Below are 58412 nucleotides of genomic sequence, written 5' to 3'. Positions count from 1 at the left end.
ACATATGCGATTGGAGGCATTAATGGTTCAAGTTGATGGGAGTGTAACTTGATTTTAAAAGACCTAACTTATCCAAATAACTGATTTTACTATTTATATATTGTAAATTTCACAAATATTTATTTTCATTAGAATTTTGTTATAAAGTTAATGACAAAAATGATTAAAATATTTAATTTTAAAAAGTTGAGTCACTAAAATAAAAAAAAAATTGGATAACCAAATTCACTTTAAAATCAGTCATTCTTGTTAGATAAGTCGTCAACTTTAGTCACTCTATCGTTAAAATGAGTTTGATCACCAAACAGAATGCTAACATGATGTGGTATAATAATAAAATTAGCCCACAATGTTTACCTATTTTATTAAATTAATCATAATTTAAAAAAAAACAAATTTAATCCTTTATATTTACGAAATTGGTCATGATTTTAAAAATTAAGAAGATATAATTTAAAAATTTAAAAATTTAAAACTTAAAAAATTATTAAAATATTAAAATAATAATAATAATAATAATAATAATGATGATGCGAAGCAAAGTACATGAGACATATATCATTCTTGGAGACCTTCATTGGAGAGTATCATGGAAGACGAACCTCAAGGACTTGAATTAATGGAAGACAATAGATCATGAAGGCTTCAACTTTTATTTTTTCTTTTGTAAATTACTAAATCTATAATCTTCTTCCCCTTATGCTGGGTTTTTTATTCACATTTTTACTTTGGAACTCCATGGCTGAGGGTATACAAAAATCTTCGTTTGTTTTTGTTTTTTGTTTTTTGGATCGATCATTGGCTTGTGTGATGAACCAAGTCCAGACTGTATCCATTCCTTAATTAGCCAGGAGTTAAATACAAATCTGTATATATATATATATATATATATAAAATTAATTCTGTTTGATTTGCAATGATTGATAGGTTTTTTAAGGATGAATGTTACAAAGATACTAGTTGAAGTTCTTGATGAAACATAATTTTTAAGTACTTATGAAATTAGTTTTTAGATATAAATTTGTAATTAATGTTTTCTGGATTGATTGTGGCGTTAAGTGTAAAGAGTGTATACTAGACCTGATCATGGGTCGAGTTATCTGTCCAGATCCGAAAAGTGAGAGGGTATGGGTAAAAATATAGGCTCGAAAAATAAATTTGGATAAAAAATAAAATTCTTTTTCTAAATAGGCCATGCCTCAATAAGGAGCCTGACCTGAATCATTTATTTTGCTGTTATTTTTCTAACATTTGGTTTGGGCAGAATTTTAGGCCCATTTTTGAGTCGGGCCGAGTCTGAGCTTAAAAAATATGTATAAATTTTTGCACCGACCCGAATTCGGTTTAGCTTAACCCATGATCCAGGTCTAGTATATACTCATTCAATGATAGAGATTGTAAACACAAAATTTCTAGGTATTTATGGAATTATCTTTTAGATATATGTTTAGTACTTTGCTTTGCATCATTATGTTTTATAATTATTTTGAGTATTTTATATACTTTTATAAATTTCAACAATTTTTTAATTTTAATTATATATATATTTTTTAATTTTAGAATCATGACTAAATTGGTATAATGTGTAAATATTAAGAGTTAATTTTGTTTTTATTTTTTCAAAACCAATATTAAATTAATAAAATAGGTAAACATTGAAAGTTAATTTTGTTATTATACCAGATCACGTCATCGTTCCGTCTGGTGATCAAACTCATTTGAACGGTAGAGTGATTAAAATTGATAACTTATCTAACGAGTGTGATTAAAATAACAAAATTTTGAAATGGATTACCAAAATAAGAACATGAATAAATCGGATGACTAAATAGGTAGTTTGCCCCCCAAAAAAAGGAACTGGATATTAGTTCATATCCGTTGATGGTGATTGATAGGGAGGGGATTCTAAGTAACAAGTCAACAGTCCATGAATTTGGGTTTATTATGGGCCGAAAAAGAGAAGCCTATTAATCTTTGGATTAAAAACCTTGTTGGGTCTACGATATATTGTATTCTCACACTTTTTTTGGGGCCCATTTGTTTTATGTGACTAAGTTAGAAATCTAAATAATTTTTTTGGAAGTCACTCAAGAATTAGGTTTGACTTTCAAAAAAAAAAAAAAGTTTGAAACCTAAATAATTTATTTCTACTTTAATATCGTACATGTCTTATGTGCTATTATGATTAATTAGTTTCAAATCGTACATTTCATTAATTATTGTATGTTACTTTTAAACACAGATGTGTTTTAAATTTGGGTTTCTTCAAGTATACACGTGTGAGAGGATTTCTAGTTTATATTATGATATTATATATTACATTTGATTGTATCGGATATCTCTAAATTATGACCCTCAGTCTAAATTGGGCCAAAACTTCAAAATGTTCTAATTATATCATCAAACTATCGAGATTAAAACAATCAAGACCTTCCATTATTGAAATAATTCATTTAACCATTAAATTATATGCAATATTTTATATGACATAATTTAAAATAAATATTTCAAACAAAAGTGCTGCATGAATTTTAAAATTAAAAACTAAAAATAAAATAAAATTAAAAAAATAGTGAATGTTAATTTCAGTAAAATTTTGAAATTTTGAAAATTAATATTTTTATCTAATCTATTTTCACATTAATTATTTTCCTTAAATTTTTTTTAATAGTGAATGTTATTTTTTTTAATAATTACAAAAGAATCTTGTCTTTATTCCACTCTGTCGAATATCCGAACCACCTTTGGGTTTAGAGGGATAACTGTTTGTGGAATAGGATAAAGAATGCAGCCAAACAGGCTATTGTAAACACTGAGTCCACAACATAAATAACATCTAAGGTCCAGTAGAAAAGAGAAAGCTTAAGGATACTACAGCGGAAAGGAAGGGAAAGGAATCAAAGATGGGGGGAGGAATGGAGGCGAACAAGAACAGGTTCATTGAAGATTGGGGCAGTGCGAGAGAGAATCTGGAGCATAACTTTCGCTGGACTCGCCGCAACTTCGCTCTCGTCGGCATATTCGGCATCGCTATCCCCGTCCTTGTCTACAAGGGCATTGTTCGAGAATTTGTATTCCCCCTTTTTCCCCACCTCTCTTTAATTTGATACCTTAGTCTTGATTTTATCGATTTTTAGACTTCGGTTTCTTTTTTGCGATCATAATTTATTTTTTTAATTGCATTTTTAAATTGGTTGAATGGGAGATTTTGGGGTGATGTTTGATTAATCGATTTGGGTCTGCACGATTCTTTGTCGAGATTGACTGCCTGATTTCGACTATTGTTGTTTTAGTTGATTATTGATTTCCTTAGGGTTTCGTAGTTTGAAAAAGGGTTTTGAAAATAAATTGTTGGCCTTTCTTCTGAAACTTTTTGTGGTGTAAATCCTTGGGTTGGCTTGATTTTAGCTAACATTCTTATGCCGTGATTTATATTGCTGTGGTATCAAAATTGGTGATGCACAATAATGCAAAAAAAGGTTTCCTTTTTGTTAGCTGCACCATGTTTCTTCTTACCTGTTGTAGATCATATATTATAAATTTGATTTGGGGCTATAAGATTCTTGTTGAGATTGACTGCCTGACCATGATAATTGATGTTTTAGTCGAGTTCTATTTTTTGGGTTCTGATTAGTTTCCTTAGTGTTTTGTAGTTTTAAAAAGGGATTTGAAAATCAGAAATTTTTCTGAATGAAATTTTTTTGTGGAATAAATCTTCGGGTTGGTTTGATATTAACAACTACTATGCTAAATTTTTTATGCCGAGATGTATTGCTTTGGTAACAAAATTGGTAATGCACTACACTTACCTTATCTCAAGTCCTTGTAATGTAACATAGGTCTAACCACCCCTAGAAAAAAACAACATTCGTATAACCAACGAATGTTGCGAGGCAAGAATATAACAAAAATGCACATATTGAATGTAGTGGTAATCAAGAACAAAGTTCTTTCAATAGGACATATTTGATACATCTATATTCATGTTCTTTTGTTTAACACATGCGAAGGACAAAATATAAGAACTTTTATTCTATTATTGCCTATAGTAGTCTTCCCATAAAAGTTATCAATATGAAACTAAAGCGAACTATTCTCTGGCATTCACTCGTCAGCAATAAAACAGGTTAAAAGTTGACAAAGCAAGGAATAGAAAAAACCCTCCTTTGAAACTCTTTAATTTCTTTTTAATTTGCAGGATTTGATTTAACAATTTCAGCTGTTGATTCCCATTTTTTTGTTGCAAGTTCTTTTTTGATTTCTGTCTTGTGTTGTTTGCAAGAACATTGTGCAATAGAGATAGTATTCTTTCCATTTTTATTTCCCTTTGTACATTTCTCAAATTGAATTGCTGAGTGATTTGGTAATTTTTCCAACAGCATATGCAGGATGAAGATAATGGTAGGCCATACAGGAAGTTCTTGTGAGTTTTTCTCCGCAAAGCTGGGTAATAAATGTTGACGAGTACAACTGGGTTTTATCTTGGACAACAATTTCTGTTATTTACTTGGTTTTGGAACTTGTCATGTTGTTATTTGCTCGGTTTTGAAACAAATTCTGTGCTCTGCTTCTTTTAAGTTTCTGGTGTAGATTTTGAATATTTGGTCCATATTACAAGTTCAAATAATCTGGGTTTCTGCTGCACTTTTCACTCCACTATTTACCACTTCAAATTGTATTAAGGTTGAATTCCTCCCTGCCCCCCTTTTGTTAGGTTGAGTGTTTTCTTTTTGCGGTGGGGTTGGGGGTTAAATCCCAACTGATAGAGCTAACCTTTGACTAAAACAGTAGTGTTATGAACTTGAGGATCAATTATACGTGAATTGAGCGGATCCTACTGGTTTTGAATTAGATCAAATTGACTTTGGATTTTAAAATTCTTGAGTCATTTCTGTTGAAGCCAATTTCTGTTGAAGTCAATTTCGGCTTTGGGAAACTTAGGTTTGGGTTGATTTTAGGTTCGGGTTCAAGTTGTTTTTGGCTCAAGGCAGTTTGGATGTTGTATCATCTAGGTTTAAGGTTTGGGTTTTGAGTTGGGTCATTAAGAGTTTAAACCACGGATACTTTATGATCGAGTCATTTTTGGTTATCTATTTGAGTTATTTTGGGTTTTTGGTTGATTCGAGTTCAAGTTCATGTTAACGTGGGTTCATGTCAACTTGGGTTATGTTAGAGGTTTGGGTCTTGATTCATGTCAATTTCAAATTTATGTTAGTTTGGTATCGTGTTAATTTTGTTTAGGTTGGGTCAAGATTTAGTTTAGTTTATTGGTCAGATTTTCGAGTTTGGATGATAACCCCTAGTTCAGTAAGTTTTGATTGACTATATGCACCATCATAAATTTAAGGGTGTGTTGGTACACCGTAATTATTTGTAATTATATTGACTTGGATTAAGATTCATAACATAATTAAATTTGAGTGCAACTGTTTATTAGAATAATTACTTTCCTTCTCATTATTTCCTAAAAATTTAAAGTGTATTTAATTATATTCAATCTCCTGCGATTTACTAATTATAGTAGTCAATTAAACATGCAATGATTCTAGTCATCAAACATGTAATGCTACGTTCCGAGATATTGTTACTGGTTCAAGTCATATAGCACTTATTACACGCACAAGAGATTGAAGAAAATTAATCAAAATTTGAACAAAATAGAAACAAATAGAAAATAAAGTCATATCTATAAATCTTACTTTGGCTGTTTATCTCTATCTAAAAATATACACTAAAAATTACTCAATTTTATACCGTCTTTCCCGACAACGGCGCCAACAACTTGACAGATTGCACGTGCGCACTAAAACAACGATTTAGATAATAATTTTAAAAGCTCAGTTTTACTGCTAGCGTAAAGTGTCAGTTGTAATATTTATAGTTTCGATGGAACACAAAGAAGAGGCGATTGAGTAATAACTAGTTAGAGCTGCTCATGGGCCGGGCCGGGTTCAGAAAAAATTTTGGCCCAGCCCAAAATATGGGCCTAGAATTTTGCCCAGGACCGGCCCGGGAAAAAACATAAGCCCGGGCCCAGCCCGGCCCGGCCCGGCCCGTTTTTTAAAACAAATACCAAAAATTTATTTTAAAAATTAAAAAAATATTTTAAAATTAAAAAAAATTAAAAATGTATTTTAAAAATATTTTAAAATTAAAAAATTTAAAAAAAGTATTTTAAAATAAAAATAAAAAAAGTTAATATATTCGGGCCGGGCCGGGTCGGGCCCGGGCCAAAAAGTGGTGCCCGAGGCCCGGCCCGTTTTTAAATCGGGCCTCATTTTTTTGCCCAAGCTCATATTTCGGACCTATATTTTTACCCAAACCCTCCCATATTTCGGGCAGACCGTCGGGCCGGGCCGGGCCACCCGGCCCATGAGCACCTCTGTAACTAGTCTACACAATTCATAACAAGATCAGTTTGCAAGAAATTAGATATTCTATTCTAGGAACTAAATTGATAAGAATGTAAAAATAAAAGGGATTATCTAATAATTAACTAATGGGGGTTAGTTGACTTCAATATGGTTCACCAAACCTCAGATTAGGGACATAAATCGTGTATATTTTCACTTATTTAACAAAAAATAACGAAAAACTATGCTAAATACACTATTCTGTTCAAGAAAAAGCTCCTCAAGTATGGTGGAAAAGCATAATTTTCCAGTTGAGTATGTTGCGATAGCAACAACTGTTAATCAAGCCATTTGGCTAAGGAAATTATTGATGGATTTGAATCTGATTTAAGGAGAAGCAATAGAGATATTTTGTGACAACCAATCTGCTGTTGCAATTGCAAAGAATCCTGTTTTCTATGGCAAGACAAAGCACTTCAAGATCAAATATCATTTTGTGAGAGAAGTGGAACAAATAAATGAAGTAAAGTTGGTTTATTGCAGTTCTGAGGAACAACATGCTGATTTGCTGACAAAGCCCCTTTGAGCTATCAGATTAGAGAGCTTAAGGAACAGTGTTGGTGTTTGCAGCAGAGGTCAAGGAGTGTTGTATGATGGCCAACTATGCAGTTGGATGTTTTTTGGTGCATGGTAGTTCAGTTTAGTACAAATGTAAATCGTTTTGTAAAGATTGAACTTTGGTCAGTTTATGCACTGATGTGTTAGGTGCTTATTGATATGTTTAGTTTATGTAGAAGTTATGTTCTGTAATTTTCAAGATAGTTAGTGGTTAGCATTTGGTTGGTATTTGGTAGTTGATTGACTTTAAAAGATGTAATAATTGATGAAATGAAGTGTGAGATCAATTTTCTGTTTCATTTTCTCTATTTGAACACTGTCATTTTCTAAAGAGTTCTTCACCAGTTTAATTAAAGCCCAAATTGATTTGAGTCCAAAAAATCTTAACTTGAGATTGATATAAAACTAAATAAAATTACTAATATTATTAATTGTTTTGATTAAAATAAAAGAAATTCCAATTCTATTTCATCATGTCAACATGGAAATTATCTGTTCATCATACTGAAAGGAGTGCTTCAAGAAAAAGTCATGATCATTTTAACTAATTATGAAAATAGGATTTAATTATGTGAAATTAAAGAATAGGGACTAAATTGAAATTTAAGTACAGTAAAAGAACCAAAACTAGAATTTGACCAATATAAAGAAATATGAAATCCAGGAATTACAATACAAAATAAATTGACCGGTTAACGATCTTTTCCGGTCATGAAATAATAATCATTCCGATCTGAAAAGAACGAAAAAGAAATAAAAAAAAAGATAATTCTTTTGGATAAATTTTCCCCTAAAAAATTCGTCCCAATTTTTTTTTTCTGAGCAATTTGATATCACGATCTGATTGGAAGGGGAGAAAATGGAGAAGGTGATGAATATGATAAAGCCAAAACCGAATCCACAACAGCTATTAAGAGATTGGCAGCGTCGCCTTCGCCAGGAATGCCGAAACATCGAGCGCCAAATCAGAGGCAAGTTCCTTCTTTTTTTATGGATCGTGGATTTCACGATTTTGGATTGATGGTTAGGGTTAATATTAGGTAAAGTCTTTTATTGTAGTTCAGATATTCAAAGAGAAGAGAAAAATGTACAAAAAGCTATTAAAGATGCTGCCAAGAGAAATGACATGGTTTCTGCTAAGGTACTTCATTTAGTTTTTCTTTTTTCTAATTTTCTTTTGATAAATTGTAATCCTGTTTTCGAATTAAATTTGGTTGCTAATATTCAAGATTGAAGTTCTTTGCTAGTATTCTTTTACTGCATTAATTGTGTATGTCTGTGTATACATGTATGCATAAATCATAATTTCCATCAAAATTTACCTGCCCTTATATGAGGACAACCTAAACATTTCAAGTTGGCAAATTTTGACGGAATATGCTGACAATATTAATGATTAGACTAGTATTTTTAAATCGAAAAGTAAAAGAATTAATTTCTAACTCTCTTAAGTGCAGGGACTAATTATCGAACTGTATCAAAGTACATGGACTAGGAGCATATTTTGACCTAAATTTATCAGAAGTATTATCCATACTCAACTATAATTGTTTTCATCCTTGAATGTTTGAAAACCGTGATCAATTATGCTCATTAGTGGCAAAGTTGGTTCTTGGATTTAGTTCTAGGTGTTGATTCAAAAGTTCAACAATCATTTTTGTCTTATAGTTTTCATTTCTTTTGTTTATTTCAGTCACTCGCCATGGAAATTGTGAGATCCAGAAGAACAGTCAATCGTCTCTATGAAAATAAGGCACAATTGAATTCAATATCAATGCACCTTGGGGAAAGTGTAGGTATGATGTTTTACATATTTGAGCTTACCTTTCTGTTCTGCTTATATGCACTTTTAATCATGGACATGGTGAAGAATGGTATTAACATCATGTGCCACTTGTTTTGCTTTTTATATTCTTGAATCTTGACAGTAGTGTTCTAATTTTTGGATGAACTACTTGTTTCTTAGATTGGTTCTCATTATTTTTTTTTATATTTTCGAAAATGTTGCAGCAATTGCCCGTACAGTTGGGCATTTGTCCAAGAGTGCTGAGGTTATGAAGCTTGTCAATAACCTTATGAAGGCTCCAGAAGTGGCTGTCACAATGCAAGAGTTCAGCAAAGAGATGACCAAGGTTTCTTTACTACTTTTATCTTTAAGTACCAAGGAAAATATCGATAAATGGTTACCTTTTTCTGTATATTTTTGGTGCAAATGGCATCGAACCTTTTATATTATATTGCCCTTGACTACAACTTGTGTCAGTCTGAGCTTTTGTTCTCCACTCTAGCCTTGTTGGTTACATGGGGTTTCCGTTGCTTATTTAACATAAAAGTTAGGGGATTCTCTAATGGCTTAAATCTTCTCTTTTATACGTTGATGAATATGCTGGCTTTATGGAATGAGACAACGGATAGTTACTTTTTATTAATATGTAGGTAGGTGTTATCGAGGAGTTTGTCAATGATGCTCTTGACAATGCGCTGGATTCTGAGGATATAGAGGAGGAGACGGAAGAAGAAGTTGACAAGGTCTTGACAGCAATTGCTGGTGAGACAGCTGCACAGCTTCCGGAGGCAGTCCGGAAGGAGAAGATGAAGCAGCCAGCTCAACCTGCAGCGCAGGAGGTACGTGTGGCACAAGTGCTTTGTAACATAGCTCTAGCTAATCTTTTCTCATTAAGCCTAAAGAGTGATTTGTTTTCCCCCTTTTCTTTAATGCTTTACAGGAAGAGGCTATAGCCGAAGGAGTTGATGATGAGGAAGAACTAGAAGAAATAAGGGCTCGACTTGCAAAAGTTAGGTCATAACTTGTAAGTCAAGCCTTCTGCCTTTGCCTTGAAATGGTGATCAGACTGATTAATGAGCTGCCTCTGGGTTCGGACTGAAATTTAACACTTCGAGAAAGTAACCTTTGTAGTGTATTACAAACTGGATATCTATTGATCAGCACATTGAAGCTATTATTGTGTAACGCTTGTTATTTAATACTTATTCCTATGTGCAAGGTCTGTATTATACAAGGAGCATTTATGTGTTGAAACTCTTTATACATGCATGCATACCTTATACATTGATCAATAATAAACCATTTTGGGGAAACCCTTGTAGTAATATGTTGTATTTATCTTGAAAAATCGAGTTACAGACAGCATTGTATGGTTTGTTCCCTCAAAAAAAAAATGTAATTGTGTTGAAAGCTGTTTTCTGCACTTGTTAAACGTGGGCTGGCAAAGGCTCTTCATTTTGCAATTCTTGAAGAACTTTTAGTATCATGAAGCTTTGGTCTTTCTTACATGATGCGTGCAGGACATGGTGTGCAAAGAAACAAGAAATTAATGATTCAAAAATGGCTTGAAAATGTCTGGTGAAACAGCTGAGTGAAGTAAGCTTATACGTACAGGTGGTCCGGTTTGTTGAGTACTTATTAACGTTTTGATGATAACCAAGATTCGGATTTCACCAGTAATCTCATTTATCAAAATTGAAAAGAACACATGGCTCTAAGGGTTGTTGCAAGTTGCACGTTGGGAAAGAGAAAAAGCAGAACATTTCTCAGCAGAAATTAATATCAGGTTCTTTCAATGTTTTTGCTGTGAACCATTTTCATATAAATCTTCCGACAAGTACCTTTCCCATTCTTTCCTGATTTAGGTGTCCTTCCATATATTACAGTCATTACCTGCATCACCTTTTTTGGCCTCTTATTGACCAAAACAGAGAAGTTGATTATGTTTCTAGGCATATTGCCTGTAATACACATATATGTAAAGTTGGTTTGAGGTTTCCTAGTATCCGGTACTCACAATGAGATTCGGTTAAATTCAAACTCAAGCGGACCCGACCCTTAAATGGAGAACAAACTCTTTTAGTGTGGTCTTTTTTATCCATTGAACTCAAATTTGAGGCTTTATTTAAGGGATATCGAGCTTTTTACTATTTAATTTAACAAGTATTTGTACTAGAAACAAATGTATATGTTAGACGTTAGGTTTAGTTAAAAATTTTGCTAATAAAGCTTAGATTGAATTATTAGTTTTCGGAGACAAAAATACAATTAACCATAGGATTCAAGACTGTGCTAATGTTCTATCATGGCATTCTTGAGTACAAAAGCTTAGTGTGAATGTTAATGATATAACTTCTCTTACCAAGAAAAGTTTATAAAAGGTCAAGTTTGATGCTTAAGATTTTGATTTTGAATTGTTGGGAGAGATTTTTTTTGTTTAGTAATTTGATCTATGCTCGACTTTAAATTTAATCACTTCTTTCTTCTTTTCTCATGCAAACCCAAAATTAGTGAAGCTAAACCCATTTTGTCAAAAGTAAAGTATGGGTTATTATTGACAAGGTGAGGTAGGGCAGATATAAGATGGGACCCAGTAAACGCCTTTAGGAAAGATCACCCATGTTCCTTTCCTTTCATTGTTGGATTCAAACATTGAGTGGAGTCAAATGTTGTCATGTTTTGGGTAGCTCTTCTTATTTATTATGTTTTTGATGTCTTGTAAGCAACATTGTTGTTCTAACCTTGTCTTCAAAGCCCAAGTTCCATTATTGAATGCCAAAAAAAAAAAAAAAAAAGAAAAAGAAAAAAAAGTAAAGTAAAGAAAGGTAAAACTTTATAGTTAGGTTAGGTTCATGAAAAGAAAAAAAAGGGGAAAGCTTTATAGTTAGTTAGCTTCATGAAAAAAATGAATCTTGTAGACAATACTTAACACTCACAAGGCAAAGAACATAAACTTATTTACACACCCTATTGTTATTGTAGGTGAAAATATTGCATTTTGGTCCTTCTACTTTTGAAATGACTATAAAAATTCTTATACCTTAGAAAAAGAATAAAAGGATCATTTTGTAATAGTTGATGAAATGCTAATTTTGTGAGGTAAACTAATTAAATAATATGATATGTAGCAAATAGAAGCCAAATTCTTGATGGACCACTTTTTCATTTCATTAATATAGTTTATTTTCCATTTAAAAAATAAATAAAATTCATGATTGTAAGGATTAAAGTAGAAATCTTTGAATTCTATTATGGAGAAAAAGTGGGGTTAGTGGAGGGTGTAAGGTGGTTATATATAGGAGTTATTATAGTTACCTTTGCTTGTTGATGAGAAAATATCAATACAAATTATTAAGTCACTGTTTATGTAAAATATTAATTTCATACTATTCATAATCATAGCCTTATATTAAATATATGATAAATTCTTCAAGACTAAAAATAGATCCAAAGATTTGAGATATTCTTCAATTTCCTCGCAACATTTAATGCTATATAGACTTCTAAAGTAGAAAATAAAAAAAAACCAATAATGTAAATCACATGGAGATTATTCAAGACTTAAGCATGCAAAATCAATGGACTTTGTCCCCTAGTGGAGGTGGTTCCATCAAACTCTATATAAACCAAACAAGATTTTGCAGCAATCTCCCAAAAAGATTAAGACCCCACAAAGAAAGAGAAAAGAAATGGCCTCAACTTTCTTTGAAAAACTCATTTTGCTTTCACTTTTTTTGCTGGTTTCACCATTGTTGGCCAAGGCTGTTTCACCATGGAAAACCCAACTTCAGTCATCTCCCACTGCAAAAATACAAGCAGAAAAGCTCATACGAGGGCTTAATTTGTTCCCAAGACATGCTGCTAATGAAGGTGTCAATGAAGACCTTACAAATGAGCCTTCAAAGATTGTTGAAAAGCAATTCAAATTCCCAGTTATTGATGCTCCTGGTCCTTCTATTCAAAATTTTGCTCACCATGCTGGATACTATAAGCTTCCACATTCTAAATCTGCAAGGTAAGCCAACAGCTCTTAGTGTTATATATATGTATGCTTTAGTAAGCATTTATATCTTTCAGTTGATAGTAAATTGTGGCACAAACATGCCCTGCAATGATCTCATTTCACAATTCAACTTATATATGCAATGAACATTGAATATGTATGTCATGGTTCTTATATGTTGCTTCCAAAGTGGTACCTTGGCATATACAAGTTTTGAAAATGATGGACATATCAGTGTATGCTAAACAGGTCTTAGTTCTTTGCATAAAACTGGTTTCGGATTATTGATCTCCTTCTTCAAAAACTTGCAGGATGTTTTACTTTTTCTTCGAATCCCGGAACAGCAAGAAGGACCCTGTGGTGATTTGGCTGACTGGAGGTCCAGGATGCAGCAGTGAATTGGCATTGTTTTATGAAAATGGCCCTTTCCATCTAGCTAAAAACTTGTCACTTCTATGGAATGACTATGGCTGGGACAAGGTATCTGATAGAATTCCATGAGTTTCTTTACTCTTTATGATATTTATCCTTTCCCTTCTTATGGATCCACATATTTATCGTCCCTTGGCAGGCATCGAACATTCTGTTTGTAGATCAGCCGATTGGAACTGGTTTCAGTTACACTTCAGATGATACCGACATTCGTCATGATGAAAACGGTGTCAGCAATGATTTGTACGACTTTTTGCAGGCCTTTTTCAAGCAGCATCCTCAGTATGTTAAGAATGACTTTTACATAACCGGAGAATCGTATGCCGGGCATTATATTCCGGCTTTCGCCGTTCGAGTTCACCAAGGAAACAAAGCAAAGCGGGGAATTCATATCAACCTTAAGGTACACATCACTTGAAACTTCATCTATGCCATTTGAATATGGAGTTCTCATTACAGTTAACTTTAAATGGTTGAAACAGGGTTTCGCCATCGGTAATGGCCTAACGAATCCCGAAATTCAGTATCAAGCATACCCAGATTTTGCTTTGAACTCAAGTCTGATTTCACAATCTGATTATGTCAATATCAAGAAGTTGGTTCCATCATGTGTGCAGGCAATCAAAAGCTGTGGTACTTTCTCTTAGCTTTAATGTCGATATCCATACCTTTTCCTCTTGCGAATTGATATTCATGTTCTCAACTACCATTCCAGGCTCCGATGGTGGAGATTCTTGTGTGGATTCATACGAAATCTGCAACAATGTCTTCAATCAGATATTGAGGATAGCTGGTACTGTAAATGTAAGATAGCACAAACTTTTATCCTTTGTTATTATATATTGCATAAGCTGTTCAAGATTTTACAATTCTCACTTACTTCGATGTTTTCAGTACTATGACATTAGAAAGCAGTGTGAAGGAGACATGTGTTACGATTTCTCGGACGTCGAGACATTTCTGAACCTGAAATCAGTTAGAGAAGCACTCGGGGTCGGAGACATCGATTTTGTCTCATGCAGCAGCGTGGTGTACGAAGCTATGCTTATGGACTGGATGAGAAACTTCGAAGTTGGTATCCCTTCTCTCCTTGAAGATGGCATAAAGGTCCTCATATATGCTGGAGAGTATGACCTTATATGTAACTGGCTTGGTGAGACACTCTTCCCTTTAGATATGTTTAGTTGATGCATATCATACTCTTTCTAAACTCGTGGTTTTTTCGGACTCGGGTTAGGGAATTCAAAGTGGGTTCATGCAATGACATGGTCCGGGCAGAAAGGTTTCGGTTCATCCCCTATTGTTCCGTTTGTTGTCGATGGTGTAGAAGCCGGGAAACTGAAAACCCATGGTCCTCTCACTTTCCTCAAGGTCTGCAACTCTGAAACAACCCTTTCTCCATGTGCTTTTCAATGTTTCTTAATTTCTCCCCATGAAAATGATGATGGCCATTGCAGGTCCATGATGCTGGTCACATGGTTCCAATGGATCAACCAAAGGCTTCATTACAGATGTTGCAGAAATGGATGCATGGGGAAATAGCCTCCTCTGAAACAGCCGAGAGGATTGCTCCTAAATAGTGAACCCCACAAGTTATTCACACAGTTCCTTCATCATTGTGGATTAAATGCACTGTTACAGCTTGTGTCATTGTTCTTCACAGTCCACTCCACTGTGGCATACATAACATTAACAAAGAAAGTTTGCATTGACTGATCAAACTTCCCTCTTCTCATTTAATTTTTCATAAACATAATTGAACCTATTTACAACATTATAAAAGTAGAGAAATCCAATTACGCCAAATTTCGAACATGATTAAATTGTAGAAACAAGTTCTCAAAAAAGTATTATATCCATGATTCAATGGTTGAAAGTTTCTACCATCACATAGATGATACGTATCAGACATGCAGAAAACGTAGACACACTGGAATGAAATGTGGTTCAATTAAGATTTCATGGAGGTGGGGCTGAGTTCTTCCCTCAATGAGTTCCAGAAACAGAAGAAATGATGTATAGGAATACATACCGCCACACTGAAACCGAGATGGCAAATGAAATCTGCAACATATGCCATTGTTGTTTCCTGCATCAACGGTATGGATCAGATAGATTTGCAATGGTCTACAGACAGATTTTCCTAAGTGCTTCACAAAGCTGAGATAGATTTGCAAAATAAATACTAAAAAAGCCACCTGAGGCTTGCGAAGCACTTAGGCAAATTATCTAACTACTGCTCCAATAGTAGTCATATCACAGATTTCGGTCCAGTAACCATTGGGACCTTTGATGAATGCATACCGTACAAATGAGATTGATAAACTAGGCATGAACAAAAGCACTTTCAGAAAATATTTGCATGCTCTAGTCTTAAATAATCTCCATGTGATTTACATAATTGTTTTTTGCTGAACTCTACTCCCAGGCGTTGGAATCTCTCACATGCCTTGATTGTATCATCCAGGGTGATGCCAATATGTCCTGAAAAAGGCAAAAGGGCATTTTTAGTTCCTAAGAAATCCCAAAAACCCCTTCAATACAAAATTGTTGGTTTTTTAAGCAAGAAAGAAAACAAAAACATTTGAAGCAAGAAAACTGAATAAGGAACTAAGCAAAAAAAATAACTGAAAAACTTCAATGTCATTCATTCAAATTTTGAAAATATATGTATGTTACAAAAGCAAATGGTCAGTTACCTAATGGTTAACTGCTCCCACTTAATAGATCACAAAACAATACTAACTTATACACAAAAAGTATGCTGACATATCAGCCATAACATCAATACAAATCATCCAACAAATCCTACTAACTTTGCTATCAAATTACAAAGAAACAAGACAAAGTTGCATAGGAACAAAATAATCAAAATATGTTGTTGCATTCGGACCAGCTTCATTTCTTCACTTCAGAACATTGTTGCTGCAGAAGTTGAGCTGAATTTGCTGCTGGTCTTTTGTTGCAATGCAGGCCAAAGCTTAACACTCTTCCTTGGACTGTATGCAACAAACACCGATTTTTCCTTTCAAGACTTCAAACCTATTAGCTCCTAATGGCTTGGTCAAGATATCAGCCAATTGAGTTTCTTAGCTGCAATGAACAAGACTGACTTCCTTCGATTGCTCAGCTTCTCGTACAAAACGAAACTTGATTTTAAAATGCTTAGTCTTACCATGGAAGATTGGATTTTTGGCTATGGCAACTGCTGATTGATTATCAACCTTGATTTCAGTTGGTTGATTTTGTTTTTCATTTAAATCACACAGAAGCTTTCTGAGCCAAATGGCTTGATTTACTGATGCTACAGCTGAGATGTATTTTGCCTCTGCTATAGATTGAGCAACAGTTTGTTGCTTCTTTGAACTCCAGCTAAAAACACTCGAGCCTAAAGTAAAAAAGTAACCCGATTTGCTTCTCATATCATCAACTGAACCAGCCCAATCACTGTCAGAGTAACCAACAAGCTTCAAATCCTCTGTCTTTCCAAACTTTACACCAGACTTGAGGGTTCCTTTAACATATCTTAACACCCTTTTTGCTGCTTTAAAATGTGGAACATTACAACAGTGCATGAACCTTGAAAGAAGACTAACAACATAAACAATGCCTGACCTTGTTGCTGTCTAATAAAGTAAGCAACCAATTAAGCTTCTATATGCCTTTTCATCCACTCGATCATGCTCACTGGTGCTTGATAGCTTCTCTCCCAATGCAACAGGTGTGGCAACAGATTTGCAATTTGACATACAGAATTTCTCCAACACTTTTAGTCCAAATGTTTGCTGACTTATGAAAATACCATGACTTTCTTGATTTACTTCCATGCCAAGGAAGTATGTCATCAAGCCAAAATTAGTCATTTCAAATACTTCTTACATTTGTTTCTTAAAATCCACAATCAGCTCATTTTTGCAGCCAATAGCTAGCAAATCATCAACATATAGGGACACAATTAGCAAAGTCTCATTTCCATCTTTCTTAACATAAATAGTAGGCTCACTGACACTCTTTGTGAACCCGAACCTTGCCAAATAGCCATCTATCCTTTCATACCAGGCCCTTGGAGCCTGTTTCAGGCCATACAAGGCCTTCTTGAGCTTGTAAACTTTATGTTCTTCACCAGAGATCTTAAAACCTTCAGGCTGTTCTATGAAGATTTCTTCCTTGAGAAATCCATCTAAGAAAGCTAACTTGACATCTAAATGATGTACCTTCCAATGTTTCTGAGTTGCCAAGACAAACAACAATCTTATGGTATCCAACCTTGCAATAGGTGCAAAGGTTTTAGAGAAATCAATCCCTTGCTGCTGACTATACCCTTTCACAACCAGTCTAGCATTTTGCTTGGTCAAAGAACCATCATCATTGTTCTTGGTTCTGAACACCTATTTTACACCAATGATCCTTCTATTTTCAAGTCTATTAACAAGCTCCCAAGTATCATTTTTGTTGATCATCCTTAGTTCTGCTTCCATAGCTTCTTGCCAACAGCTCTATTTTACAACTTCATCATAGCAGGAAGGTTCCACCATGGTTACAGCATGTAACACCCCCTACCCATATTCTTTGTCAGAATAAGGTACGAGACATTACCGGAGTTAACCGAATTAATTTTTCTGTTATTACGAGTTAATTACTATTTATTTACCGAAACATGTCATAATGTCCTTTAAATGGGTCTCCAAAGCCCAAAACATACTTCTATTATAATTATACCATTTAGCATAGTCATCACTCTTTACTTTAATACATATTCATTAAACAAGTTTTGGCATTTATATAATCATCAAACTATATACATGCCATATAAATCAAAAAGGAAATTTACAAAAGCTACCGGAGATAATCTGGATAGTGTGATCCTCAGTGTTGATTCGATCCTCCGTATATTTTCACGTCAATCTACATGAGACATTGAATACACTCAAGTAAGTTTATAGAAACTTAGTAAGTTTATAGGCATAAAACATAAATCTTACCAAACATTCATACACTTATACATTATACACCATTACTAAGTTCACCTGTCAACCACAATCATTGGTGAGTCCCATTGTATAAACTCACTACCACTTATCCATTTACTATAATTCTTTTGGGCCCATTTATCACTTACCATCCTTAATCAAATTAGGGAACGGTTACGAAAAATTGAGTACTTCACTTCCACTTTGCCATAGTATAACTATGATATTGCATATGATCACTTATCACTTTCCGAAGCCATGGCCCTGCTACGGTCTTACACAGATCACATTTACCACTTGTCACTTGTCACTGTCAGATAAGTGTAGCTAAAGCTACCACTTATCACTTGTCACTTGTCACTGATCAGAAGTACTCAAATCCGACGTTCCGCTCAATTTGATCATTTATTCAGTTTTCGTATTATTATTTTATTCTCAATCCATCAACAAATATATACATCATACACTATATCATTCATGAAATTAACATTTAATCATTAAATTTCAGCCATATGAACTTACCTGGTTCGATTTGTAGAATTTGTGAAAGTTCAGGGACTAATCAACTACTTTTTCTTTTCCTCGACTTGCTTCGGGTTCTCGATCTATCATTTTAAAATCATTCACTTATCAGTATTGACTTCACCTTCACTTTATTTCATATCCTTAATGTTTATAACCCGCTTATAAATAACATTATCTATAATTTCACTATTTATTTATGTATATTCAATGCTGTCCACCCGTGTCATGGTCACCAAATTATTTTTATCTTGGGATAAAAAATTCCAAATTAGCATTCTCTAATTTTCCCTGAAACTAGACTCACATATCTTCTTACCATAAAATTTTTAGAATTTTTGGTCTAGCCAATAAGTACAGTTTATTCTTTAAAGTCACCTCTGTTCTGCTGTCTGACAGTTCTGACCTTTCTTTACTAAAAATTAATTATCTCCTCGTACGGGATTTGGATGATATTTCTGTTTGTTTCTATTAAAAATAGACTCATTCAGGATTTTAAAAATATAAATTTAAGACCCTAATTATTTTTCTTTAATTTTTGATGATTTTCCAAATTCAGAATAGGGGAACCCGAAATCCTTCTAACATTGTCTCACAAAATTTATTATATCTCATTATTTACAATTCTATTGCTTACACTATTTCTTCTATGAGAAACTAGACTCAATAAAATTTAATTTCATATTTTATTCATCCTCTAATTAAATTCCCACAATTTTTGGTGATTTTTCAAAGTTATACTACTGCTGCTGTCCAAAACTGTTTTAGTGCAATATGTTGATTTCCATTTTACCCCAAATTTCACAGTTCATACAATTCAGTCCTTGCGCAATTAACCCCTCAATTAAGCTAATTTTTCTCAATTAGTACTTTATCTAGACATTATAAGTTATTTCAAAACTATTGAAATTCATAATTTCCACATAAAACCCTAACTTCAAACTCTTTTACTATTAGGTCCCAAATATTCACTTTCTATTCAATTCTTTCAATAAAATCAACATATAAACAATTTAAAGCTCTAATTCCATGCTAAATCATCATATACTTCCAGCACATATTCATAACAACTTTCAATTTCTTTCATAGAATCAAAAACTAATGAATTCAACAAGTGGACCTAGTTATAAAAGTTACAAAAACACAAAAATTTTAAGAAATAATCAAGAATTGAACTTACTTGCAGTAAAAATATGAAAAACCAGCTTAAAGAAGACCCTTCTATGGTATTTTTACTGATGAGAATGCAGAAAAATAAAGAGAAGTCTAGATAATTCCACTTCAATCCTAGCTTTATTAAGTAAATTTTGTAATATTCCAATTTTACCCTTAATTCTCCTTATTTTCTTGCTGATTTTGTATCTTTGCCTCTAGCCCAAATAGACCTTGGGTCTATTTACCTTTTAAGCCCTCTTTCTTTTATCATTTAAGCTATTTAATTATTTCTCATAATTTTACATTTACTACAATTTAGTCCTTTTTGTTCAATTAACTATTGGAACTTTAAAATTTCTTGACGAAACTTTAATACTAACTTTTTAACACTCCATAAATATTTATAAACATATTTATGGCTCGGTTTAAAATCTTTGAGGTCTCGATGCCTCGTTTTTAATTTTAATTATTTTAATATTTATTTCTAGTACACTATTCACTATTTCAAAAAAATTTGCCTAACTTCACATTTAACTTATTCTCACTAAATTAATAATATTTTCTACTCACTTGTCGGATTTAGTGATCTCAAATCACCGTTCCGACACCACTGAAAATTCAGGTCATTACACAGCACACCTTTCATAGATGTTGGCTAGTGTCCTAGTGCCTCGAACAGGTACATCATCATAGCCATCTTCAACTACTTCTTCAGTTTCAGCCTGCTGCAGGTCAAGGTCATTCTGATCTTCATCAAGTAGACTTGCCTCAATTCCATCCCATTTCCAACTGTTTGCTTCACTGAACTTAACATCCCTGCTCACTACAACGTTCTTGGTCAGTGGATCAAAGACTCTATATCCCTTCTTCACACTACTATAGCCAACAAACACCTCTGGCATGGACCTCCTTTCCAACTTAGTTCTTTTCTCTGCTGGTACCAGTACATAACACAAACAACCAAATACTTTCACATGTGAGACAGATGGTTTCTGTCCAAACCAGGCTTCAAAAGGTGTTTTGCCATTCACTGCATTAGTTGGCAGTCTGTTTTACAAGTAAACAGATGTGTTCACAGCTTCAGCCCAAAAAATGTTAGGCATTTTAGCCTCAAACAGAAGGCACTTGGCCATATAAAGGACTGTCCTATTCTTTCTCTCACAAACACCATTCTATTGTGGTGTGTAAATAGTAGTTAGCTAGTGTTGAATTCCAGCTTCATCATATATCTTTTGGAACTTCTGAGATACATACTCAGTTCCACTGTCAGACCTCAAACATTTAAGCTTACAACTAGCTTGGTTTTCAGCCAAAGCTTTAAATTTGCAAAAGAAATCAACAACATCTGACTTTTGCTTCAGAAAATTTACCCAACAGAACCTTGTGCAGTCATCAATGAATAGTACAAAGTACCTGCTGCCATATAAGGAGGTGGTCTTCATAGGTCCACAGATGTCTGTATGAACCAGTTGAAGCCTTTCTTGAGCTCTCCATGCTTTGTTGACAAGAAAAGGTAATCTGGTCTGTTTGCCAAGCTAACAGACCTCATACACTTCTTTCTTTGGCTTGATCTTGGTTGTAATATGCTTAATGAATTATAGTTTACATGCCCCAGCCTCCTATGCCACAAGCTTGCTTCATCAGTTTGAGATGCATATGCCCTTGCCTGCAACTGATTCACATCCACAATGAAGGTTCTGTCTTGCATGGCTACTATTGTTAACACTTGATTTGCAGCATTATTGATCACACAAGTTTTGCCTTCAAAAACTAAAGAGTAGCCCTTCTCCAGTAGCTGACCAACACTCAGCAAATTTTGATCAATGCCAGGTGCATAAAGAACCTCAGAAATGGTTTTGTTACCTGACTTGGTGCTTATCATAGCCTTGCCCTTCCCTTTTGCTTGCAACAGTTCACCATTGCCTATTCTGACTTTGGACATGAAAGTGGTGTCTAGCTCCTTGAACATGTTCATATCAGAAGCCATGTGGTGAGTACATCCACTGTCAGTTAGCAAAATTTTGCTGACTTTGCTCGAGCTTGTGAAGCATGATGCTGAAAAAACATGTTCTTCCTGTACTTCAACATCCTTAGTAGCCTGAGCTTGGTTCTGATACTGTGGTTGTGCTTTTGGCTTATTTTTGCAGACTTTTTCAATGTGGCCAAACTGTTTGCAGGCTCTACACGAATGTCTGGTCTGTACCAGCAATATTTTTCCAGGTGAGTAGTCTTCTTGCAATGGACACAAGGTGGAAACTTCTTCTTGGCAGCCTCTTTCTTTTTCTTTTCTGACCAAGGCTTCTTGCCTTTGGAATTTGAAGTTGAACTTGAGCTTTCTCTGCTTTTGGCTTGAAAAGCTCCCTCAAAGTGCTCTTCCATTCTGTTTGCCCTTCTTTGCTCTTGTGCATAAAGAACATTTATCAGCTCTGTCAAAGGGATTGTTGATAGGTCCCTTGAATCCTCCAGAGAAGAAATTTTTGCTTCATATTTCTCTGGCAAGGTTGTTATGACTTTCTCAACTATCCTTTGATCACTAAACTCTTCTCCAAGCAGTCTTATATTGTTGACAGTGGCCATAATTCTGTCACATACTGCTTAATGGTTTCTGAGTCTTTCATTCTCAGGTTCTCAAAGTCCCTTCTTAAATTAATTAGTTGCTGCTGCCTGGTCTTGTCTGACCCCTGAAACTCCTCCTTGAGTTTATCCCAAGCCTCCTTTGGTGTGTCACAGGCCATAATCCTTGTGAAGATAATATCAGAGACTCCACTTTGAAGGCATGACATAGCCTTGTACTTCTTGGCACAATCTTCACCATGCTGCCTGATCTGGGCTATGGTCGGGTTGGCTCTCAATGGTGGTGGCTCAGTGTCATTAAGAACAACATTCCACAGGTCATGTGCCTGCAGATATGTTCTTTCTTTCACTGCCCAAATGTTATAATTTTCACCAGCAAAGATAGGTGGAGGAGGTGGTGTAAAACTCATCTTTACAACAACCAAAAACAACCAACAAAAAACAGCTTCTACTTCTTTGTTTCGAGCACAACTTGCTTAGTGACAGTGCACAACCAAGGCCCTCAAAGACAACGGGCTCTTGATACCATTTGTTGGTTTTTTAAGCAAGAAAGAAAACAAAAACAATTGAAGCAAGAAAACTGAATAAGGAACTAAGCAAAAAAATAACTGAAAAACTTCAATGTCATTCATTCAAATTTTGAAAATATATGTATGTTACAAAAGCAAATGGTCAGTTATCTAATGGTTAACTGCTCCCACTTAATACATCACAAAACAATACTAACTTGTACACAAAAAGTAAGCTGACATATCAGCCATAACATCAATACAAATCATCCAACAAATCCTACTAATTTTGCTATCAAATTACAAAGAAACAAGACAAAGTTGCATAGGAACAAAATAATCAAAATATGTTGTTGCATTCAGACCAGCTTCATTTCTTCACTTCAGAACAGTGTTGCTGCAGAAGTTGAGCTGAATTTGCTGCTGGTCTTTTGTTGCAATGCAGGCCAAAGCTTAACAAAAATCCACATATTACAAGAGGCAAAAACTATTCATACCAGAGTCTAAAGGTTCTGAATTCCGGGTTTGGTATCCTTTGAACTCCTGGTCACTTTCAGTATCCCAATTACTGTATAGGAAACATTAAAGTGTTAAACACACTGCAAAGCATAGGAATGATGATTAACTGTTCTATCAACTGGATCACTTGAATCTAATGAAACATCCTACATCCAAGGAAAACATGCATTTTGAACCAAACATCATTGTTATTACCAAAACGGGGACACCTAAAACCGACAACTGAAAGATGCGACTAGCTAGCACAATGAGCCACTAAGAAATGAGACTAATCAAGGATTTGACCTCATAGCTCATAAAATACAAGGTGAACTTCAATTCAGGAACAGCCACTCTCTTAAGCAACCTGAAAACGAGCTTTCATAGAATCCATTAACTATCAAATCAAAAAAGGTTGAAAGTAGTACTTACATTTGTATAAACACTTCAGATATTTAGACACAACCTATAAACAGCCAACAAAGAAGTCAAATTAGATAAAAACGAGCTGACTACCACTAGACTTTGCTAAATTAGGGAAAAAAAACCCATAAAAAAGAGAAAAATGAAGTACTACAACTTATGACATGCCCAATATACGAGAGTAAAAATCAAGACTGATTTTTGGATCCTTAATTTGAAACATCTGCAACCCAAAAGAAATGAAAACAAAAGGCATTACACAAATTCCTTAAAAAACATAAACCAAAAAAAGAGAGAGAAACTTACAGTTTGCAGTACCAAGTAGCCTTTGTTGGTTTCGTCAGGGGAAGTATGAAGGCCAGGGGTATTGGCAGCTAATTCTTTCGAGGCTATGGATGCCATTGAGTAGAACCTAAACTGGGTTTGATCCTACAAAGATTCAAACTTTAGTTTTGAGAGTTTTGACTGAAATGACTGAAAATGAATGAATTTGCTTTAAAAACGGAGATCATACTTTTGTTGATAAGGGGGCTTTGAGATGTAAGAAAATGAGAGTGAAGAAGGTGATGTGCAGGGTTTCCTAATTATTGAGTTACTGTTTATGCAACTTTGTCCCCAACTGGGGTGGGGTGGAGCTCCATCAAACTGTGTACAAACCAAACAGGATTTGCTGCAATCTCCCAAAAGATCATGAACACTCCCACAAAAAGAAATGGCCTCAACTTTCTTTCAAAAGTTCATTTTGAAAAATGATCTCGTTTCAGAATTCAACTTACACGTACATATATATATATGCAGTGAACATTGAGTAATAATATGTCATGGTTCTTATATGTTGCTTCCAAAGTAGTACTTTTTTCCAAGGAAATTGATGAACATATCAATGTATGCTAAAAAGGGTCTTAAATTCTTTTGTTGAACTGATTTAAATTTGCAGTATGTTTTTACTTCTTCTTCAAATCTGGGAACAGCAAAAGGGAGCATGTAATGATTTGGCTGACTGGACTTCCCAAATGCAGCACTGTTTTATGAAATTGGTCCTTTCCATCTAGCTAAAAACTTGTCACTTCTGGAATGACTATGGTTGGGACAAGGTATCTAATAGAATTCCATGATTTTCTTTGATACATTTTAATGTCCCTTCACAGGAATCCAACATTCAGTTCGTAGAGCAGCCGATCGGAACCAGTTTCGATTATACTTCAGATGGTAAATATTTGAATGCTTTAGAAATGAATAGTTTATATAATATGATAAATATTTGACGCTTGAGTTGAATTTTAAAAGATAAGCCAATCTTAGTTACTTTGGCAACAAATATAGTGTCTATGGGGTGCTATATAATGTAATTGAAGTCAATTTGATATAATTTAATCAACTATTATAATATTATTAGTAGGTTCAAATTGATAACACTTTTAATTGTTACTTTTGAAGTGTTAATAGTATCAACTGTTAATTGATGATAATATTAATATTGTTATCAGACTCGGTGCTCAAGTTTCGCCACCTTGCTAATTAAGGTTTAAGTCATAATTTGACTCATGAACTATACCATTTTCTTATTTTGGTGTTTAAACTTTTTTTTTTCATTTTGATATTTAAAGTATGATTTTTGTCTTATTTTACTAAAAAAATTGCCGATATCTAATAAGAATGTGCAACATCACATGTTCTTAATGGGAATTTTTTTGTTTTATGGTAAATTAAGGTTAACATTATGGTTTAGCTATCAAAGTGAAAAAGGATTAAATACCAAAGCGAAAAATGAATATAATTCAAGGGCTATATTATGACCTAAGCAATTAGATTTGTTCATGGGTTGAGTTATCCGTTCAAACTTAAAGGCCCACCAAAAATTTGGGAGGGTTTAGGCAAAAAAATTAAGTTTGTTTAAAATATGAGTTGTGCTTCATCTTGAGCATTCAAGGCCCGAACCCAACTATACCCGACCCATTTTTTAAGTTTGTAATATTTTGTATTATGTTATTTTTATGTATTATGTAATTTATAACACATAAAAATTAAAGCTAAGATGATTATATATAAAATTTTAATAAATAAAAATATATAAAATTATTACATATTAAATTTAAAGTAATATAAATATATATTTTAATTTTAATTTTTAAAAATAATATGGATGGACTTGGGTTAACCATTCACAAATATGAAGAGGTTGAGTATAATTTTAGACCCATATTTGTGTAAAATTAATCTTTCAATACTTTCATGTGGGTCTCTCTGATTCGGTAACTATTCTTCTTTTCTTTTCAAGTTTTATTGAATCTAAAAAGTTAGAATTGTGACTTTTGTTATGATAGATTAAGATTTTTGTGTAAGATATTTTTTTATTTATTGAATGATTTTGGGATATTAATTTATATGAGATTACTAACACCTTGATTGAGTAAAAAATTTAGAGGTTGATTAATACAAATCCTTTAAGAAATTAGGATTGATTTGTATTTATATGATCTTGAATTTCTTGAATATTGATTAGAAATTTAGTATTGTTATTTAGAAATTGTTATTGCTAGTGTGATTATTTTGAATCTTGTGTTAGAAAATTGACATATTACATTCTCGTGACACCAAAGCACACATAACTGATTTCTATTTTTATGAAAGAAAATTATTAGCTGTATGTTGCTTCATGAAGACCTTTACCTGTTTAAGTTTTGGATTTATTTGTTCTAAATGTTTAATAGGAACAAATAAATAGTGAATAAGTCAAAGTAAGATAAAATTGTAGAAAAAACACAAAAGTAAAGTAAAATTTAGTCACATACATTGACTTATCAAGGGTTAATATTATGCAATTTTTTTATATTACTTTTATAAATATTTTAAGTTTTAAAAAATTTGCCCCAGAATCAACCATTTGAAGTTTTTGCATTTTCATCACTATACTTTTTACTTCATTCATGACTTCGTAAAGCACATACATGATAGATTGGCATACAAATTTTTAATGTAATTTATATAGAATTTAATAAAGGTTGAATTTTCTCTTACAAAATTCTTTATTTTCACCTTATTTGTTCTACATATCAAACATGAAGAAAACACAAACACAACTAGAATGAAATGTGCTTCATTTAAGATTTCGCTTGAGTTTGTCCCTCGACAAGTTTCGGAAAGCAAAGGAATTAACGTATGAGAGTAGACATTGGAATCTACAACATATGCCATATCATTGTTTCCTGCATCGATATCAACATCGAAATGTGTCAGATCGATTTACAATGATGTACAAAAATAGTAAGCAATAAAAAGTTACCTGAATTTGGTGAAGCATTAACTCAAGCTAAACTGTTAACTATTTGTCTAATTCCTTTCAAATCAAAGATTTCAATCCAATAACCATCAGGATCCTTGATGAATGCAAAACCTATATATCAGATTGGCAAATAAGGCATGAATTGATGCATTTTTAAAAACAAAAATCCCGAAAGGAAATATTTCAAACATAAGTTTAGTTGCTAATATAGATGAGATGACTTACCGTCACTTGGTTTTTTGACAAATTCCACTCCAAGACTTTCAAATCTCTCGCATGCCTTGTACAAGTCATCCACGGTAAGGCCGATGTGCCCTGAAAAGGAATACATTTGAAGATGAATATCAGATACGGCTATTAATACATGTGTTATGATTATTTTCCCCTATCACAATCACTATTGGAGTTCAATAAGGCAAAACAAAAGAATGGTATATGCCATCAAAATGTCTCAACTTCTAATTTATAAACGTAAACACTTGGAAGAATAACATCATAAAAGAGGCAAAAACTATGCATACCAAATCCAATAGGTTCCGAATTCCCATCGTGATATCCTTTGAACTCGGGATCGTTTTCGGTACCCCAAAAGCTGTAGGAAACATTAAACTATTAAATCAATATTGTAAAAACCGGACATATGATCAAATCAATTAAATCATTGGTTCCTGATTTAATTGGTTCAGCGATTACAAGATAAAAAAAAACTTAAAAAGTTAAAAAATTTTTTGGTAGAAAAAGAGAAAGATCAATTACAAAATAGCATCAAACCATAAAGCAAAAAGTTAAACATTTAAACCAGATTAAATTCAATTTAAAATAATCTTTTAATAAATTTTTTACTCGATTTGATCAATATGTTATCGATGTAATCGACCGATCTGATTCGATTTTGATAACCATGTGTTAAACAAGCCATAAGAAAGAAGAATGATAACTTTATCGAACCAAAAGGTGGTTTAATTTTTCATTTTCTAAAAATAATGTATTCTTACTGTGTCAGTTCCATAGTAGCTGGTCTTCCAAATGTCCAAATAGTTTTCTCAACTGGGTCAGTTGGAGCTGATGAAACATCCTACATCCAAGGAAACACATGCATTTAGAATCAAACATAATTAAATTTACCCAAAACCAATAAGTGAAAGATGATAGCACGATGAAATGAGACCAATAAGAAGACAATTTCTTGCAATACAATTAAATCAGTTTTACCTCATATCCCATCATATACAATGTCATTTTCATATATGGAACATCCACTTTGTTAAGCAACCTGAAAAAGGATGTATTCATAGATTCCATTAACAATCAAATCAAATACAAGTGCTTGATTTTAGAAATAATCAATTTTGAAAATAAATCCTATAATAAGTGCTTATAAACAAGTTTAGAAGAGATAAATAAGAAAAAATAGATAATTTAACTCAAAAATACTTTTCACATTGACTTCAAAAGATATTTGTTTAACTTTATAATGCAAAACGGCTTAAATTAAGAAAAGAAGAGAAATATAACTTACGTCATGCCCAAAACACGACTATAGAATTCAAGAGTGCGTTTTGGATCCTTAATACGAAACATCTGCAAAACCCAAAAGAAAAGAAAAGAAAAGAAAAACATTACATAAATTCCCTTGAAAGCTATAGCAATGTACATATTGTAAACACCCAAAACGGGAACTTACGGTTTGCTGCATGATGTAGCCTTTGGTGGCTTCGTCAGGGGGAAAATGAAGGCCTGGGTTATTGGCAGGTGATTCTTTTGAATCCAATGACGCCATCGTTTGCAATATGAAATCTGGAGAGTTGGGGTTTAGAGTTTAAGAGTGAAATAAGGGAAAGTTAGTGAAGTTGTGTTGAAAGTGAAGGAGTGCTTATGCTTATATAGAGGCTTTGAAGATGTGTGGTTAAGCTGCTGTTGAAAGAGAGAGAGAGAGAGAGGTGCAACTAGCTGCTGTTGACTAAAACAAAAGGTTTGATCACATTTTTGTAAATTTTATAACGCTATAAAAATAGCTAACTTTGAATGTTTGAATATTAGAATATAGTTTTATTAAACAGATTTAAAATTCTAAACTAATAAAGGAGAAAGATTGAACTTATTGACGTAAAGAAATGTTTATTTAATGAAATTGTTGTAGTTTTCTGCCAGCCTCCAACTTTGAATTAAATTAAAAAGAAAACAGTCAACTATGGCTTGCTCTCATTTTCTCATATTTTATAAACTAACTTGTTTGGGAGCTTTTCATGTTAGTATTCTGAATTTTAGATGAGGAAAGTTTAAATGTGGTTGGAATTTATGTTTTTTCCTTTGATGTTTTCTTTCAAGTTTTAGAAATTATATTTTATTTAGTTATCCTTTTTTTTAAATATAAAACGTCGTTGCCTTACTTCAATAAAGATGTCCTACTTTTGTTTTTAAAAAAATACTTAGTTTCGTCGTTCTTGTTCTTTGAATGTGTTAGGAATCGTCCCGATTAAAGCAACAAGTAACAAAAATAGCGGAATAAATTGAGAAATTGAACATACAAATTTAACGTGGAAAAACCCCTCCAAAGAGGATAAAAAACCACGGGCAAAGATAATTTTACTATAATGGCAAAAAAAAAACGAAGAGTACAAAAGATGGAGATAAAAACTAAACCCAAAAACAAAGAACTTTCAAAACGTAAACACAAAAATTCTCTAAATGCGTTATGAGTTCTAATCTCTAATGGGTGTTTTTACTAAGGTTGTGAAAGAGCCTATTTATAGGCTAAAATTCACATGTCAAATAATAATAAAATAATCTAAACTAATTAGTGTTTGACTGAAACAAATAAACAGAGTTCAACTAAAAGATTATTTCTCAAATTTGACTGAAAATAGGAGTCATACTTAACAAATCTCCACCTTGACTCATATTTCCACAACGCCATTTTTGCCAAAGCCCGCCACGAGCCTATCTTGAACTATGCAGGGAATCAACTGAGTCGAATCTGTGCTTAGAAACTGGAAGACTTCTAGCCTTCGACTTGTACACTGCCAAATCAAAACTAACCCGGGTCTGATTTTCACGAACACAGTGCCCTAACTTTTCAAAACCTGCATCCAAAAGAGAACCTCTCTTCAACGAAACGGTCATACATTTTTCCCTCCTATGACCAAGTTGCCTCTGCTCCAAATGAGTTGACTTCGACTCTGTAATGGACGAGGGACGTCCGATTTCACCGGTCACTGTAGAACCTTCCAGAATATAAAAACTGCCAGTTCTTTTACCTTTTAATAAAACGAGAGCTCCACGAGATACTTTAATGCTGTTTGACTCGATGTTGATTCTGCATCCTTTCAAGTCTAAAATACTTAAGGAGATGAGATTCTTTCGTAAATCAGGTACATACCTGACATCTGAGAGTGTCCTAATCGTCCCATCGTGTATCATAATTTTAACAGTACCAATACCAATTACCTTACTAGATGAATCGCTTCCCATGCGCACAACTCCACCTTCAACCGAACTGTATGTGGAGAACCATTCTCTATTGGGACACATGTGGAAAGAACATCCCGAATCTAGGATCCACTCGGACGTGAGCTTGGAGTTATCGCTCGTTGACACTAACAAGAAATCATCACCGCTTTCATCGATCAAATTAGTACCAGCTACATCTTCCTCGTTACTCTCAGCAGCTCTTTTATTTTGCAGTTTATAACAATCTGCTTTGACGTGACCTAACTTTTTACAATAGCGACACCTTTTGTCTCGTTTCTTTGATGCTACCAAAACGAAAGCTTGCCTATCTGCCTTGCTATCCAAATGAAGCTTATTGTCGAGTTTGTCTCTACTCAACAAATGACCCTTCACATTTTCGAACGAGATTTTATCTCTGCCATAAATCAGGGTCTCCCTGAAAGACTTGTATGAAGGGGGTAACGAGCACAATAATAGAATAGCTTGATCTTCATCATCAATATGAACCTTAACGTTCTTTAAATCATTTAAAAGAGTAATGAATTGACTGATGTGATCTCTAAGAAGCTCACATTCGTTCATACGAAACGTAAATAGACGTTGTTTCAACACTAAACGGTTAGCCAAAGACTTAGTCGCATAAAGAGTTTCTAACCTTTTCCACAAGGCGGATGAGGTCTTCTCCATCAATACCTCCTGTAATACCGTATTCGTGAGGCACAACTGGATTGCAGACAAGGCCTTTTCATCAAACTCTTTCCATTCTGTTTGATTTAGATTCTCAGGCTTTTTCCCTGTAACAACCTTTTTCAAGCCGTTTTGAACTAGAATTACCATCATCCGCACTTGCCAAAAATTGAAATTTGTCTCACCATTGAACTTCTCAATTTCAAACCTTGTTGCTGTCATCTCTGAACGGGTTGATCTATGAAATTTGAACTAGCTCTGATACCACTTGTTAGGGATTGTCCCGATTAAAGCAACAAGTAACAAAAATAGCGGAATAAATTGAGAAATTGAACACACAAATTTAACGTGGAAAAACCCCTCCAAAGAGGATAAAAAACCACGGGCAAAGATAATTTTACTATAATGGCAAAAAAACGAAGAGTACAAAAGATGGAGATAAAAACTAAATCCCGAAAACCCGAAAACAAAGAACTTTCAAAACGTAAACACAAAAATTCTCTAAATGTGTTATGAGTTCTAATCTCTAATGGGTGTTTTTACTAAGGTTGTGAAAGAGCCTATTTATAGGCTAAATTCACATGTCAAATATTAATAAAATAATCTAAACTAATCATTGTTTGACTGAAACAAATAAACAGAGTTTAACTAAAAGATTATTTCTCAAATTTGACTGAAAATAGGAGTCATACTTAACAGAATGTTTCAATGGTGATATTTTAGGGATTTTTATTTTATTTCATTGAATTACAACTTCGAATTAAAAATTAATAAATGCATTAAACAGATTAACCATTCATCGTTGATAGTCACACCATACTCTACTATATGAATTTTAAATAATAATATTATACGTTAAAATTTTTAATTAAATTAATTTTTAAATAACATACACTATCAATTTGTATATTGCACGGATATACAAACTAATTAAAATATAAAATTAAATCTCAAATTCGAGACTGATATCCTAATCTAACCTATGAGTTTTCAGTTTGATGAGTGGTTATCTAACAAAAATGGCTTTTGAAGAGTTGTTTTTGATAATTCCATTTTGTCAATTGTAGGCCAAAAATTAAGAGGAACAATTTAATTTGTCATTCTTCTATTGGGAAGTGATAGGGATGACAGTTTCATACAATCCCTTCGCATGGGGCATAGGTGAGGGCAAAGAGTAGAGCAATTTCTATTGTGAAGTTTTCATATGTTTTGTTTTATGGTCTAATTCCAGTTTTAGTCCGCTTAAACTATTTAAAATTTGAAATTTAATTCTTTACTTTAATTTGATATAATTTGATTATTTACTTTTTATAATGTTATTAGTAGGTCTAAATTGATAACGCTTTTAATGGCAACTTTTAAAGTGTTAATAGTATTGACCGTTGATAGATGATAGTACTAATATTGTTAACAAATTCATAAAAAGTGCTCAAGTGTCTCCACCTTACTAATTAAGGCTTAAGTCATAATTTAATTCTTGAATTATATTATTTTCTCACTTTGGTATTTGAACTTTTTTTTCTCATTTTGATACATGAAGTATCATTTTTTGTTTTATTTTACTCCAAAAAATACCGACATCCAATAAAAATGTGTAACGTCTTGTATTTTTATTCAAGAGTATCATTTCAAAGAAAATACTTTTGCTTTGCCCCATTCAATGATTCAACCATTGGAAGTTTTTGCATTTTCATCACTTATTTTTCTACTTCATTCATGACTTTGTATACATGATATATTGGCATACAAATTTATATGTAATTTAAATAGAATTTAGTAAATTTGAAGGTTGAAATTTCTCTTACAAAATTCTTTATTTTCACTTTATTTGTTATACATATCAAACTTGAAGAAAACATAAACACAACTAGAATGAAATGTGCTTCAATTAAGATTTTGCTTGAGTTTGTCCCTCGACAAGTTTCGGAAAGCAAAGGAATTAATGTATGGGAGTAGACATTGGAATCTACAACATATGCCATATCATTGTTTCCTGCATCGACATCAACATCGAAATGTGTCAGATCGATTTACAATGATGTACAAAAATGATAAGCAATAAAAAGTTACCTGAATTTGGTGAAGCATTAACTCAAGCTAAACTGTTAACTATTTGTCTAATTCCTTTCAAATCAAAGATTTCAATCCAATAACCATCAGGATCCTTGATGAATGCAAAACCTATAAATCAGATTGGCAAATGAGGCATGAATTGATGCAATTTTAAAAAACAAAAATCCAAAAGGAAATATTTCAGACATAACTTTGGTTACTAATATAGATGAGATGATTTACCATCGCTTGGTTTTTTGACAAATTCTACTCCAAGACTTTCAAATCTCTCGCAGGCCTTGTACATGTCATCCACAGTGATGCCAATGTGCCCTGGAAAGGAATACATTCGAAGGTGAATATCAGATACAACCATGTATGTGGCATGGTTATACTGGTTTTTTTTTTCTAAAGTTTTCTCATATATTTTAAGGACGGCAATTAATGCATATATTATAATTATTTTCTCCTATTGCAATCACTATTGGAGTTCAATAAGGCAAAACAAACGAATTGTATATGCCATCAAAATGTCTCAGCTTCTAATTTATAAACGTAAACACTTGGAAGAACAACATCGCAAAAGAGGCAAAAACTATGCATACCAAAGCCAATAGGTTCTGAATTCCCATCGTGGTATCCTTTGAATTCAGGATCGTTTTCGGTACCCCAAAAGCTGTAGCAAACGTTAAACTATTAAATCAGTGTTGTAAAAATTGGTTGCTGATTTAATTAGTTCAAGATAAAAAAAACAAAACCCAAAAAATTAAATATTTAAACTAGCTTAAATTCAATTTAAAATGATCTTTCAACAACTCTTTTACATGGTCAATCAATATTTTATCGATGTAATCGATCGAACCGATTCGAATCTAACAATCCCGTACAGGAAAATGATAACTTTGCTAAATCAAAAGATGGGTTAATTTTTCATTTTCTAAAAATAATGTATTCTTACTGTGTTAGTTCCATAGTAGCTGGTCTTCCAAATGTCCAAATAGTTTTCTCAACTGGGTCACTTGGTGCTGATGAAACATCCTACATCCAAGGGAACACATGCATTTAGAATCAAACATAATTAAATTTACCCAAATGGTGGCACCCAAAACCAATAAGCGAAAGATGATAGCACAATGAAATGAGACCAATAAGAATACAATTTCTTTCAATATAATTAAATCAGTTTTACCTCATATCCCATCATATACAATGTCATTTTCATATATGGAACATCCACTTTGTTAAGCAACCTGAAAAAGGATGTATTCATAGATTCCATTAACAATCAAATCAAATATAAGTGTTTGATTTTAGAAATAATCAATTTTGAAAATAGATTCTATAATAAAAGTGTTTATAAACAAGTTTAGAAGAGATAAATAAGAAAAAAATAGATAATTTAACTCAAAAATACTTTTGATTTTGACTTCAAAAGATATTTATTTAACTTTATAATACAAAACGGCTTAAATTAAGAAAAGAAGAGAAATATAACTTACTTCATGCCTAAAACACGACTATAAAATTCAAGAGTGCGCTTTGGATCCTTAATACGAAACATCTGCAAAACCCAAAAAAAAAAAAAAAAACATTACATAAATTCCCTTGAAAGGCATAGCAATGTACATATTGTAAACATCCAAAACAGGAACTTACGGTTTGCTGCATGATGTAGCCTTTGGTGGCTTCATCAGGGGGAAAATGAAGGCCTGGGTTATTGGCAGGTGATTCTTTTGAATCCAATGACGCCATTGTTTGCAATATGTAATCTGGAGAGTTGGGGTTTAGAGTTTAAGAGTGAAATGAGGGAAAGTCAGTGAAGTTGTGTTAAAAGTGAAGGATTGCTTATGCTTATATAGAGGCTTTGAAGATGTGGAAAAAAAATGAGTGTGAAAAAGGTGATGCCGAGAGAGAGAGAGGAAACTAGCCGCCGTTGCCTAAAACAAAAAGTTTGATGTCATTGTTGTAAATTATTGATAATATTATAAAAAATATGGTTGAATGGTAATAATGTTTTATGGTTGATTAGTTAATTTTTTTTATATATTTAAAATTTAGTTTTTTTTAATAATTTAATCTCTTTACTTTCTAGATTTAAAAATGTAAGTTCAATTTTGTTTTGTTCAGCCTTCAGGCGGGTTATCGCTTGCCTTTTTCTTCTTCCATCAACATTTTCTTTCTTTATTCTTCTCATTCATTACACATGTCTTCTTTCTTTTCAGTTTGCAGATTTATTTTGTAGGTATCTTTGTTGTCTTCACAAGTTGTGATGGACAGATGGTGGTGTTTGTTATTCGCTAAAACTCCACCGGCCACCAATAGTTTTTTTTGGAAAAGTGGATGACTCTTTGTTAACTTCTTAATTAATTTGTTTATGTTTTGAGAGTATTTCAAAATAATAAATGATTTCATGTGTCAATTTGGACCTGTGTTGTCTTAAGTTTTTTTACTTTTTTGTTTGTTTTTCCATTATTTAATAAGTCTTCAGTTTTAGAAGCTTTTGTTTGCTCTTGTAGTACGTTTTTTAGTCTTGCTTATACATGTAATCTTAGTTTTACAAGTGATTTTAGGGATGATTTTGTTGTCGTCCTCTCTAGTTTGGTGAATGCTCAAGTTTTTTGTCGATTTTTGCTCGCTGCTTTGGACCATCCGGGGCTGATTTCCTTATCATATTAAGTGCTTGCAATCACTCTGGATATGTCAATTGTCAACGTGTCATAATGTTCTATTAATGCTGAGGCTAAAACCTTTGTTGTATTGATGGAGCTCGTCTTTCACCATCTACGACAAGTGTTTACTTTTTTTCTTCTTTAAATTGTACGGTTCCATTCATTGAATGAATTAATGGATTTACATTTCAAAACAAAATATAAGTTTAATTTTTAATATTTAAAAAAATTCTATTATAATGGTATTTCTTTGATTATGAATATTTTTTTATGTTAAAATGTTTCTTTAACGAATATAACATAATAATTATAGCGATTTTAATAATTAACACCTAAATTTTTAAATTTAAAAAAATTAAAAAATCCTAAAATTTAAAAAATTAAATTAAATTCTAAATATGAAAAAGAGTATAGCAACTTAAGTTATATTTAAACTTCTTTCATGCGGGTAATGTGAATGAGAAAAACAATGAGAAAAATAATATTTATTTGATCCAGTCTCCAAATTTGAATTAAAATAAATTAAGTAAAAATAATACGTTCAATTTGAGAAATATTTCTTGGCTGTCTGATTTTTATAATTAAAAAATTTGCTGTCTTTTTCGACTCATCCTTCTTTTATTTATTTTCTCTCTCTCGTAAACAAAAATATCCTAACTCAAAATTTAATTCACCTTACTTGTTTTCTTCCTTTAAAAAATCTCTGTTTAAGATAATGAGACAAAATTCAAGCATCTCCTTTAATAATTAAATCCCTTCTACTTTTCTTCCAATATTATTCTCATTTTGTTATGATATTAATTATTATTAACTCATTGATTCGTTAGGTCGTTGGGTCTTGACCCGTACTCTATATGGGATCACACATGCGTAGTATGCGGACTCACTTCGAGTATACACATGTTAACCCTCAGGTAGAGTACGTATCATCATGCATGGAGACTTATCTAATATGTTATATCTATGAACAACGACCGTATCATATAAATATATAGAATTAATCTATCTGAGTGGACACAGAAGAAAACACTCAACACATTTCAATAAATTTAATTATCAAATACTTGATTAAAATAATTTTTGATAACCTTTAACAAATAAAAGTCAAACCTTTAACAATAATTTTAAATGTAATAGTAATCATGACCTGAATTTTTCAATAAAAAAAATCCTAAAAGTATAAATACTCAAAAGAGTATAACAATTTAAGTAGATTTCATGTGGGATGTTTAGAAAATAATATTTATTTGATCAAATAGTTGTTTTCTGCCAGTCTCCAACTTTGAATTAAGAAAGGAGTCAATTATGGCTTGCTCTCTCATTTTGTCTTATTTGATTTCATTAAATTACTCTCCTACTCCAATTAAATACATTAAACTATTTATTTTTTTAATGCCCGAACAAGAAACAGACTAGTGCGGCTCGAATTCATACCACACCGGGCCATCACACGGGGTTCTAAACTATTCATCTTTGATCTTTTTGATAGTCACAAATTATTCATTAATTTTTTAATTATATTTTATTTTAGTTGAAATTAAAATGATGAATAGAATATATATTTGTTCCTAAATTCAAAAAGTTATAAAAAATATTACGCTTAAAATAATATTTATTTTTATATATAAAAAAGCTCTTGATAATTTATAAGTTCTTAATCAACCCTTATTATATATATAAATTATCCCCACAACTACTTTTATTTTATTTTTTTTATTGCAGTCGTTTTCTGACTTATCCTTCTTTAATTTACTACATAAGAGGTATCAACACTTAAGTTTGAGTCTAATTCATGTAATATATTTAGATCAATTTTTTAAGTTTAGGTCCAGTTCGGCTTGAAAAATGTGCTTATTTTAGATTAATTTATATTTTAAATTAATTTTTTTTAAAATATAATATACTAAATGCACTAAAAAATCCTAAAATGAAAGTTTTCTAACACATTAAAAAATATTTAAAAACACTATAAATATAATGCATGTTTCATTGTATTAAAAAAATAAATATAATAAGCATTTTATTGTATTAAATATAAATTTTAAAATTTTATATTTTGGGTTGGGTTATTTAGTCGGGTAAGTTTTTTTTAGGTTTTGAGTGATTTAATTGTTATTGGATTAGTGATTTAATATAAATATAAATATTATTTAATATATATAATCAATATAATATTATTTTATAACAATATTCGGGCTGGGCCAAGCTTAAGTAAAAAATCTTGCCCAAGACTCAACCCATATAAAAACTAAGCCTTAAAATTTGTTTAAATCTATTTTTCAAGTCTCGTATTTTGTTAAAACCCTTTCATTTTCGAATGGACCTTCGAACTTGGACAAATTACCCGACCCATAAGCAAGTGTACTCTTCATAGCTTAAATTTTAACCCACCTTAATTTTTTTTAAAATCTTAATATTTAAAATAATGAGACAACCTTCAAGTAACTACAAAAAAAAAAAACTTTTCCCCTTTACACGGAATCAATTCTTTTTATATAATCTCTTTCTTATTTCTTACTAATCAAACAAACTTTAATAATTAAATCCCTTAATTCATTGTGTTTCTAATCTTCTAACTCTAACATTATTTCATTATCAGGGAAAAGAACCTCTAACCTTATTCTAACTTATAAAATTCACATTTCCAAAAAAAAATCGGTATAACTAGAGGTGCTTGTGGTCGAATCGGGTCTAAGCATGATATTAATATAATTTATGTTTGTCCAAGCTTAGTCCGGCTTGAAATATAGGCATAAAATTTTGTCCAAGCCCGCCCTTTCACAAAAGACTAACCCAAACCCATTTTAGGTCCGCCCATATTATTTTTAAATTTAAAAAATATATATTTATATTGTTTTAATTTAATATTTAACAATTTTATATATTTTTTATTTATTGAAATTTTTTATGTAGTCATCTTAACACTATTTTAATGTTTATATTAGATTTATTTTTTATATGGTATTATATATGTAGCATAGATTTATTTTTTTAATGCATATTAAATTGCATAATATATAAAAATAACATAATATAAAGTATTATAAGCTTAAAAACGAGTTGGGTTGGGCTGGACTTGGGCCTTGAATGTTCAAGCCTGAGCTAGACACATATTTTAAATAGGTCTAATTTGTAACACCTCTAACCCGTATCCGTCGCCGGATTAGGGTAAAGAGGCATTATCGTAAAAGACACAATTCAGCACAATCATTTATCACCTTTTATTCACCAAAGAATAAAATTACATTTGTAACATTACTAAACTCGAATGTCCACGAATCATTTATACTAGATTCGAATATATGAATCATAAAGCCAATCCACATCAAAATGTTTAATCAAACTAACACATGAAAACCAAATTCAAACCATATGTCATAAATTTATAAAATTTTTACATGTGTACCACTTAACCAACTAACCAAACATATTTTACTATTATAAAACATCATATCGTAATATATATACATTAATTCCATTAGCCGAAACTTGTTGCCATATAGTAAGGCATTTGGACACTTAAATAATCATCAATCATATGTCACTTTCATATACTCAACTTACAACAATACATCCATTATATTAACTTACCCACTTGTGCATATTTAAACCACAACTAACCATATCAATTCATAACATTAACTAAAATCAATATAAATTATTTACGATCTTTATACATGTACATATTAATTTAAGCTGAACTATATCACACGGCAAAATGGGCAAAATTATACAAGTACATGCAAGCAATTTCTAAATGACCAAATTTTAATTGTAAAACTAACCATTTCATACACTGCCCACTTGACTATACTTAACCATTTTCTGAACTCAATAATCAATATTAAACATGCCAATTTCATATGCTATGTACCATGCCAAAATTTCATATACACAACCAAATCCATTAATCCAATTTTCGGTCATCACCTTTAACCTCCAAAAATAATTCATGCCATTTTCATCTTGAACCGTACCTAAAAACTCACTCATTCAAGCATATAATATGTGCATGCTTAACCATTACAGACCGATTTAAATAACACTTACGCAATCGAACATAATTTCATCAATTTACCTCTTCACTGAGCCGAAACACAAGACCAACCACCATTGCAAATCAAATCATGTATCAAGCTTACTAAATGAGCTATTTATAAATCATTCATATCATTAGTCAACCAAGACATATAACCAAAACATCGTTCATACTTGTTTTGGAACATACTTACCAAAATGTGTGTAAACCGTGACCAAAATTACACAACCATCAACTAACTTATTAATCAAACCAAACCATATAATCACATACCACATATATATACACCAAGAAATATACTTCTATAATGAGCTATTGCCATGACCGAATACACATAACATTAATATCAAAATTAAGCTATTTTCGCATGGCTAAATATATACTCATTTCAAGACTAAACAAAACAAATGCTAGCCTATACATGCCATATGTTCAAAGTTTCAAGCTTTTAAAATACCGAAATAGAGGTCGATAGTGTGACAGACTTCCTTGACGATCCCTGGGCTTGTAACTAACTTTCCAAAAATCTATAAAACGACGAACAAACACACATACAGTAAGCTTAAATTGCCTAGTAAGTTATAAGTAAATAAATTATCAAATGAACATTAGCATAATTATATCAATATGGCCGAACATGAACAAACTCATGCACATAATAGTCACACCTTTGACATGTATAATTCATATCATCATCTCAAGTATTATACTTACCTATTTTCATGAACATTTAATTTCGCACGTACCTGAGTCATTTAACTCGATTTCACACTCGATCTCAACTTAACACTGCCCGTTGAACCATTCAGAATCAATAAGGATACTCGGATAACTCGAAAAGCTCGTACAATGCCTACGTCCTAGACGAGGTCTTACATGTAATCAAATATCGACGCCACTATCCCAGACAGAGTCTTACACGTAAATCTCAATTTGATGCCAACGTCCCAAACATTGTCTTACAAGAAATCACATATCGGAATCCTATGTCATGATATATATATCCTAACTATTCCTATGGTTCGTACGAGGCTTTCGAACGTCGTAATTCGATCGATTCAAGCTCGTACCTACTTTTCCCACACTTATGTCAATTCAACAAGCTCATATATAATTACTAAAATTCAATTCAGCACAATTAAATAAATTTTCATATAAATTAACAATAATTATTTACTTATGAACTTACCTTGTACGGAGACGAACGGACCGGAACGGCTATTGTCTATTTTTGATTTCCCCTGATCCAAATCCGAATTCTTCTTTTCTTAATCTAATTCAATACAAATTTAGCTTATTCATTCACCAAACCATTCAATTAAATCCATATACACATATTTAGGGTATTTTACAAATTAGCCCTCACATTTTCACATTTTGACATTTAATCCCTATTTCATAAAATCACAAAATACACATAATTTAACAATATCCTAGCTTGGTTAAATATTCCTTTAACTCATATAACCCCACACATTTCATTTATTTCATATTTTAGCCCCTAAATTTTTCATTTTCACAATTTAACCTAAAATACTCAAATTCATCAAAAATCTCAATACAAAACATATTAATCCAACACCTATCTCTCATAATTTTTCAATTAACATCATTAAACTCACAAATTCATCAATGACTTAACTCACAATCTTCATCAAAATCAGAAATTGAGGCATGTGCTTAATAAAATGCTAAGCAACAATCACAAAAACATAGAAATTATCAAAAATGGATCAAAACACATACCTTAATCACCAAATATCAAAGCCGAACCCTAGCTTAGTCTTTTTTCTTTTCTTTTCTTGTTATTATCGGCCAAAGATGAACATAATGGCCTATTTTCATACTTTTGTTTTATTATTTCATTATTTAATTATCAATTTCCATTTTTAACCTTTATAATATCATTTAAAACCCACTAAGTAATGTCCAGCTTTGCCATTTAATGCATTCAATGGTTAAATAACCACATAAGGATCTCCTCTTTTTAAAGACACATCAAATCGGCCATTATTCAAATAGAAGTATAATTTTGCATTTTCTGCGATTTAATCCTTCTTGCAAATTAAGTACACAAACGATCAAATGAAATCATGAAAATTTCACACATACCAATTCACATGCTGTAGACTCAGAAAATAATATTAAGATATTTTTCAGACTCGAATTTGTGGTCTCAAAACCACTGTTCCGACTAGAGTCTAAACAGGGCTGTTACATAATTTTTTTGCCCAAACTTGTTTTCCAGGCCTAATATTTTTACCCAAACCCTCCCAAAATTTAGGCGGGCCTTCGGACCTAGGCGAGTAATCTAACCCATGGACAGATCTAAGTATAACAATATCGAAATTCTTTAAAAAAACATTTAAAAAGTCATTATTATTGGTTTATTTATAGGTTAAAATACATTTCAATTAGTACATTTGGAATTTAGTACATCTGCTTTTATTTTAAGAAATATAGTCCCTTTACTTTTAGGGTTTAAAAATGCAAGTTTAACTATTAACATTATTAAAATTCTTCCCTTAGATTCAGATTCATTACCACATCAATTTTTGTAATATGACTATTAAGTGAATTTTATACTTAAGTGTCACACCAATGAATTTTATATGAATAGTAGAAACACTAAATTCCTGAAAATAAAAATAGATAGACTAAATTTCAAATATACAAAAAAAAATAGAGACTTACAATATATTTTAACTTTCATTACGAAGGAGAGAGGGAGAATGAAAAATAAAGGAGAGGTTTAAAGAAAAACCTAAATTTATTTATTCTCAAAATAAACAAGTAGAAATACAAATTTGATTATTAAAGATTGAGAAACTTTAAGAAATCTGAACCCCGTTCATGAAAAAGAAAAAAAAATTGAATTTTATGTTTTGTATGATTTTTTTCTCACTATTTGAAGGATTAAGATTTAAAAGAATATTTAAGGTGAATTATTTTAAATTTAGGAAGAAAAAAATTATTTGATAATGTTGAAATTTCAAAAAAAAAAAAAGGCCGCAAGCAAAGGAAAGTTTCGAACCTGGAAAAAAAAAGCAAAGAAAGATGAGAATTTGATAGCAAAAATGGAATATGGAAGAAAGAATAAGAGGATGGAATTAAGCTCGAATGATTAGTGACTTGGTTTTAAGAAAACCGACTTGAACAAGAGTTCTTGAAATTTAAGAACAAAAAATTGCAAGCAATGTGAATTAAACGAATTTAACTAGTAAAGATAACAAAAAAACTAAAATTAAATAAGATAAAAAAGGTGAAAGATGGAATAGATAAGTCAATGAAGATGAATATAAGGATAAGTGTTTGATTGAATTCTCCGAGAAATATTTCTCGACAAACTCAATCAATAACTCTAATTGACCCTCCAAAAATGAATTTTTGGTAATCCGGAGTTTGAAGAATTTGTCTCCAAATCTTGAACAATATTAAGTAAAAAGAATCTTCTGAATAAAAATAAGAATAGAATCTTGCAAAATAAAATACTCCAAAAAAGTGTTTTTATTAATTAAATAATCAAAATCTTATAATATAATGAATAATGTAAGCTCATTGAATGAAAAACAAACTCATAACTTAATTAAACTTCTAGTTTGGCTAAGTGAGAAGTGATTCTAGTTGAACTAAACCTTCTTGCCAACCAAAAAAAGATAATAAAAAAAAACTTCTAAAGAAGTTAAAACACTTAAATAATATCCTAAAATTAGGAATCAATAAATACAAAAAGCATAATGCAATATTGGGCTTATATATAATCAAAATTAAGCCTCAAAATTGAACTTAAATTGATGTAAAACCTAATCCAAGTCCAAAACTCGTAATTTCCGCAATAATCTCGCCCAAAATTTTCTATACACGTTGTCTTCACTAAAATGACCATAATTTGAGGTACCAAACTCAAAATCAGACGATTCAAAGTGCATTTCGAAGATAAGAGATTAATCTTTCACCGGTTAGAAGACATCCCGACCTAGAAATGCTAGGACCCATGTCACAAGTTAGCTGGTTTTCCAAACTTGAAAATTGGCTACTTTGGTGAATTGAATTTAATAAATTTCACTCCATTCATGCATGTATCATTTCCCCTTCCTCGAAAAGATTCGTCCTTGAATCTTATCCATGGTAGAACAAGAAAGAATCTTTATGAAAAGTGGAATGGTTTAATTGAGCTCCTCTAAATGAATCCACGAAATCCTAAAATAAAGAAACAAGTCTACTTGACAAATTTAAGTTAAGGTTAGTGAAAACATAATCTTTTCTCTCTTTTCTATAGGTTGTTGGAAAAATTAGTTAAGAAAATAGTTTTTACAGCTATAGCGGTTGTTTTAAAAATTTTCAAGACCGAGCAATTTTGTGATATTTATAGTAATAAACCCTAAACCAGAATAGTACCTGTACTTTGTGCGAGACGGATGCTTTCAACCAAACCATCTTCTCCACTATTCTCGTATAATGAATTGCATTGAGTTTGGGCTCGAGCAATATGAACCAAAACATAGAAAAGAAAACGATTTACTTACTTTCAATAGGAAAGTAAGTTCTCTCTATAAAAACCGAAAAATATCGTATAGAATTTATTCTAAGTAAATAAATTACCACTAATTTCTGACAGAATAACAATATGTGAATAATGTATGAAGTATCATTTTAGGTCAATTGGTGCTCTCTATTTATAGAGGAAAGTACAAGAATCTTGATTGAACAAGCCCTTGATAAATAATATTATTTTAAATAGAAAACATACTCCCAGTCTAACTGAGAAAGAGGGGGTGACACACCCTCATAATTTGACTAGAGTTGTTGTCCCTTCATGTTACATGAGGGACAAATTGGGTCTCTTATGTATTAGGTCCAATTATAAATGCTTCCCGAACTTTTGACACAACACTTTATAATTTAAACCAACATATTAGTCTTTCAATTGGTTTGCTCATTTTTAATTAAACGAAGGCATGTTTAGATTATCTAATAATATAAGTTGTCTTTTCGTATTACAATATGATCACGTAATACCGCTTAGTATTAGTTAAACATTAGATAATCAATGAGTCGATATTTGCTTTGCATGTAAAAACCCGTTGAGGAAAATATACAAAGAATATTAATTTAATCAATGGATGTTTTATTAAACCAATTTGTTCGAAAAATACAAGTATACATTGTTGTAGGCCAATTTTAGCCCATTTACATCAAAACCCAATTTAGCCTTACCTAACCCACTAAAATTAAACCCAAAACCCAAAATCTTAACTACCCAAAGCCCAATTTACATCAAAACCCCAATGGCCCAAACCCTAAGCCGAAATCAAAATAAAAAAACCTAGCCCACAACTTAAACTTTTCTCAACTAGCCACTCCTTTTCCACCACCAACTCCACTAGCCACACCTTTTCCACCACCAACTCCACTAGCCACTCTTTTTCCACCACCAACTCCACTAGCCACACCTTTTCCACTCTTTTTCCACCACCAACTCCACTAGCCACACCTTTTCCACCACCAACTCCACTAGCCACTCTTTTTCCACCACCAACTCCACTAGCCACACATTCTCCACCACCACTTGTACCTACAAATGAAGACATAAACAATAAAAAAATATTTTGTAAATGGCTATATAAGCCTTCTCATATTTTGTATATGGGGGGGAGATTTTTTTGGAGAGTTTTTGGGAGAGAGAGTTATTGTAAAGGATTTTTGGAGAGGTTTCTTTTTAAAGTAATCAAGGAGAAGAGTTATTGCGAAGGCTAGTTTTTGGAGAAGCTAGTTTTTTTGGAGATTAATCAAAAATCAAAGCAAAAGAGGTTTCTTTGTCTATTCTCATTTTAAGTTCTTTGTTTACTTATTGTTTTCCTTTCAATCTTATTTTGTTTCTTTTATACGAAAGTAAAAAAAATAAAAGGAGGAAGCTTACCCATTTTTACCGAAAAAGTTTTTTTGAGGTCCGGCTGCCGTGTACGGTGGCGTCGGCGGTGGTCCGGCGACCGGACGATGGCCGACCTTGTGGCCGAAAATCATCCACCCTCTCCCTCTCTCTCCTTTTTTGTTATTATTATATTTCTTAATATTATATTATATATATTCTTTTAATATATTAGGTATATTTTAAATTCTATATTACGTATATATATTTTATACTATTTTATTTATATATCTTTAATATTATATTATTTATATATATACTTTTCTACATGTTATCTTATGTATATATCTTAACTATATTATGTATATATTTTTAACACTATATTATGTACATATTTTTAATATTATCACGTATTTATTTTTTATATATGTACATATTGATGTAGTATTATTAATAGTATTTTTTAAACATCGTTATTATTTCTAATATATATATTATGTACATCTTTTTTATTTCTATTTTATTTTTATTTTTCAATATTAATTATTATTATTCTAATATTTTGATATTTTATATTTTATATATTTTATTATTCACATCATTGTTCGCATTTTTTGACAATAATATTCTTGGATTTTTTTACTATCATTTTAAAAACTTTTTACATTTTAATTTTAAGAATAAGGCAATGTATCAATTTTAACATTAAGTCATCGATTTCATCGCTATGTTGGGTGAAATTAATCGGCTCGTGTTAAAAACGGGACGTCCTTCTAAAAAAAAAACTTACAACTTCTCATTTCCTTCAATCGGATCACACTTAAATGTCAAATTGAATTCGTATTTTTGAAAATCAAGACAACATGTGTTTAATAAGATACCAATTTTGGGCGTCGCGAGGGTGCTAATACCTTCCTCGCGCGTAACCGACTCCCGAACCCTAAATTTTCTCTGGATTTTAACGTAGACCTAAACTCAACCTTTTATTTGTTTTAATAAGAGATCTAATAGGTGTCCGATCACACCTAGGAAAAAGGATCGGTGGCGACTCCCTGTTTATTTCAAAAATCAAACGTCAAATTTCAAACTTTTTTTCAATAAATCGCCACAATTAGCGACCAAGCTAAGCTAAAATTTTTACGTCGCTACAGCTGGCGACTCCACTGGGGACCCTTTTTGAGAGTCGTGTCTGGAATTAAACTCGCGTTGTCAAAATTTTCAAAGTTTCTTGTTCAAATTAACATTTAGTCGTGATCCTCAAATTTTTTGTTTTCAAAAAATCATGCATTTGCATCGTGTTGTATATATTCTAACTTGTTTTATTCGGTTGTTTTTCAGCTTTAAATTTTTGTGATTTTAGTTTTGGTTTAGTTTTTAAATAAAACGTAAAGGTTTGTGAGTTTCTCCCCACACACCGTGCACATACATCTTTGCATAACATGAGCTCTATACCCGGGCTCCGTCTGTTTAAGTGAAAGTAAACGCTACGCCTTCGTGAGTTAACTCGTCCCTCCACACAGGCTAGTGAATACTTTCGGGTTACATATGACTTATGCTTTCGTGAGTTAACCTGTCCCTCCGCATAGGCATAAGTAAATGTAATCCCTCGAATTGATCTTGTAAGCCTATGATGGGCCATGACCGAGGCTCTGTACTAATCTTAGTAGATGACAGTATAGATGATTCGAGTACCCATCTAGAACCAAAACCGCATATAGTGAACCATACGAGCCATCCAACTAGAGCCATGCTGAACCTCCGTCCGTTTAGTAGTCACCAAAATAAGTGCACGGGAGGAACGCCTCTTACCTTTTGCACTTTCGCTTTCTATGCAAGGGAATCGAGTCCATTGGACCAAGTAGCTTAATTTGTTAGAGTTTCCACAATTTTTCTCTGATCATATGTGTTTTGCTAACCAATGTTGTTTGTCTGTATTTCTATTTTTCATCATGCATCGTAGACATCTTGTTAGGAAAGGGTTGATTAGAGATTGGTTTCCAAAAAGGGGTTTCTGATAGAGGAGTCAATTACACGAGTGACCGAAACGTTGTGTAATAGACTTTTTTGATTAAGGAAATGCCTAAATAGGGGCTATCTTGAAATTAACACCAATTTCTTGCATTTCTTTCATGACTAACAGTCATTTGACATTCATGCATTCATTCATTCATTGCATATTCCATACTCGTTCGCTGAGGTTAAAACATACAATTCGCTAGTTGTACATACCATATGGGAAACCAGGGACATTCCACGAAAAACTGCCTAGCCTTTAAGAGAAGAGTTCAAGGACTCATTGATGCAGGTATCCTACGATTCGATAGTGCCAGTAATGCAACTGGGAACCCATTCCCTAACCATATCGAAAGGAATGTGAGCATAGTGGGGAAAGTGGACGAATGGAAAGTCAGAAGATGTGTTTCGGAAATAAGGACGCCTCTATAGAAAATCTGGGAGGTACTGGTTAAGAAACGATTGCTTTGTCACCCCGATAGAATTCTCGGAGAAGAAGGTCAAAATTTTTGCAATTTCCATGGAATTGTAGGACACGACATTCAGTTGTGTGAGGAATTTAAAAGGTTGCTTCAAGACCGGATGGATAATAAGGAGATTAAGATCCTTAACAAAAGGGAAGAGACCAATGAAAGAGAAGTATGCGCCTCTGATAGCCAGTCATCAGGTCCCCCTTATAGCGCTGATCAACCGTTAGTAATTTATTACGATGCGACGAAAGAGCCGGTGAAACCAAAAATGATAATCGAAGTACCATCTTCTTTCCCTTACAAGGACAATAAAGCAGTACCATGGAAATATGACGTTAATATCGTCACACCTGAAGATGAAAAACCAAAAGCCATGACTGGAAGCGTCGGGGAATTAGGTCATTTCACTCGTAGTGGAAGATGTTATTCGAAGGAGATAAAGAAGAACAGTGACTTGAAACAGAAAGGAAAAGCACCGATGCATGTGACCGATGATGAGCATGAAACTGCGCCTGAACAAGAAGCTAAAAATCCTGTGGACGAGGAGGAAGCACAGGAATTCTTAAAATTTATCAAGCACAGTGAGTACAACGTGGTAGAACAATTAAGTAAGCAGCCAACGCGAATCTCGGTATTATCTCTGCTGTTGAATTCAGAACCACACCGAAACGCTCTGCTGAAAGTGTTAAATCAAGCTTATGTGGCAAACAATGTATCCGTTGAAAAACTGGATAGGTGGATGAACAACTTGAATGCGGATAATTTCATTTCTTTTAGTGATGATGAAATACCGTCCAATGGTAGAGGCTCAGTGAAAGCATTGCATATCACAACTCGTTGCAAGGGCTACATAATACCGAACGTGCTCATCAATAATGGTTCGGCACTCAACGTTATGTCTTTGGCCACGCTTTCCAGAATTTCGATGGATCTGTCCCATTTAAGGCCCTGTCATTCTACGGTAAGGGCATTCGACAGGACAAGGCGTGAAGTCATGAAAAAAATTGAGATCCCTCTGGAAGTGGGTCCCTACATATATGATGTCGAGTTCCAAGTCATGGACATTACATCCTCATATAACTGCCTTTTGGGAAGACCCTGGATCCATTCTGCTGGAGCGGTCCCATCATCCCTTCATCAAAAGGTGAAATTTATCATAGATGGCTGTTTGGTCACTATCGAGGGAGAAGAAGACATTGTCGCATCTATCTCTGCTGATGCGCCATACCTTGAAGTGAGCAAGGACGTAGTGAAATGCTCCTTCCGATCCCTTGAATTCGTCAATGCCACATTCTTCACTGAGGGAAACAAAATTCCCGTGCCTAAATTGTCGAGAAATACTAGAATGGGTGTCAAGTTGACTGTAGGAAGGGGAGCTCGAGTGAGAAGAGGTTTAGGGAGATATCTAAAAGGAATAGTCAGGGCTCTAAAACCAGTGCATCATAAGGCCTGATACGGTTTGGGGTTCCTGCCGGACATGCGTCAAAGAAGAAGACAGTGGAAGAAAGATCAAGAAAGAATGATCGCGAGAACCTTAGGCCGAGAACCAGAATGGGAGCCTATGGAATTCCCTCCTTTGTCAAGAACATTTACGTCTGCGGGAATGATATACCCGAGGCAGGACAATGCACAAGGCACAATGTTAATGATCGAAAAGGGTTTTCAGAACATCAGTATAAATGTTATTGACAAAGGAGCTGACACAAGTAAAGATGTCTCAAGGATACGCCTTTGTCCCCCTGGTTTCATGTTGAACAATTGGACTGCCGAGGACCTTCTTGTAGTTTATAAGTCTTCAGAGTAATGCTCAAACATTAACATTCTATTGTGTCCTTAGATATAATAGAATTCTTTTATAGGAGCTTGCATTCGCTCTTTATCATTTAAGTGAATATTAATGAAGATGCATTTTGTCACGATTTTTCGCATTATCACTAATTTCATAATCATTTTCTCATTTCATAGCCTATCCTTACATTTGCCTCATTGCCATGACATAACATTTTGTTTGTTGTTTCCAATACTTGGATGTCCCCCGATAGCTTCCTTTTCCATTCAACTTTCAGGTGCTCAGATATTGACGACATGGATAAGCCCGTTACGAATCTTGAAATTGATTTTGAGAAGGCTGTTTGCTTAGGAGAATTTGAAGCCGAAGAAAATGCTGAAGATTATGTCTCGTCTCCTGAATTGTTAAGAATGGTGGAACAAGAGGATAAATGGTTCTGCCTCATGAAGAATCTGTGGAAACAATAAATTTGGGCACTGAAGAGAGGAAACAAGAAGTGAAGATTGGGACTTCTATTTCAGAAAGTACCAGGCATAGTTTGATCACTTTACTCCGCGAATACAAAGATGTTTTCGCGTGGTCATACCAGGACATGCCAGGGCTAGATGAAGATTTAGTGGTCCATAAGCTCCCATTAAAGCCAGAATGCAAGCCCATCCAGCAAAAATTAAGACGGATGAGGCCCGAAATGCTGTTGAAAATAAAAGAGGAAGTCAAGAAGCAATTTGACGCTGGCTTCCTACAAGCCTCCAAATATCCAGAATGGGTGGCTAACATAGTCCCGGTACCAAAGAAAGATGGAAAAGTACGAATGTGCATGGATTACCGTGACCTGAATCGAGCAAGCCCAAAAGATAATTTTCCCTTGCCACATATTGACACGTTGGTGGACAACACAGCAAAACATTCATTGTTTTCTTTCATGGATGGATTCTCGGGGTATAATCAGATTAAGATGGCCCTTGAGGATATGGAGAAAACTACCTTCATAACAATGTGGGGAACGTTCTGCTACAAGGTGATGTCATTCGGGTTAAAGAATGCTGGGGCAACATATCAGAGGGCTATGGTGACGTTATTCCATGACATGATGTATAAAGAACTAGAGGTCTACGTCGATGATATGATTGCTAAATCTCGAGGAGAAGAAGAGCATGTAATGAACCTCAAGAAGTTGTTCGAAAGGCTGAGAAAGTTTCAGCTAAAGCTTAATCCAGCCAAATGTACATTCGGGGCTACCTCGGGAAAGTTGCTAGGCTTCATTGTCAGTGAAAGAGGTATCGAAGTTGATCCAGATAAAATAAAAGCCATCCAAGAATTACCACCTCCGCGCACGCAAAAGGAAGTTAGAGGATTTTTAGGGAGATTAAATTACATCGCCCGATTTATCACTCAACTTACCAACCAATGCGACCCAATCTTTCGGCTTCTTCGAAAACATAACCCGGGAGAATGGAATGAGGAATGCCAAGTGACCTTTGATAAGATAAAACAATATTTGTCCAGTCCTCCAGTGCTAGTACCGCCAACTCCGGGAAGACCATTAATTTTGTATCTGACAGTGTTCGAAAGTTCAATGGGTGGCGTACTGGGACAACATGACGAGTCAGGAAAGAAAGAAAAGGCGATCTACTACCTCAGCAAAAAGTTCATTGAATATGAGGCAAAATATTCGTCCGTTGAGAAATATTGTTGCGCTCTGGTTTGGGTAGCTCGGAGACTCAGACAATATATGTTGTATCACACGACATGGCTAATTTCAAAGCTGGACCCAATAAAATACATGATGGAATCGCCGGAACTATCAGGAAGAATGGCACGATGGCAGATCCTCCTTTCGGAATATGACATTGCCTATGTAAGTCAGAAGTCGATAAAAGGGAGCGCAATAGCTAACTTCTTAGCAACTCGAACGACAGAGGAATATGAGCCTTTAAGATTCGATTTCCCAGACGAAGACTTAATGTGCATCACAGAAATAGAATCCGAGTCATCAAAAGAGAAGTTATGGAAGATGTGCTTTGATGGTGCGTCAAATGCTTTAGGGCATGGAATTAGAGCAATCCTGGTATCACCAGACGGGAATCATTATCCGTTCACTGCAAAACTGAACTTCTTCTTTACCAATAATATCGCAGAATATGAGGCCTGTATCATGGGGCTTCGTGTAGCTATCGAACGAAACATCGAGATCTTGAAGGTGTACAGGGACTCAGCCCTAGTGATTTACCAAATCCGTGGAGAATGGGAAGTGAGGGACTCAAAATTGATTAAGTACAGCGATTTAGTGGCTGGATTGATCAAGGAATTCAAAGAAATAACTTTTCATTACTTCCCACGAGAAGAGAACCAACTGGCTGATGCCCTAGCCACTTTGGCTTCAATGTTCAAAGCAAGTAGAGAAGCAGAAATAATGCCCCTCAAAATGAGCATATACGAGGTCTCTGCACACTGTTGTAGCATTAAGAAAGAAGTAGACGGACGGCCTTGGTTCCATGATATCTTAGAATATACCAAGAATCAAAGGTATCCCGAACAAGCGAATGAGAACGATAAAAGAACAATTAGAAGAATGGCAGCGGGATTTGTTCTTGATGGGGATATCCTGTATAAAAGAGGAAAGGATCAGATGCTTTTGAGATGTGTGGATGATGTTGAAGCCAGAAAAATACTTGAAGAGGTCCATGAGGGAATTTGCGGAATGCATGCCAATGGTTTCAATATGGCCAGAAAGATCATGAGACTCGGTTATTATTGGCTGACAATGGAAAGTGACTGCATCAATTTTGCCAGAAAATGCCACAAATGTCAAATCTACGGCGATAAAATTCATGTAGCCCCTTCACCCCTTCATGTCATGACTTCTCTGTGGCCTTTTTCTATGTGGAGCATGGATGTCATAGGGCCAATTTCTCCAAAAGCTTCAAATGGACATCAATTCATTTTTGTGGTTATCGATTACTTCACAAAATGGATTGAAGCCGCTTCGTTTGCCAATGTGACGAATACTGCAGTGTGCAAGTTTTTGAAAAAGGAAATCATTTGCCGATATGGTTTGCCTGAAAGAATCATCTCAGATAATGCCACGAATCTGAACAATAAGATGATGAAAGAAGTGTGCGAGCAGTTCCAAATAAAGCATCATAATTCCTCACCCTATCGCCCAAAGATGAACGGGGCTGTTGAAGCAGCTAACAAGAACATTAAGAGGATCATTGGGAAAATGACTGAGACATATAAAGATTGGCATGAGAAACTTCCATTTGCTTTGTTTGCATATCGCACATCTGTGCGAACATCTACGGGAGCAACTCCTTTCTCTCTAGTCTATGGAATGGAAGCTGTGCTACCTATCGAGGTTGAGATCCCCTCTCTATGAGTATTGATGGAATCAAAGTTAGAAGAAGCAGAATGGGTTCGAGCTCGATATGATCAGTTGAACCTCATTGAAGAAAAACGTCTAAGGGCAATTTGTCATGGGCAAATGTACCAAAAGAGAATGATCACAGCCCATGACAAGAAGGTACGACCAAGTGAGTTCCATGAAGGAGAACTCATTCTGAGAAAGATTCTCCCAATACAAAAAGACCTGCGAGGAAAATGGGCACCAAATTGGGAAGGGCCATACGTTGTAAAAAAGGCATTCTCAGGAGGAGCTTTAATCCTTACCGAGATGGATGGGAAGGAGTTACCGAATCCGGTGAATTCAGATGCGGTGAAGAAATATTATGCTTAAGATGAAAACCCGAAAAGGGCATCTTAAAAAAAAGGGATTAGGGCGAAAACCCGAAAAGGGCGTTTTGATTAGTACAAAAAGATTAGGATGAAAACCCGAGAGGGCGTCCTAATGAAACAAACCTGGCGGTCGAACGATAGGTCAAGTAGTGAGACTACAGTATTTGAAGCACTTCTGAAAGCTCGAAATTTTCTACGCAAGAAGCCATGCTCGAAAAGATTATTGATTGAGGAACGTGGAAGAGTTCATGTGTTGAATATCTAGAGCATTTGTATCCGTTGAATACGACATTTTCTTTCTTTTTGACATTTTTACTCTCATTGGTTAACTTTCTTTGTTTGCCACATTTGAAATAAAGGAATATGAGATATCCTTTTTATCCCTACCTGACCATTTTCATGCATCTCATTATGTGTTTATTTAATGATAAATAGTGAAATGACATACTCTAAACAAAAGAAATGTCAAGCATTACCCAGATAAGAATTCGATAAGTGCAAGATCTTCAAAGCAAGAACAAAGTTTAACCAATGGCAAAAGGGTGATATCTGAGAAACGTCGATTACTCGTAAAGCTCGAAGACAGGTATGAGGCCTGAAGAGAAGGTCGAGAATCAAAGCAATGAACGCAGATCCTCAACAATCATGGCGAAAATGACATACGACCAATATGCTTAAGGAGCACTGCATAATCATGTAGGCATAAAGGCATTTAAGACAAACATGTGCATATCATGATGACATCATGCATGGCATATACAGGTAATCCAGTAAAGCAAGAAATCTTGAATGAGAGTCGCACTGAATCAAAGGAAAAGATACCTGAGTTCTACCAAAGGACTGGTTATGGTATTTTGATGTTTAATATTCATGTTTTCCAAGGAAAATCAACTCATATTGCGAGAGATGAGTTGAGCCTCAAGACACGTTGAGGTATTTTTAAATTTTTTTTTCAAAATCAACTCATATTGCGAGAAGTGAGTTGAGCCTCGGGGCACGCCGAGGTATTTTTAGTTTATGTTTTAAATTGACTCATATTGCGAGAGGTGAGTTAAGCCTTTTAATTTTTGTTTTTCAAAATCAACTCATATTGCTAGAGGTGAGTTGAGCCTCAGGACACGCTGAGGTAATTTCAATTTCTATTGTTAAAAAAAAAATCAACTCATATTGCGAGAAATGAGTTGAGCCTCAGGACACGCTGAGGTAATTTCAATTTCTGTTTTCAAAATTCAACTTATATTGCGAGAAATGAGTTGAGCCTCAAGACACGTTGAGGTATTTTCAATTTCTGTTTTCAAAAAAAAAATCAACTTATATTGCGAGAGGTGAGTTGAGCCTCGGTTCACATGCTCAGGTATTTTCAATTTCTGTTTTTAAAAAAAATCAACTCATATTGCGAGAGGTGAGTTGAGCTTCAGATTACACACTGTGGTATTTTTTTCAATTCATATTGCGAGAGGTGAGTTGAGCCTCAGGACACGATGAGGTAATTTCAATTTCTGTTTGTCAAGAATCAACTCATATTGCGAGAGGTGGGTTGAACCTTTTAATTTCTACTTTTTCAAAATCAGCTCATATTGCAAGAGGTGAGTTGAGCCTCGGGGCACGCTGAAGTATTTTCAATTTTTGTGTTTTAATTTCAACTCATATTGCGAGAGGTGAGTTGAGCCTCAGGACACGCTGAGGTATTTTCAATTTTTGTTTTTTTTTTAAATTTATGTTTCAAAAAAAATCAACTTATATTGCGAGAGGTGAGTTGAGCCTCGGTTCACATGCTGAGGTATTTTCAATTTCTGTTTTTAAAAAAAAATCAACTCATATTGCGAAAGGTGAGTTGAGCTTCAGATTACACACTGTGGTATTTTTTTCAATTCATATTGCGAGAGGTGAGTTGAGCCTTAGGACACGATGAGGTAATTTCAATTTCTGTTTGTCAAGAATCAACTCATATTGCGAGAGGTGGGTTAAACCTTTTAATTTCTACTTTTTCAAAATCAGCTCATATTGCAAGAGGTGAGTTGAGCCTCGGGGCACGCTGAGGTATTTTCAATTTTTGTGTTTTAATTTCAACTCATATTGCGAGAGGTGAGTTGAGCCTCAGGACACGCTGAGGTATTTTCAATTTTCATTTTTTTAATTTATGTTTCAAAAAAAATCAACTCATATTGCGAGAAGTGAGTTGAGCCTCAAGACGCTGAGGTAATTTCAATTTTTGTTTGTCAAAAATCAACTCATATTGCGAGAGGTGAGTTGAGCCTCAGGACACGCTGAGGTGGTTTTAATTTATGTTCATCAAAAATTAGCTCATATTGCAAGAGGTGAGTTGAGCCTTGGCTCACACGCTGAGGTATTTTCAATTTCTAGTTTTCAATTTCTGTTTTTCAAAAATCGACTCATATTGCGAGAGGTGAGTTGAGCCTCGGGACACGCTGAGGTAATTTCAATTTCTGTTTGTCAAAAATTAACTCATATTGCGAGAGGTGAGTTGAGCCTCGGCTCACATGCTGAGGTCTTTTCAATTTCTGTTCTTCAATTTCTGTTCGTAAAAAAAATCAACTCATATTGCTAGAGGTGAGTTGAGCCTCAGGACACGCTGAGGTAATTTCAATTTCTGTTGTTAAAAAAATCAACTCATATTGCGAGAGGTGAGTTGAGCCTCAGGACACGCTGAGGTATTTTTAAATTTCTGTTTTTCAAAAATCAACTCATATTGCGAGATGTGAGTTGAGCTTTGGGTTCACATGTCGAGGTATTTTCAAAATCTACTTTTGCGAGAGGTGAGTTGAGCCTTGGCTCACGTGCTGAGCTATTTTCAATTTCTGTTTTTAATGTCTAGTTTTACAGAGTCAATTCATATTGCGAGAAATGAGTTGAGCTCAGGATCACATGCCGAGTAAAGAATCAATATTAGAGCTGATTGAAGACACCATATTTTGTCTCCCTGAAGTTGCAGTGGAGTTAATCGAGGATATCAGATCTTGCCTTTCTAAAGTGGCAGAAGAGAAGACCCAAAACCTTATCTCACTGAAGCGATAGAAGAGCATATTGAATTACATTGGAACAGATTGAAGCTACAAGGCATATCTCCGAATTTGCAGTGGATTGAACCAAAGCTACAATATGCGATGGACTGGAAAGAGACTACCTGGATAAGAAGAGCACCAAAGAAGTCCATACTTAGCAAGACCGGGCAAAATTGGCCTTTCTTTATATCTTTGCTCTATTCTCGTTACACGATAATAAGCAAAGAGGGGCAGCTGTTGTAGGCCAATTTTAGCCCATTTACATCAAAACCCAATTTAGCCTTACCTAACCCACTAAAATTAAACCCAAAACCCAAAATCTTAACTACCCAAAGCCCAATTTACATCAAAATCCCAATGGCCCAAACCCTAAGCCCAAATCAAAATAAAAAAAACCTAGCCCACAACTTAAAATTTTCTCAACTAGCCACTCCTTTTCCACCACCAACTCCACTAGCCACACCTTTTCCACCACCAACTCCACTAGCCACACCTTTTCCACCACCAACTCCACTAGCCACTCTTTTCCACCACCAACTCCACTAGCCACACCTTCTCCACCACCACTTGTACCTACAAATGAAGACATAAACAATAAAAAAATATTTTGTAAATGGCTATATAAGCCTTCTCATATTTTGTATATGGGGGGGGAGATTTTTTTGGAGAGTTTTTGGGAAAGAAAGTTATTGTAAAGGATTTTTGGAGAGGTTTCTTTTTAAAGTAACAAGGAGAAGAGTTATTGTGAAGGCTAGTTTTTGGAGAAGCTAGTTTTTTTGGAGATTAATCAAAAATCAAAGCAAAAGAGGTTTCTTTGTCTATTCTCATTTTAAGTTCTTTGTTTACTTATTGTTTTCCTTTCAATCTTATTTTGTTTCTTTTATACGAAAGTAAAAAAAAATAAAAGGAGGAAGCTTACCCATTTTTACCGAAAAAGTTTTTTTGAGGTCCGGCTGCCGTGTACGGTGGCGCCGGCGGTGGTCCGGCGACCAGACGATGGCCGACCTTGTGGCCGAAAATCATCCACCCTCTCCCTCTCTCTCCTTTTTTGTTATTATTATATTTCTTAATATTATATTATATATATTCTTTTAATATATTAGGTATATTTTAAATTCTATATTACGTATATATATATTTTATACTATTTTATTTATATATCTTTAATATTATATTATTTATATATATATATATTTTTCTACATGTTATCTTATGTATATATCTTAACTATATTATGTATATATTTTTAACACTATATTATGTACATATTTTTAATATTATCACATATTTATTTTTTATATATGTACATATTGATGTAGTATTATTAATAGTATTTTTTTAAACATCGTTATTATTTCTAATATATATATTATGTACATCTTTTTTATTTCTATTTTATTTTTTATTTTTCAATATTAATTATTATTATTCTAATATTTTGATATTTTAATATTTTATATTTTATATATTTTATTATTCACATCATTGTT

At 33.4% G+C, this 58412-nt stretch overlaps 5 protein-coding genes and 1 long non-coding RNA gene across 8 annotated transcripts; 3 read left to right on the top strand and 3 right to left on the bottom strand.

Moving 5' to 3' along the window:
• The first annotated feature begins 2724 nt into the window (after nucleotides 1–2724).
• LOC107927018 (uncharacterized) lies at nucleotides 2725–4644 on the top strand. The gene is made up of 2 exons (XM_016857982.2): nucleotides 2725–3071; nucleotides 4380–4644. Exons 1-2 carry the CDS (start codon nucleotides 2904–2906, stop codon nucleotides 4425–4427), a joined length of 216 nt encoding a protein of 71 aa, XP_016713471.1. The 5' UTR covers nucleotides 2725–2903; the 3' UTR covers nucleotides 4428–4644.
• A 3008-nt stretch (nucleotides 4645–7652) lies between these two features.
• On the top strand, nucleotides 7653–10070 carry LOC107927021 (vacuolar protein sorting-associated protein 24 homolog 1). The gene is made up of 6 exons (XM_041090404.1): nucleotides 7653–7942; nucleotides 8036–8112; nucleotides 8665–8767; nucleotides 8982–9103; nucleotides 9408–9596; nucleotides 9698–10070. The coding sequence occupies exons 1-6, from the start codon at nucleotides 7831–7833 to the stop codon at nucleotides 9776–9778; spliced, it is 684 nt and encodes a 227-aa protein (XP_040946338.1). The 5' UTR covers nucleotides 7653–7830; the 3' UTR covers nucleotides 9779–10070.
• Nucleotides 10071–12446: 2376 nt separating this feature from the next.
• On the top strand, nucleotides 12447–14913 carry LOC107927032 (serine carboxypeptidase-like). The gene is made up of 8 exons (XM_016857999.2): nucleotides 12447–12772; nucleotides 13072–13240; nucleotides 13332–13595; nucleotides 13675–13825; nucleotides 13908–13996; nucleotides 14087–14345; nucleotides 14430–14563; nucleotides 14650–14913. Exons 1-8 carry the CDS (start codon nucleotides 12447–12449, stop codon nucleotides 14770–14772), a joined length of 1515 nt encoding a protein of 504 aa, XP_016713488.2. The 3' UTR covers nucleotides 14773–14913.
• Nucleotides 14914–23018: 8105 nt separating this feature from the next.
• LOC121215579 (uncharacterized) lies at nucleotides 23019–24127 on the bottom strand. The gene is made up of 2 exons (XR_005911505.1): nucleotides 23853–24127; nucleotides 23019–23490 (listed from the first exon to the last, which is right to left on the bottom strand). It is a non-coding gene; the product is annotated as an uncharacterized lncRNA (long non-coding RNA).
• A 2672-nt stretch (nucleotides 24128–26799) lies between these two features.
• LOC107927149 (lactoylglutathione lyase) lies at nucleotides 26800–29103 on the bottom strand. Of its 2 annotated transcripts, XM_016858159.2 has the most exons (8): nucleotides 28811–29103; nucleotides 28646–28707; nucleotides 28339–28399; nucleotides 28122–28201; nucleotides 27648–27718; nucleotides 27352–27441; nucleotides 27127–27237; nucleotides 26800–27049 (listed from the first exon to the last, which is right to left on the bottom strand). In XM_016858159.2, the coding sequence occupies exons 1-7, from the start codon at nucleotides 28904–28906 to the stop codon at nucleotides 27149–27151; spliced, it is 549 nt and encodes a 182-aa protein (XP_016713648.1). In that variant the 5' UTR covers nucleotides 28907–29103; the 3' UTR covers nucleotides 26800–27049; nucleotides 27127–27148. The 2 variants fall into 2 exon arrangements, with proteins under 2 accessions (XP_016713648.1, XP_040946337.1); XM_041090403.1 differs by lacking the exon at nucleotides 26800–27049 and having other exon boundaries at nucleotides 27126–27237; nucleotides 28811–29002.
• A 3847-nt stretch (nucleotides 29104–32950) lies between these two features.
• Nucleotides 32951–35154, bottom strand: LOC107927150 (lactoylglutathione lyase). 2 transcript variants are annotated; one of them, XM_016858160.2, is made up of 8 exons: nucleotides 34972–35152; nucleotides 34815–34876; nucleotides 34505–34565; nucleotides 34274–34353; nucleotides 33921–33991; nucleotides 33559–33648; nucleotides 33334–33444; nucleotides 33132–33256 (listed from the first exon to the last, which is right to left on the bottom strand). In XM_016858160.2, the coding sequence occupies exons 1-7, from the start codon at nucleotides 35065–35067 to the stop codon at nucleotides 33356–33358; spliced, it is 549 nt and encodes a 182-aa protein (XP_016713649.2). In that variant the 5' UTR covers nucleotides 35068–35152; the 3' UTR covers nucleotides 33132–33256; nucleotides 33334–33355. The 2 variants fall into 2 exon arrangements, with proteins under 2 accessions (XP_040946335.1, XP_016713649.2); XM_041090401.1 differs by lacking the exon at nucleotides 33334–33444 and having other exon boundaries at nucleotides 32951–33256; nucleotides 34972–35154.
• Between the last annotated feature and the right edge of the window lie 23258 nt (nucleotides 35155–58412).

The sequence above is a fragment of the Gossypium hirsutum genome, chromosome D03 (assembly GCF_007990345.1).
Source record: "Gossypium hirsutum isolate 1008001.06 chromosome D03, Gossypium_hirsutum_v2.1, whole genome shotgun sequence".
NCBI lineage: Eukaryota > Viridiplantae > Streptophyta > Magnoliopsida > Malvales > Malvaceae > Gossypium > Gossypium hirsutum.
Note: the sequence above shows the minus strand (reverse complement) of the source record. Positions and strands in the feature narration are given on the sequence as shown.

Excerpts from the sequence above, each read along its gene's own strand:
- LOC107927150 (XM_041090401.1), bottom strand. The coding sequence starts at position 35,067 with ATGGCGTCATTGGATTCAAAAGAATCACCTGCCAATAACCCAGGCCTT. Across the intron at positions 34,877-34,971 it reads GCTACATCATGCAGCAAACC|ATGTTTCGTATTAAGGATCC; the intron begins GTAAGTTCCTGT and ends TGGGTTTTGCAG. Across the intron at positions 34,566-34,814 it reads AGTCGTGTTTTAGGCATGAA|GTTGCTTAACAAAGTGGATG; the intron begins GTAAGTTATATT and ends ATCCTTTTTCAG.
- LOC107927021 (XM_041090404.1), top strand. The coding sequence starts at position 7,831 with ATGGAGAAGGTGATGAATATGATAAAGCCAAAACCGAATCCACAACAG. Across the intron at positions 8,768-8,981 it reads GCACCTTGGGGAAAGTGTAG|CAATTGCCCGTACAGTTGGG; the intron begins GTATGATGTTTT and ends AAAATGTTGCAG. Across the intron at positions 9,597-9,697 it reads CTCAACCTGCAGCGCAGGAG|GAAGAGGCTATAGCCGAAGG; the intron begins GTACGTGTGGCA and ends AATGCTTTACAG.
- LOC107927149 (XM_016858159.2), bottom strand. The coding sequence starts at position 28,906 with ATGGCGTCATTGGATTCAAAAGAATCACCTGCCAATAACCCAGGCCTT. Across the intron at positions 28,202-28,338 it reads TGTATATGATGGGATATGAG|GATGTTTCATCAGCTCCAAC; the intron begins GTAAAACTGATT and ends CCTTGGATGTAG. Across the intron at positions 27,238-27,351 it reads TGTCAAAAAACCAAGTGACG|GTTTTGCATTCATCAAGGAT; the intron begins GTAAGTCATCTC and ends TCTGATATATAG.
- LOC107927018 (XM_016857982.2), top strand. The coding sequence starts at position 2,904 with ATGGGGGGAGGAATGGAGGCGAACAAGAACAGGTTCATTGAAGATTGG. Across the intron at positions 3,072-4,379 it reads AGGGCATTGTTCGAGAATTT|CATATGCAGGATGAAGATAA; the intron begins GTATTCCCCCTT and ends TTTTTCCAACAG.
- LOC107927032 (XM_016857999.2), top strand. The coding sequence starts at position 12,447 with ATGGCCTCAACTTTCTTTGAAAAACTCATTTTGCTTTCACTTTTTTTG. Across the intron at positions 12,773-13,071 it reads CCACATTCTAAATCTGCAAG|GATGTTTTACTTTTTCTTCG; the intron begins GTAAGCCAACAG and ends AAAAACTTGCAG. Across the intron at positions 13,241-13,331 it reads ATGACTATGGCTGGGACAAG|GCATCGAACATTCTGTTTGT; the intron begins GTATCTGATAGA and ends GTCCCTTGGCAG.